This window comes from Bos mutus, chromosome 6 (genome assembly GCF_027580195.1).
Source record: "Bos mutus isolate GX-2022 chromosome 6, NWIPB_WYAK_1.1, whole genome shotgun sequence".
NCBI classification, from domain to species: Eukaryota; Metazoa; Chordata; class Mammalia; order Artiodactyla; family Bovidae; genus Bos; species Bos mutus.
The window spans coordinates 112,349,104-112,421,192 of NC_091622.1; the positions used below are offsets into that span (position 1 = coordinate 112,349,104).

General features: G+C 43.7%; 1 long non-coding RNA gene across 1 annotated transcript; it reads left to right on the top strand.

Annotated features, from left to right (window-relative positions):
* The first annotated feature begins 6,601 nt into the window (after positions 1–6,601).
* On the top strand, positions 6,602–56,811 carry LOC138988184 (uncharacterized). The gene is made up of 4 exons (XR_011464437.1): positions 6,602–6,878; positions 16,565–16,689; positions 54,517–54,893; positions 55,642–56,811. It is a non-coding gene; the product is annotated as an uncharacterized lncRNA (long non-coding RNA).
* The last annotated feature ends 15,278 nt before the right edge of the window (positions 56,812–72,089 follow it).

Below are 72,089 nucleotides of genomic sequence, written 5' to 3' on the forward strand. Positions count from 1 at the left end.
ACACTGTAAGTCAACTATATTTCAATAAAATTAAAAAAAAAAAGAACTGGCATTAACAAGGTCTCACAAAGCCTCAGCCACTCGTATTTAATCTTCCCAATCATCCTCTTGGGAAAGTATTTATAATTATACCCATTTTACAGATGAGGACACTGAGACTCTAAGAGATGAACTCAACAGCTAAATAAGTGGATTGACCTAGAATTTAAACCTAGACCTGACTGATTTCAAGCTTGGGCACACCCCTAAAGCAAAGAGGGCTTAGGCAAACACCATTAGCTCATGCATTCTACAAAGCAAGATGGTGCCTGAACTCCAAGAAACTACACAGACCCTGGGGTCAACTTCTCAGCAGCTTCCTCTCACAGCTCACAGAGCCGGCTCGTGTAGCCTCCTGGACTTGGAGGAGGGAAAGAAAGTGAAAAAAAAAACAACTTTCCAATTAAATAGAAATCATCGAAGTTCTTGCCCTGCTCCCTAACAGCAAAACGACAAAAGGATATTGCAGGAGGCCAGGAAGAGCACCTGTGGTCCGTGAACACTGGACCTTTGTCGCAGGGACGTGACGATGAGGAAACAGTTGGCCGCTTCTGGGCCAGCGGAGCCAGAGCTTGCCGTACACCCACTGGGGCCTTGGTTTTGTTGTCAATTACTGTTTCTGTAACTATTACAAGAGGAAAGGGGGGGATAATCAGAATTAGCAGTGATTTATGACCTGAGAAGGGACGGCAGGAGGTTGAGATCTGTCTCCACGCGAATCCTCACCCTGCACTCCTCTGGAGCCCCACGCCATGGGGTCCTGTAGGGAAAGGATGTTTACACAGTGGTCCTGGCAGGAGAGACACTTTTCCTTGTGCCCAGAGGGCAGGGCTCAGCCAACTTTCCACAGTGTGATCTGGCCCTGAGTGCTGCTGAGGCCCTATCCCCAGCGTGGGCAGATACTGAGCTTTTAGATTTTTATTTTGTTTATTTCTTGTTCAACGATTTCTACAGGGACCTCCCAATCTGCCCCTCCTCTGCCTCAAGCATCAGCAAAGCCCACCAGGAAAACTGCCGAAAGAGAGACTGCCATCAGCTCTTCTTCAGTGGGAATTTCCTTTGATAACTCCCGAATCTCCAAGACGAACCTTTACGCCACCATCTAAGGCATCTTGATGCCACGCACTTTCACTTTGCAAGACCTACTTTTCAAGTCAAGGAATTGCAAGGCCGCAATAAGTAGCAACTTCAGTGGGAGTGAAAAGGAAAGCCAACCAAGACCCATGATTATTGTTTCTCTCTTTTCTTTCTCCTTTGCTTTGGAGTGGGCACTGGAATGCCCCGGTCTAGCTCGGGACGCTGCTTCTGGCACGGGCTCGTGGTCCACTCAACATTAATGTTGTGATCACACCTTCAGATGAATCTTGGAGCTAAAGGAAGAGACAAAAAGAAAATTTCATAAACCACCCCGAGTCTTGTAAGCTAAAGTGCCACACGGTTTCAGGGCTTCACCAGCCAGTCTCTTAGATCGCTAGCGACCCCAAGTGGCCAACTGCAAACGATGGTAATTTTTTTTCCTTCAGATAAGAAACCTAAGGCTTTTTTTTTTTTTTTAACTCCCAAAGCTTCTTCAAATTTAAAAACTGGGGAGCTGGAAGATCCATGGATGTCACCTCATTTTACAGGAAGGAGAGGTTCAGAGAGGTAAATAGGGGTCCCAAAAGTCACACAGCATATTAAGGTTCGAGTTGGGAAGCAGTACAAGGAAAGGTTGCAAAAGATTCTGTGGGGCCGGATTTTAATTCCTTAATGGAAGGAGGAAAAGGTCTTTCCCCACAGACCACAAAAGAAATGTTGCTAGTACAAACGAATTGCATGCTGAGGGTGTGTGTTCTAACAGATCTGAAGTTTCATTAGGTGCTCACCCAACACACACATTTCTTTTTTTCCTCTTCTATCTATAAAATGACCAGGGCACTTCAGCTTAATCAAGGCAGCCTGGGAGAGAAGAGGGAAGTCAGATTTGGGCAAATATGGGCTAGATGCTCGTTCCCAAAGCCTGGTCCTCAGGTCAAGAAAATGTTAGCTTTTGGTTCCCAACCTCAGATCAGCATGCTGAGTGGGTACTATCATTCTGCCCTTAGAAGCGAGCAAATGGAGGCTCAGGGAAATTAACTAACTCACTCAAGATCAGTCACTACGACAGTGCAAAGCTAATTCTCTGTAGGACTTTACCTACGAATGCCTCAATGTATCCATCCATCAAATGGGATAATAAAGCCTGCCTATAGAACCAGAAAATGCTGATGTGAGAAAGGGTCCTCAGAAGACCTCAGAGGACCATCCAAACAAAATGGACCCTTAATACACAAAACAGACAAAAATTAATCATGATAAAGTCCATCAAAGACAGCATGGGTGCTGTTTTAATGAACACCAAGTGGTTCCACTCTCCCTAAAATAAAACCTGAGATTTCTAAGGTCAAGTTTCCACTCTCCCCTCCATGTCATCTCTCCCTTGAGGGTCTCACATGGTCCCTTCCTCCCATCAGGCAGCCGAACCCCTAGCATGACACCCTCTCCTCTTGGCAGTTCTATATCAAGTATGCACAGAATTCTCTTTGCTGTCGGCTCTGAGCACCATGGAGACAGTGTGGAATTTTCCCAATGCTGTTCCTACATTTGTTGCAGGAAAATGAGTTCAGTTCAGTCACTCAGTCATGTCTAATTTTTTTGACCCCATGGACTGCAGTTCGCCAGGCTTCCCTGTTCATCACCAACTCCCAGAGCTTACTCAAACTTATGTCCATCCAGTTGGTGATGCCATCCTACCATCTCATCCTCTGTCGTCCCCTTCTCCTCCTGCCTTCAATCTTTCCCAGCATCAGGGTCTTTTCTAATGAGTCAGCTCATCGCATCAAGTGGCCAACGTATTGGAGTTTCAGCTTCAGCATCAGTCCTTCCAATGATTATTCAGGACTGATTTCCTTTAGGATTAACTGGTTGGATCTCCTTGCAGTCCAAGGGACTCTCAAGAATCTTCTTCAACACCACAGTTTAAAAGCATAAAATTTTTAGCACTCAGATTTCTTTATGGTCCAACTGTCATATCCATACATGACTACTGGAAAAACCATAGTTATGACGAGATGGACCTTTGTCAGCAAAGTATTCTCTCTGGTTTCTAACATGCTGTCTAGGTTTGTCATGACTTTTCTTCCAAGGTGCGAGAGTCTCTTAATTTCATGGCTGCAGTCACCATCTGCAGTGATTTTGGAGCCCAAGAAAAAGTCTGTCATGGTTTCCATCGTTTCCCCATCTATTTGCCATGAAGTGATGGGACCGGATGCCATGATCTTAGTTCACTGAATGTTGAGCTTTAAGCCAACTTTTTCACTCTCCTCTTTCACTTTCATCAAGAGGCTCTTTAGCTCCTTTCCGCTTTCTGCCATAAGTGTGGTGTCATCTGTGTATCTGAAGTTATTGATATTTGTCCCGGCAATCTTGATTCCAGCTTGTGCTTCATCCAGCCCGGCATTTCACATGATGTACTCTGAGCATAAGTTAAATAAGCAGGAGAATAGAAGGTGAATGAACACAGAGACTGAGGGAAACCTAAACTCAGTCTGATTTACAAAGCGTGAAACTCTCACCCAAATTTTGCCAGAAGTGGTTCTCTCCAGACCCAGCAAACCGTGCTCTGTCCCAGGAAGGCTCTTAAATCAGAAACAGTCCAGGTAAATTGTCACAGTCCTACCAAATCATGTGGTAACATGCTTCTAAGTCCATGAAAGACTCCTACTTTTTGGCCCAGTAATTCCCCTTCTAGCAGTGCCCCTGAATGGAAGAATCAAATAACAACGGCAGTAATTTAGACACAAACTGGGCCTTCAGCAGGATTACAAGGTCATGGCTGTGACTGCTCTGGGCTCTGCTTCCTAACAAATGTTTGCACGGCAGCAGAACTTACTTCAACTTCCTGATAACATCACCTGGTCCCAAGGTCACGGGGGAAGAGACTATGGCTCTCACTTACCTACGATCCTTGTAGGCAACTAATATCCACCAAAACAGCATGACAATTTCAAAGAGCCCAACTGACAGGGCAGTCTGCAACAGCTGTTTGTCCTTCAGTCTCTTGGCCGTGTCTGACTCTTTGAGACCCCATGGACTGCAGCAGCAGGCTCCCCTGTCCTTCACTGTCTCCTGGAGTTTGCTCAATTCATGTCCACTGAGTCAGTGATTCTATCTAACCATCTCATCCTCTGCTTTCAGCCCCTGCCTTCAATCTTTCCCAGCATTAGGGTCTTCGCATCAGATGAGCAAAGTATTGGAGTGTCAGTTTCAGCATCAGTCCTTTCAGTGAATATTCATTCAGAGTTGATTTCCTTTAGGATTGACTGGTTTGATCTCCTTGAAGTCCAGAGGACTCTCAAGAATCATCTCCAGCACCATAATTTGAAAGCATCAATTCTTCAGAGCTCAACTTTCTTTATGGTCCGACTCTCACATCCATACATGACTACTGGAAAAACTATAGCTTTGACTATACGTACCTTTGTCAGTAAAGTGAGCTTGGACTAATACTACTGGAATATGCTGTGTGCTCTGTCGTGTCCGACTCTTTGCAACCCCAAGGACTGTAGCCCACCAGGCCCCCCATCCATGGAATTATCTGAGTAAGAATACTGGAGTGGGTAGCCATTCCCTTCTCCAAGGGATCTTCCTGACCCAGGGATTGAACCCAGCAGGCAGATTCTTTGCCACTCTGCCCCCTGGCAAGCACGGGAATGTGTTGGGAAGAGAACAATCCTTATGTCTCTGTACCCGCATTCAGTCCGTGTCCATGGGCACCCATCCTCCCCTCTATGGGGAAACTTGGGGAGGGCGTTTCTCTCTCTCTCTCTCTCTCTCTCTCTCTCTCTCACACACACACACGCACCATGCAAGTCTCGAGATTCTGATGTAAGCCTAAATTATGGTCTCCAATCCATCTCTCACCAGATAATTAAAGATGGATTCTTGGGAGCCTGCCTGAACATCACTTAATAGAGTCCTCCATTCATCATTGGCTATGGATCCCCAGGTGTATCGTCCACTGGTCAGAAACCCAGAGAAGAGAAGAGAAAAGACATGTGTTCCCTGAGTCACTCTCAGAATGCTTTGCACCCATCCAGATAGTTGTTTCTAACAGCGTTTAATGTACTGTGGCTTCACTTTTGTTTTATAAATGAAAGAAAATATGCCCCAAAAGTGTATCTGCTAATTGCAGAGAGATGACACTGCTGGAGATTTCTGTTTCCATCATTATAGTTTCAAAATGCTTTACAATGAACAAAAACACTATAACCAGTTAAAAGATATGTTACCGTAAAAATTTAAATATTTACTCTTACCAAGGCGGTTTCTATACCAGTGACTTTCAATAGGAATATAATGCAAGCCACATATGTAATTTTACATTTTAAAAATAAAAAGACCCAGGCTACCTTCTCTATTTGATTTTCTTCTTTCTGCACTTTTGTTTTTCTGCTGTAATTTTTAAGTATTTGAGTTTGAACAGATGAGCTCTGGGGGAGGGGGCTTCCACAATATGAGGGAGAACCAAAAAAATTTTAAACACGTGTATTTTCCAGCTTCCTGTCTTTACACGAAAATAAAGTATCGATACACACAAAAAAGTACAAAGAAACAAGTAAAATTAATTTTAATGATCTATGTAACTCAAAATATTATCCCTTGAATGTGAATTCATTGTAAAATTACTAGTGAGATCCTTTATATTCTCTCTTTTGTAATAAATCTTCAAAGAAACAGAAGGTGCATTTTACACTTAGAGGACAAGCTGTATTTCAGATTGACCACATTTTAGGCCTCACAGCCACACATGGGCAGTGTCTGCTGAAGTGGAGAGCACAGCTCTCAGCACCGCAACAGAAGGATCAGCATCCAAAGCATGACATCAGGGGGTCAAGGTCTCTCCTCGTGTGCTTTAGACCTTGGCTTTCTCACCTAGTCATTTTTTTTTTAATTAATTTTCATTGAAGTGTAGTTGCTTTACAATGTCCAGTCAGTTTCTGCTGAGCAGCAAAGTAAATCAGCCATGTTGTTGCTGCCATTCAGGACCTAAGTCATGTCTGACCCTTTGCCACTCCATGGGCTCTATCCCGCCAGGTTCCTCTGTCCATGGGATTCTCCAGGCAAGAGGACTGGAGAGGGGAGCCATTCCCTTCTCTAGGGACTTCTCCTGACCCAGGGATCAGCTATATGTATACATATAATCCTTTTTTGTTTTTTTTTATTTCCTTTCCATTTAGGTCACCACAGAGCATTGAGTAGAGTTCCCTGTTTAGGTTCTCATTAGTCACCTTTAAAATTTTTTAAACTTTTTCTCTTATACTGGAGTATAGCCGATTGACAATGTTGTGGAAGTTTCAAGCGGACGTATTAAAGCTGGATGAAAAGGCCCCTGCTTAGAAAGTCCATTTTGTTGTTGTTGTTCAGTCGCTGAGCTGTTTCTGATTCTGCAGCCCCATTCTTGACCACCAGCGCCAGCTGGGAAGCTCCTTTGGCTGCTATCCGGAGGGTGAGTTGGAGCCAAAGAGAGAGAGGCAATGTGAGGACGGGTTAGGAAAAGAGAGTCACAGGCATGGGAGCCGCTGGATCCCACAGCGGCTGGAGAAAACGGACACGGTGAGCAGAGGTATCGCTGACGACACTTGGCAAGTGACGAGGGGCGGGGTGTGAGGGAGAAGAAGGTTCCAGTCAAGGCTGACTCCTGCTGTCCAAGTCTGGCTGAGTAGGTGGACTGTTGTGATCGTGACCGATGGAAGCCCAGCCTGACACAGCCACCAGCCCAAGGCCCACTTGACTTTGGACTCCAGGATGTCTGTCTCTAGGTGAGTGACCACACTTTCGTGGTTATCCAGGTCATTAAGATAGTTCCTGTATAGTTTTTCTGTGTATTCTTCGTACCTCTTCTTAATATGTTCTGCTTTTTTTAGGTCCATAGAGTTTCTGTCCTTTATTGTACCCATCTTTGGATGAAATGTTCCCTTGGTATCTCCAATTTTCTTGAAGAGATCTCTAGTCTTTCCCATTCTGTTGTTTCCCTCTATTTCTTTGCATTGTTCACTTAGGAAGTCTTTCTTATCTCTCCTTGCTATTCTTTGGCACTCTGCACTTTAGAACACTTTTAGTTTCTAAGGCATTTCACTCATTTCCCACTTGTTTTTAAAGCCACAGTCCAACCCCTCCTCATGACACAACCCCTGACTTGTTCACTGCCCCCTACCTGCCCACCCTCAGCTCAGGCCCAGCTTTCCAGTCAGACCCGCAGCTCTAGGGCTGCGTCACACCCTCTTCCTCTCTTGCCTCCCTCTGCCCCTCTGCACATGCTATACTTCCTGTCTGAAGAGCCCTCCCGCACCTCCTTGACCTTGTTCATCTCTTTTTTGCCCAGACTTCCCCTGGAACACTTTGAAGCCCATCCCAGCCCCACCCCAGGCTGAGTGGGGTGCTCAATCCCTTGGAATCCTTAGCAACTTGTTCACACCCTCCCCTGGGCCTCCCCAGGCCTGGATTGGAAGGGTCTACCTGGGTCTGCCTGCCTCCCATTCACAAGACCGAGCAGCACGTGGGCACTTCCTGTCTTATTCACTCTGGGTTCCTTGCCCAGAGCCTAGCACGCATGTTGGATAGATTAAAAGCATCTTGTACTTACTCTTGGTGAAAGTGAAAGTCGCTCAGTCATGTCTGACTCTTTGCAACCCCATGGACTGTACAGTCCAGGGAATTTTCCAGGCCAGCATACTGGAGTGGGTAGCCTTTCCCTTCTTCAGGGGATCTTCTGACCCAGGAATTGAACCCAGGTCTCCTGCATTGCAAGTAGATTCTTTACCAGCTGAGCCACAAGGGAAGCCCAAGAATACTGAAGTGGGTGGGTAGCCTATCCCTTGTTGTCAAAGTGCTGCACTCTATATGCCAGCAAATTTGGAAAACTCAGCAGTGGCCACAGGACTGGAAAAGGTCAGTTTTCATTCCTACCCTTAATAAAGATAACGCCAAAGAATGCTCAAACTACTGCACAATTGCACTCATCTCTCATGCTAGTAAAGTAATGCTCAAAATTCTCCAAGCCAGGCTTCAACAATATATGAACCATGAACTTCCAGATGTTCAAGCTGGTTTTAGAAAAGTCAGAGGAACCAGAGATCAAATTGCCAACATCCACTGGATCATGGAAAAAGCAAGAGAGTTCCAGAAAAACATCTATTTCTGCTTTATTGACTATGCCAAAGCCTTTGACTGTGTGGATTACAATAAACTTAGAAAATTCTGAAAGAGGTTGGAATACCAGACCACCTGACCTGCCTCTTGAGAAATCTGTATGCAGGTCAGGAAGCAACAGTTAGAACTGGACATGGAACAGCAGACTGGTTCCAAATAGGAAAAGGAGTATGTCAAAGCTGTACATTGTCACCCTGCTTATTTAACTTATATGCAGAGTACATCATGAGGAACGCTGGGCTGGATGAAGCACAAGCTGGAATCAAGATTACTGGGACAAATATTAATAACCTCAGATACACAGATGATACCACCCTTAAGGCAGAAAGTGAAGAGGGACTAAAGAGCCTCTTGATGAAAGTGAAAGTGGAGAGTGAAAAAGTTGGCTTAAAGCTCAACATTCAGAAAACTAAGATCATGGTACCTGGTCCCATCAGTTCAGTTCAGTTCAGTTCAGTCGCTCAGTCATGTCTGAATCTTTGCGACCCCATGAACCGCAGCACGCCAGGCCTCCCTGCCCATCAGCAACTCCCAGAGTCCACCGAAACCCACGTCCATTGTGTCAGTGATGCCACCCAACCATCTCATCCTCTGTCATCCCCTTCTCCTCCTGCCCTCAATCTTTCCCAGCATCAGGGTCTTTTCCAATGAGTCAGTTCTTCACATCAGGTGGCCAAAGTATTCGAGTTTTAGCTTCAACATCAGTCCCTCCAATGAACACCCAGGACTAATCTCCTTTAGGATGGACTGGTTGGATCTCCTTGCAGTCCAAGGAACTCTCAAGAGTCTTTTCCAACATCACAGTTCAAAAGCATCAATTCTTCTGCACTCAGCTTTCTTTATAGTCCAACTCTCACATCCATACATGACTACTGGAAAAACCATAGCCTTGACTAGATGGACCTTTGTTGACAAAGTAATGTCTCTGCTTTTTAATATGCTGTCTAGGTTGATCATAACTTTCCTTTCAAGGAGCAAGTGTCTTTTAATTTCATGGCTGCAATCACCATCTGCAGTGATTTTGGAGCCCAGAAAAATAAAGTCAACCACTGCTTCCACTGTTTCCTCATCTATTTACCATGAAGTGATGGGACTGGATGGCATGATCTTAGTTTTCTGAATGTTGAACTTTAAGCCAACTTTTTCACTCTCTTTTTCACTTTCATCAAGAGGCTTTTTAGTTCTTCACTTTCTGCCACAAGGGTGGTGTCATCTGCATATCTGAGGTTATTGATATTTCTCCCAGAAATCTTCATTCCAGCTTGTGCTTCATCCAGCCCAGCATTTCTCATGATGTACTCTGCAAATAAATTAAATAAGCAGGGTGACAATATACAGCCTTGACGTACTCCTTTTCCTATTTGGAACCAGTCTGTTGTTCCATGTCCAGTTCTAACTGTTACTTCCTGACCTGTATACAGGTTTCTCAAGAGGCAGGTCAGGTGGTCTGGTATTCCCATCTCTTTCAGAACTTTCCACAGTTTATTGTGACCCACACAGTCAAAGGCTTTGATGGAGAAGCAGTGGAAACAGTGGCAGACTTTATTTTGGAGGGCTCCAAAATCACTGCAGATGGTGACTGCAGCCACCAAATTAAAAGACACTTGCTTCTTGGAAGGAAAGTTATGACCAACCTAGACAGCATATTAAAAAGCAGAGACATTACTTTGCCAACAAGGGTCCATCTAGTCAAGGCTATGGTTTTTCCAGTAGTCATGTATGGATGTGAAAGTTGGACTATAAAGAAAGCTGAGTGCAGAAGAATTGATGCTTTTGAAGTGTGATGTTAGAAAAGACTCTTGGGAGTTCCTTGGACTGCAAGGAGATCCAACCAGTCCATCCTAAAGGAGATCAGTCCTGGGTGTTCATTGGAGGGATTGATTTGAAGCTAAAACTCGAATACTTTGGCCACCTGATGTGAAGAACTGACTCATTGGAAAAGACCCTGATGCTGGGAAAGATTGAGGGCAGGAGGAGAAGGGGACGACAGAGGATGAGATGGTTGGATGGCATCAGTGACACAATGGACATGGTTTTGGGTTGGTGACGGACAGGGAGTCCTGATGTGCTGCAGTCCATGGGGTCGCAGAGTCAGACACGACTGAGCGATTGAACTGAACTGAACTGAGCCTATCCCTTTTCCAGTGGATCTTCCCACAGGGGTCTGTTCCATTTAAGGCAGATTCTTTACCAAACTGAGCGATCAGGGAAGCCCCTTACTTACTCTTGGTAACAGGAGTATAATGGGTTGAAGCATGCATACTACATCACTTCAGTCGTGTATGACTATTTGCAACTCCATGGACTGTAGACATGTAGACTGTAGACTCTATAGACACCAGGCTCCTCTGTCCATGGGATTCTCCAGGCAAGAATACTGGAGTGGGTTGCCATTTCCTCCTCGTCCCTTCACAGGGATGGAACTCAAGTCTTATGTCTCCTCCAGTGGCATGCAGACTCTTTACCAACTGCACCACCTGGGCAGCTCCAGATTGGAGTGGCCCTAAATTAAGTGACGAGTGCCCTTTGAAAAGAGGAGGCTCCTCAGAGAAGGCCCGGCGATGATGGAGCAGAAATCCAAATGAAGTGTCAACAAGCCGTCCCAGAGACGGCTGGGAATTACCAGTCTCCTCTGTCTGTGGGATTTCCCAGGCACCCAGGGATCGAACCCACGTCTCCTGCATTGCAGGCAGTGTCCTGCGTGGCAGGTGGATTCTTTACCAACTGAGTCACCAGGGAAACCCCTACCAAAGGGTAGGAAAAACCAAGGAAGGATTCTCCCTCAGAGCCTGCAGAGGGAGTGGGCCCTGCCAACAACCTATTTTCAGAGCTCTTGCCTCCAGAATAGTGAGAGAATATATATTTTTTTTTGCTGTGTTAAGCAACCATGTGTGTGCCAATTAATTACAGCAGCTCTAGAAAACAGATACGGAGGATAATGAGAAATAGGATGTGATTGCACATAGGATGCCTATATGATGAGTTAAAAAAAAAAAAAAACACCTTACTTATGCTATTGTTCAATTTGAGAAATTCCCATAAATGTCTAACCTGCTTCACGCTCTCTGCACTCCCACCTCCAGCTGGCTGAATCATCCATGATGGTGAAGTAACCATGTTGCTAGAAATAGGCAGGTTCATTTTCTTGACTGCCCACTCCCTGCTCTGCTACCTCCTGCTCCAGAGGTAGAGTCAGGTCAGATGTTGAGATCCTGTCACCCTGTGGCAGCTTCCCAACCCACACCCCGACCCCTCCACCCCTGGATCTCCTCCCAGGACCAAGTAGTACAGCCTCCTCCTCTCAGCCACATCTTCCCCTAGGGCAAGTTCTCAGGTCACCCCGTCCTAGCCCTGACCCCCCACTCTCCCAGGTAAGTGCTCCACACAGCACAGGCTCCAGAAAACAGAATCTGTGAGCACATGATGAGCAAACACATTTTCTACATTTTTCGTGAGCAATCACTGCTAAGAATTGCTAATTTAGAGCAGCATTCATTAAAGATGGAGGATCTTTTCTTGTCTACCTACAACCCTTTTTCAGGTTCAAAATCTCAAAATCAAGCAAGGTGTCTCTAAGGATGCCATTAGTCCTCAAGGCGTTTTCTTATTTTCTTCAACTGAACCTTGGGAGTTATCTGAATAAGTATGAAGTTATCCTGGCCTCAACAAGTGATACATGGTTGTAAAAAGTCAATATCTAATCCCACCATAATTTATTTGCTAATTCCATTTAGGTAGGTAGTATTCCTACTCTTTAACTAAGCCAGCAGTCTCATCCCCACAAAAAAATTAGATTTCAAGAATGCAGGGAGGGCAAACCAAGTGATGAGCCCACATTCACAGAATCCCCCGAGAACTCTTTATCACTAGGAAAATTCTATGCGAAAATAAGATCCACCTCCAGCAGTAATATTAACAGTCCTCCCGGTGATGCAGGAAAGGTGCTGTTGAGAACTCCAGGGTTTATTTTTGTAATTTTTGACACAGTTCAGTAATTTTCCAGAAGGTCAGAGAGCAGGTAGCAGATGGTTGGTTTCCTCTGATTTGCAGTGGTAACATCTTTCCGGCTGATCTTGGTCTCTTTCCTCCTGCTATTTCTAATGCCTCCTGCACCCTCCCTTCCCACAGCCTCTCAATCCACTCCCCCAAGATGCTAGAGCATCCAACGTCCACATTTAAAAAGGACACGACTTCTTCAAACTTGCAAAATCTGAACAGCTTGGCGGGCATCCGAGGATCCCACCCGGGTCCCGCCCACCCTCCGTCATCCTCAGCCAACCTCAGCCACTCTCAGCCACTGCAGCCAGCCCTTCCTCGAGCAGCAGGTGCACCTGAGCTCAGACCACATCCGCGTCACTTGAATCTTCAGATCATTTCTCCCTTTGCCAATTCACAGCACCTCCTACACAAAAGGGATGTTTTGTTATTGGTTACACATCTGGCGCTCTAGCCCATTTCACATATTTTTAAACACTGTAGTCACCTTCCTTGCAAATTTGGTTATTATTTAAATAGTATTTATCTAATTTCATTTGTTTTATTTTTATTGGTTTTAAAATCCTGAAAAGACTTAAAAACTAAGCTGCTTAAAGGTAAGCAAAGCATTAATATTTGTTGTAGAATGTCCTTGTTCTGGGAGACCCCTGCTGGAATATTAGGCTGTGACATTGCATCTGTAGCTTTTTCTCAAATGATTCAGTTAAGGAAAATTTGTGAATGTGAGAGGCTGAAGTGTTTTCCATTGAATTTTAGGGAAATTCCTGGTGGGACAATTGTATCCCAAATGAGATGACTTTGGGAGAAGCTGTGTACCTGTTAGCCTTTTGGGTCCTTATCCTGCTCCCTCCCGCTCAGTATGTCTCTGAGAGCCCAGTGGATCAGATAACCAGACATCCCCTTGACTTTCCCAGCTCCTCCACACTCTCCAGGCTGACTTGATCCCCCTCCATTACAATAATATTCTGCCGTAAATTGTCTTCATTCCCATAGTTATTGCATCTGGGGCTGCAGTCAGCTTCCCAGGAGGAATTTGAGAGCTCCCAGGCTGCAGCATCCCAGGTGGTGCTAGTGGTAAAGAACCCACCTGTCAATGCAAGAGACGCAACAGACACGGTTTTGATCCCTGGGTCAGGAAGATCCCCTGGAAAAGGAAATAGTGATCCACTCCAGTATTCTTGCCTGGGAAATCTCATGGACAGAGGAGCCTAGTGGGCTACAGTTTATGGAATCAGAAAAAGTTGAACATGACTGAGCACACATGCACACATGTAATAATTCAATAATCCTTACTGCAATCCCATGAAGTAGATTTTATTTTATAGATGAAGCTTGGGATAAAAGGACTCAAAAGTGACAAGCCAAACATCAAAAAGCTATAGGCTAGGACTTCCCTGGTAGTCCAGTGGTTAAAAATCCACCTGCCAATGCAGGAGACAAGGGTTTGATCGCTGGTCCAAGATCCCACATGCTGCAGGGCAACTAAGCCTGAGCACTGCAATTACCAGGACCCACGCTCTAGAGCCTGGGCTCTGCAATAAGAGAAACCATCACAATGAAAAGCCCGTCCTCCACAAGTAGAATGGTCCCTGCTCCTTGCAACTAGAGGGGACTCACACACAGCAACAAAGACCCAGCACAGCCAAACGTTTTTAACCCACAATCTAGAGAAACAATTGAGGCAACTCTATTGCAACAGAAGAACTTGGAACAATTGCACTAAAATTGTTTTCAAAAGGTTCAAAAGAGGAATGTGAGGTCATGGAAACTGTAACAGAGGAGACAGCCTCATCTGTCTGAAGACTTGGGCTCCTCTCGTGACACCATGGTTTACTAGTTTTGTGACTGTTGTGGGAAACTCTCCAAAGGTCCATAGTGGGGTGGGAGACAGCTGTGCTTCCTGTCTCCTAGGCACATGTGCAGTTGCTAGATGGGGACCGTTGAGAAACGGAGTGTTTCCTGCCATATCAGTAAACAAGGATGTCAGTCATCAGTGCTTCCAGCCCTCCAAATGTGACTTTTTGGGCCCTGAGGGAGAAGATTCTTGAGAGTCCCTTGGACTGCAAAGAGATCAAGCCAGTCAACCTTAAAAGAAATCAACCCTGAATATTCACTGAAGGACTGATGCTGAAGCTGAAACTCCGATACTCTGGCCACCTGATGCGAAGAACTGACTCATTGGAAAAGACCCTGATGCTGGGAAAGATCGAAGGCAGGAGAAGAAGGGAGCAACAGAGAATGATATGGTTGGATGGCATCACCAAACTGGATGGACATGAGCTTGAGCAAGCTCCAGGAGATGGTGAAGGACAGGGAAGCCTGGTGTGCTACAGTCCATGGAGTTGAAAACAGTCAGATGTGACTTAACGACTGAGCAACAACAAGAACAAGGGCACCCAGGAAGGAGAGCGATGCTTGTGATCCGTAGCTGTCAGGCTGCAGCCACTCCCTATGGTAAGCACCCGAGAACTCAGGATGTGAAAAATGCAGAATACTGGCCCCAGATAGCTGAGATGAATGCAAAAGGCATGATTTCAGTGAGCCCCGACTGGATCTTCCCTTACACAGAAAAGTGCTAAATTCCTTAACTTGAGATATCTGGTTTTCTTTAATTAACAATAATCGTTCAATGTTCAGGCTACCCGCCCTTTGTTGTAAGACTTCTATATAACCTGGCTCCTCCCCTCACCTCCTTGGAAAGAGTTCTTTCAGGTTCACTTGAGATACTGTCTCCCCAACCTGAAGTCCTAAAAATTTTAGGTTGAGACTGTTTTTTTTTAAGTCAACACTATTGATCTGGAAAGCAGAGAATGACATGTTCTCTGCGTCCCTTCCTGAAAGATATGACACACATCTGCAGTGAGAGAGGAAAATAAATACCGCCTGCAAATCCCCTGCCTCAAAGTCCCTTGGTTTAGAAATCTGCCTTTTGAGAGACTTCCCTCATGTCCAGTGGTTAAGACTCTACACATCACTGCAGGGGCAGAGGTTCAATCCCTAGTTAGGGAACAAATATCCCTCATGCCATGAGGTCAAAAAAAAAAGAAAGAAAGAAAAAAATTTGCTTTGCTTACATATACCTTCCAAAAGGCAAAGTGTAGGTTCCAACCAAACGTCAACATGGGCTCACAATTTACGATCCTAGGGCAAATTTTAAAGGCGGCTGTATGTCCCCTACTCTTGTAGAACCAGTTGTGGTTGTTGAGTTGTGTCTGACTCTTTGCAACCCTATGGATTGTGGTACACCAGGCTTCCCTGTCTTTCACCATCTCCCCGAGTTTGCTCAAACTCATGTCCATTGAGACAATGATGGCATCAAACAATCTCATCTTCTGTCATCCCCTTCTCCTCCTGCCCTCAATCTTTCCCAGCATCAGGGTCTTTTCCAATGTGTCAGCTCTTTGAATCATGTGGCCAAAATATTGGAACTTCAGAATCAATCTTTCCAATGAATATTCAGGATTGATTTCCTTTAGCATTGACCAGTCTAATCTTGCAGTCCAAGGACTCTTAAGAGTCTTCTCCAGCACAACAACTTGAAAGCATTAGTTCTTCAGCGCTCAGCCACCTTTATGGTCCAACTCTCACATCCAGACATGACTACTGGAAAAACCATAGCTTTGATTATACCAACCTTTGTCAGCAAAGTGATGTCACTGCTTTTTAAGAACCAGTACTCCGAGGTTTTGGCTGTTGGCTTCTGGCAAGATTCTACTCTGTTCTTCTCCCCAGTCCCTCCCCACCCTACTGAGGAGGCTCAGAAACATTTGACAAGGGAATACCTCAACTCACTCCCAACAGGAGGTATTTATTGGATAGTAAGCCTGGCATTGTATACATCAAGCACTTTGAATTGGCTCTATCTCCTGGCAATCTAAAGAGTTAATCAAGGTCTAAGACAATGGCACCCCACTCCAGTACTCTTGCCTGGAAAATCCCATGGACGGAGGAGCCTGGTGGGCTGCAGTCCATGGGGTCTCGAAGAGTCGGACACGACTGAGCGACTTCACTTTCACTTTTCACTTTCATGCATTGGAGAAGGAAATGGCAACCCACTCCAGTGTTCTTGCCTGGAGAATCACAGGGACGGGGGAGCCTGGTGGGCTGTCATCTCTGGGGTCGCACAGAGTCCGACATGACTGAATCGACTTAGCAGCAATGAAAAAAAAAGAGAGATTTGTACTAGGTTAGGCAGGCTCTAGGCCACTGACTTTTTCATTGAATTGTGTCACTTGAGTTCACTGAAACTTGAGCTTGTTATCCAAAAACAACTAATGATATCTATCTTGACTATTTCAAGAATCACTGGGAAGATTAAATTTGGGAGACAGCTCGGCATCACCATAAAGTGCTCAGATTCAAGATCCAGACTGGCTGGGTTCAAACTCCACCTCTGCTGCCTACAAGCTCCATGACTGCAGGCAAGTAATTCACCCTGCCCATACCACGGATTCCTTATCTGAAACAGGGGAAAATGAAGGCTTCTGTGCTAGAAGGTTGTCGTGACGATTAAATTGGTTAATGTACATAAAGCATTCAGCAAGGTGTGTGACTTATAGTTAGTGCTTATATCACTGGTAGTTAATATTATGTGAAAGCTTAAAAACTCAAAACTGAAGGGGAGCAGGGTCCTGTGGGACTCCAGGGCATGGAGGCCTTTTTGTCCCCCATTTCTTGTAGGCAGGACTCCTGCCTCCACGACCTCCGCTGAGTTCCAAAGGGCTAATCAAAAGAGAGGCAGCCACAAAACCACCAGAGGAAGAGGCTCATCAAGTTTAGGAGACTACCTAAGACCCTGCTGCTGCTACTGCTAAGTCGCTTCAGTCGTGACCGACTCTGTGTGACCCTATGGACAGCAGCCCACCAGGCTCCTCCATCCACAGGATTCTCTAGGCAAGAATACTGGCGTGGGTTGCCATTTCCTTCTCCACCTAAGACTCTGCACACACCCTAATCTTGCCAGCAACCCCATCCTTTAGAAATTGCAGAAGAAAGAATACAAGACTGTGAACTGCCTTGATCCTTATCACATGCCCCTGCCTAAACATAACCTCTTCCTATTCACCGGGGAAGGGGGCACACTTCTTGATGTGCTAGCCTACTGTGTTGCCAGGCAAAGTAGTAAAGTCACTCTGTTTTTCTCCTCCATAACTCTGTCCCTGTATTCGTGTTTGGCACTGGAGAACAGAGAGCCAAGATTTTGGCAACAAATCTGTCCTCCAGAGCCACTGGTGCACTGTGAAAGGAGCCTTATGCACAAGCTTTCCATACATTTTCAAACTAGAACCTCAAAGGTTGCTTTTGGAACACTTCAAATACGCTCTGCCGAAGACACCAAGCCAAGTCCCCATTCTGCTCTCTGTCACCCTAAGCAGCCTAAGGGATGACCACTTCCTGAGGAGGGTGGGGATGACTGGAATCATGTGTTATAATTGAATGGCATTTTCCAGCAAAAATGGAGCTCTGGGGACTCCCCTGGCAGTCTAGTGGTTAGGACTTCACCTTCCAATGCTGGGGGTACAGGTTTTCTCCCTGGTTGGGAAGCTAAGAGCCCACGTGCTTTGGGGCTAAAAAAACAAAACATAAAACAGAAGCAGTTCTAGGGGATCTTCCCAACCCAGGGATCTAACTTGCATCTCTTGCATTTCCTGCATTGCAGGCAGATTCTTTACCTGCTGAGTCACTGGGGAAGCCTGTGCAATGCTGCTACATAGTATAAAAAAATTCAGAAGCGATATAGATTTGTTTAGATCAGACTGTCACACACACACACACACACCTCATCTCCACTTTATGGGCCTTGTTGCCATGGTAAATGCAGTTGTAGCAAAAATACATTTTTATACTTTGGTGAAAATTGGGTGGTATGGGGACTGTAGCCAGCCAGGCTTCTCTGTCCATGGAATTCTCCAGGCAAGAATACTGGAGTAAGTAGCTGTTCCCTTCTCTAGGGAATCTTCCCCACCTGGGGGTTGAACCTGGGTCTCCTGCTTTGCAGGTATATTCTTTCCTGTCTGAACCACCAGGGAAGCGCTCATACATGTTAGCAGCAGACCAGCTGAGGGGTTCTATCTCAGTAGGGAGATTTGTCCAGAAGAGGAGGAGGCAAATGAGGTTCTGGGGGGAATAAGCACAGTAGGATATAAGCTTGCCAGGCCTCCCTCTCCCACCTTCTCAAAATCCTCCCTCCACCCCAGGCTCCTTTTTTTCCATCCCTTCAATTCCAGGCAGTTCACCTTCCACCTACTCCAATCTGCTCTGCTAGCACCGCTCATGAAATTGTTCTCTCTGGAACAAAAGAATTCTCTCCCTTTACTTATGAATAACATTAGTATGACAGAACATAAGCACTATCCTTTTTGTCATTTCAATCAAATCCCTAATTTGTATTCATTATAAAATGACTGGAAAAAAATAGATAAGAAAATAAAAATTATTAAAGTTTTAAATCACTCGAATCCCACAACCCAGAGATAGTGACTATTAACATGTTGGTGTAATCCTTCCAGACTTTCAGCAAACCAACACAGATATGCATATATATCCTTAGAAAACAATATCAGAATAGGACTATTTTAAGACCTCTTTGCTTTTAACTCAAAATATCATGCACAACTTTCCGTCTTAGTACATAAAAGCATGTAACAATCTTTATAAATTTCGCATAAACTATTGAATTAATTCTCTATTCCTGAACATTTAGGTGGTTTCTGCATGTTCGATAGTACAGGCAACACACGTGAGCGTTCTTGAACATACGTCTTCAGGATATTTCTTTAATCGTTTCTTTAGGATAAATGCTAACAAGTATCTGATTGTCTCATTTAATGTTGAGAGTCCCTTGATTTTTTTTACGTGTACAGCATAATAATTTGATTGATTGATTTTTAACTTTTTATTTTGTATTGGGGTATAGCCGACAAATAATGTTGTGACAGTTTCAGGTGAACAACGAAAAGCATGTATCCATTCTGCCCCCAAACTCCCCTCCCATCCAGGCTGCCACGCGACGCTGAGCAGAGTTCCACATGCTATGCAGTAGGTCCTTGTGGTAGGGTCCCTTGATTTTTAAGATAAATTTCAAACACACTAGCTGAACTCACTCTGAATCTTATCTCCCTTCACCGTGTCACTCCCCAAATACACCGCTGACACCCTTTGCTTTTAACCCTCCGGTGCCTTTCCTCCACTTCACTATCTTTTCTCTCTCCTTTCTCCAGCATGAAAAGGTCAGCTTCTTCTAGAAATCGCCCATCATCCTGATGTTTCACTAGTACAGTCAATACCACACTATTGAAGACCACCCCTTGCAATCGTCGTTATCATCCTCATCATCACACACATACAGCACTTATTTTGTGAAAGGCAACATTCTAAGCATGATACACAGATTTGTTGTTCTATCCTTTCAGCAAATCTCTGAAGCAGTGACTGATCCCAATTTTACAGATTAAAAAAACAGATTTAGATGGGTAGGTATGTCAGAATTTCTGAATCTATGAGTACTTATACACAGTGTTAAAATAAATAAGTATATGTGAATGTGTGAGGAGCTAACTCAAGGTACAATTGTTTCAATGAATCAATTATTTAAAAAAAAAAAAAAGCCACTTAGAACTGCTGTCATTATCTAGAGAAAATAACTAGGAGATGTGATTAAAGGGAACTATGCAATTTAAGGTGAATCTATTTGGATAAAAAAGTAGAAAAGAAGGTAAATTATGAGCATTCTAGATTAAAATTCATGTTCCCCAATCTTTAATTGTCTTTACACACCAATAAGAATTGAGGAAAATCCAACCTATATACGACATTTTAGTTTAAGTATCATGCCATTTCATCAGGTACTTATCCTATAATAAAAACCAGTGTTATTGCTTTATTTTACCCAGTTAGTCAAAAGGAAAATTGGAATCCCTACTCATAAGAAACAAAACCAGGACAACACCCATTATAGTTGCTAGGCATTTACATAAGCACATTACATTTTTAAAGCATTCAACAAGTAATTAGTTGAACTTGGAATTGAATGTGTTTTTATTATCAGAATGTGGAAGTAAACCTTCCACTGAAGAACAATTAAACCTTGACCAAAAAAAAAAAAATTATTGTTAGTTTAAACGTCAATAAAATTAAGACAACTTTTTTCCTTTCTAATTAGCTAACAAAGCCTGCATGACTTTCACTAATTCACTTAGTTTCTAACAAAGGTAAAATAATAAACACTTAATGAAGGAGCTGGCCTCTTAAATTGTGGGGCTCTGTGCCAAGAGGTGTGGGCACAGAATACGGATACATCCACAGCCCTTCCCCAGCACATCCATTTCTGAGGAGGAAATAAACATAACATTTACTCCAAAACAAGCACGATTACACTATGTACCAGACAAAATTGTACACGTTTTTGAAATAAAGAACTATCATCTACATAAAGGCCTTCCTTTTCACTTTACAACTTGTACGCCTTCTGAATTTTTCACTATTTTAATGTGTTCTGTCTTAGAAAAATAAACTTTTTAAGCTATTACATGGGGAAAATGGTACAGAAAAAGACAAAAATAATGGTTTGGGGCATACTCAAATTTGTGGAGAATTCCTATCTGCTACATTTGTGTATTCTGACAAAGGTGATTCTCGTCCAAAATATGTGTGTTAATCTCTCAGTACTTGTAATACTTCTAAAAAGTTTTCCACAAAAGAAATCCTAAAAGCCAAAATAAATAAAAACTTGTCTGCCCTCTCCCTATTCTGATACACAGAGAGGCTACTGCTGCTGCTGCTGAGTCACTTCAGTCGTATCCGACTCTGTGCGACCCCATAGACGGCAGCCCACCAGACTCTGCCGTCCCTGGGATTCTCCAGGCAAGAACACTGGAGTGGGTTGCCATTCCTTCTCCAATGCATGAGAGTGAAAAGTGAAAGTGAAGTCGCTCAGTCGTGTCCGACCCTCAACGACCCCATGAACTGCAGCCTACCAGGCTCCTCCGTCCATGGGATTTTCCAGGCAAGAGTACTGGAGTGAAATACTAATTTCTTTCTAAATCTTGATGAAGTTTTGTATTAATTTAGTTTTTAATTTATTTTTAGTTAAATTTCAATTTAGCTGTTCCTTGATAATTTAAATCCATTTGAATAGATAACGGTTCAAAATTCGAAAGGAACAAAAATTTCTCCTTCCACCTCAGTCCCCAGTCACCCAGTTTCCCTTCCCGAAGGCAACAACCAGTGTCACCAACCTCCTGTGTATCTTCCCAGATACCTTCTTAAAGAGTCAGACCTTAGATCTAACTCTGCCCCCAAGGCTAGAGAAAAGTCAATCTTGGTCATGTTAAAAAACAAAAATTGTAAGGTAATATCATGATTTTCATATAAATATGAAATGAACGTGTGTTAAAATTTTTATTATAATGTATTCAATGATGAACTAGCAAGGTGTTAAAACCAGTTTAAGGAGGAGATCAAGAACCACACCTATCTAGGCAGGTAAAGAATCCCAAGGTAAATTTACAGACATGGATCTGTCCACATAGCAATAATCAATTGCATCCCACTAGGCATAATTGCAGAGAAGGCAATGGCACCCCGCTCCAGTACTCTTGCCTGGAAAATCCCATGGGCAGAGGAGCCTGGTGGGCTGCAGTCCATGGGGTCGCTAAGCGTCGGACACGACTGATCGACTTCCCTTTCACTTTTCACTTTCACGCATTGCAGAAGGAGATGGCAACCCACTCCAGTGCTCTTGCCTGGAGAATCCCAGGGACGGCGGAGCCTGGTGGACTGCCGTCTATGGGGTCGCACAGAGTTGGACATGACTGAAGCCACTTAGCAGCAGCAGCAGGCATAATTGACTTGCATCTCTGTAAACAATAATCCTTTCACTAGCATCAGGTTGCTCCAACTTACAGAGGTGTAAAATAGCTCAAACTCTTCCCTGGTGGCAGTAAAGAATCTGCCTGCAGTGCAGGAGACTTGAGTTCAATCCCCTGGAGAAAGGAATGGCAACCCATTCCAGTAGTCTTGCCTAGAGAATTCTATGGACAAAGGAGTCTATTGGGCTATATGTAGTCTGTGGGGTTGCAAAGAGTTGGGCATGACTGAGTAACTAAGCACACAGCATGAAAAATAGCTCAAAGTCAGTGAAAGATAAACAGGAAGGATGTGTTTACACAGAACACTGAGTCATCTTTGTCCATTTTGGTCTTTCACCATTTTTTCCTGACGGTCACTTTAGTAGAATCCCTCCTTCCTCCTCTGGAATCTCCAGGAAGGTGCAGAGATCTGTCTCACAACAGAGAATTCAAGGCAACTCTTCCAGTCCTGGGTCTGCACTGGTCACTGCTGATGTATTTGGTGTCCTTGTCATCGTTCTATAAGGGAAAGGGTTCTGCTTTCCCTTATAGAACTACGCTTCCTGGACAGTTCATTCTGGGTTCTCCAGAAGCAGACCCAGAGATAAGGACTTGAGGGGAGGCAGTTTATTTAGGAGATGCAGACACCACTAGGGCAGAAGGAAGAAAGGACTGAAAGAAGGAAGGGAAGGCAGCAATTAAATGATTGGCCAAGTGGAGCTTAGTCCCATAGAAAAAGTCATGAGAAAAACTGCAAAATACCCTTCTCAGGGTTATCCTAACTAAGGGGTGAGGGAGCTGGGGTGTTGACACTCCAGCTCCCTAGAGTCATTAGAAGAGGGCTGCTCCCAGAGTATTAATTCCTTGGCACTTGGCTGACTCTGGTGAAGAGCAGAGCAGACCTCCATGAGAAGAATACACACCTATGCTGCAGAGATGTACATCTTGGCAGATAGAAGCCCGCAGGAACACGGGGAAGCAATGGGTCTGGAGATGCGGGCAGAGTACCAAGAGCACCCACGTCACACACCAGGTTTGGATGTGGGAGCCTTGGCTGGGCCTGGAAACTCTGAAACCTAAACTCTGTGCCCCTCAGGTCTTCCCTCTTCTGGGGTCCTGCCCCTTCCTGTCCCAAATACTAGGAAGGTGCAGGGCAAGGATCTTCAGGGTCCACATCTCTTCTCTTAGAGATTTGGCCTCCCTGCTCTCAAGGGCTTTTACCTTTCTCTCAATTCTCGATGAGACCACCCAGGACCAATCTTGAATCTTTGAAGCACATTTCCCTGGAAGTGAAGAAAGCTGGAGTCTCAGTTCCAAAACAGAGAGAGAGGAGAAAAAGCACAAATTCATGTTTCAAACTTTATCCTCCACATAGGCACTCTGCTCCAAGCTGTTGCATAGAGAAGGAGTGAAAATGCAGCATCCTCTCTTCATCTACAGTGTTCGATGGCTTCACCCCTCTTGCTTCCAGGATGCTCCAGAGAGTAACAGAGCAAGAATTCAGTAAGCTGAAGACTGTGTTGGTCTCAGCAGCCAGCCAATGACAACCCCTTGCCACCCGCAGTGTTCAGACTGTATTTCTCAGCTTGTCTCTTCCTCCCCACCCTAAACCAGAGCTCTAGGGCATATTTCTCCTTAACCAAGGACTGGAAAGTGGTAGCTATAATTCCTCCCTTCTCTACACATTTCATTTTCTCATTATTTTAAGGTTATTTTATTCTTCTGTAGTCAACGGTGAGAAAAGAAAGTAACTACCATTTGTGAAAACCTAGAAAGGTAGGCTGCAGTCCATGGGGTTGCTAAGAGTCGGACACGACTGAGCGACTTCACTTTCGCTTTTCACTTTCATGCATTGGAGAAGGAAATGGCAACCCACTCCAGTGTTCTTGCCTGGAGAATCCCAGGGACAGGGGAGCCTAGTGGGCTGCTGTCTATGGGGTCATACAGAGTCGGAAACGACTGAAGCAACTTAGCAGCAGCAGCAGCAGAAAGCATCAGCAGCTTCATACACATAACCTCTTAAAAATGACCACAACTCTGGCTTGTGGGAAGAATTACAAGGCAAGAACACTGAAGTCCAGAGAAGTTAAGAAATTTCCCTAAGGTCACAGAGCTACAGTGGGAACTAGAGTTCAAATCTACTCTATCTGACATTTTCCACTCTACCATGATTGGTGTTTTCTTTATTGAATCCTGACTGGCTTTCATGTCTTCCAAGGCTAAAAGATCATGCAAGGATGAAAATAATAGAATTTTCTCTCAATTTTTTTTTCAAATCCTAGAAGAGAATGTTTGAGTTCTTTCTATTATAATGATGACAAATAGAAAATAGAGTTGAAGAAAATTCATTACATCAATTAGTGGACGTCAAAGTCAGTTCTCCATGCTCCAGGAAGCAACATTCTGCCAAACAATTCACATTTTAATTTGACAGACTGGAGAAGAACAGTCTCCAGTGCCCTTCATCAGACAACACAAAAAGACGGTTCCTTCTACACAAAATTTCCTCTTTTTGTGTGTGTGTGTGCTCATGGGAGGGAGTAACTGCACTAGAAAGATCAGAGACTCTGCTGACAGACTGACCTGATAAGTCAAAGTGAGATCCTGAACTGGGCATTCTTTCAACCAAGGCATTCTTTCTGTGCTGTTCTGTGCTCAGTCGTGTCTGACTCTTTTCGACCCCATGGACCATAGCCCACCAGGCTCCTCTCTCCGCGGGATTCTCCAGGCAAGAATTCTGGAGTGGGTAGCCATGTCCCTCTCCAGGGGTCTTCCCAACTCAGGGTTCAAGCCCGTCTCCAGCTTTGTAGGCAGATGTTTTACTGTCGGAGCCACCAGGGAAGCCCAAGGATGCTTCCTGGCACCTGCTAAGTACCAGGCTCTTTGGGGAAACTGGTTCTGACTCATGACAGTATGAGGTAATAAACATGTGCTGGTTTCAGCAAGTTCGTAGCAATTTATTACCTCACAAAAGCAAACCAACACAAAGCATGAGAGAGGGCTGCCCTGAGGAAGCCCAGGCTGGAGACTAAATTTTGAGACTAACAGTGGAGACCCCTGCATGGAGGAATCATGTTGAAGCAGGAGACTGCGGGGTGAACAGGATCAGCCAGGAATGTGGGGGGAGGGAATTCCCTTGGCCTCATCCAAGTCTCTATTATCCCAGATGAAAAATGAGAATTTTCTCTAGACATCCAGCAATCCCCACCTGCCTTGACAGTTGTTCTGAGGACTAAGTGAGACAGTGTGTGTGGTGTGCTTGTTCCTTCTTTAAATTGGGGTATGGTTGCTTACAGTGCTGTAGAACAGCGTCAATCAGCCACATGTACACACGTATTCCCACCCTCTTGGGCCTCCCTCCTACCCTCCCCATCCCACCCATCTAGGTGACCCCGGAGCACTGAGCTGAGCTCGCTGTGCTGTAGAGCAGGTTCCCCCTAGCTATCTATTTAACCCAGAGCAGTGCACACACATCAGCTCCAGTCTCTCAGCTCATCCCACCTCTCTCCCTTCACCCCCATGCCCACATGTCCATTCTCTACATCTGCATCTCTATCTCTTCCCTGCAAGTAGATACACCTGTACCATTTTTCTAGAGTCCATATATATATATATATATATATATATGCGTTAAAATATGATATTTGTTTTTCTGACTTACTTCACTCTGTATGACAGTCTCTCGGGTCATTGACATTGCTGCACATGGCAGAGTTTCGTTCCTTTTTATGGCTGAGTAATAGCCCATTGTATTTATGTAACACCTCTTCTTTATCTATTCGTCTGTCAATGGACATTTAGGTTGCTTCCATGCCCTGGCTATTGTAAACAGTGCTGCAATGAATATTGGGGTGCATGTATCTTTTTGAAATATGGTTTTCTCAGGGTATATGCCCAGAAGTGGGATTGCTGAGTCAATAAAGGCTGGAGAGGGTATGGAGAAAAGGGGACCTTCTTGCACTCTTGGTGGGAATGTAATTGTTGGAATTGGTGCAGCCGCTATGGAGAGTTCCTGAACTCACAGTGTGGAGGTTCCTGAAAAAACTAAAAATAGAACTGCCATATGACTCAGAAACCCCATTTCTGGGCGTGTGCCCTGCGGTGTGCTTGACTTGGTGCAAACAACAAGCCCTGTTACAGCAATGGTCGACGGAGATGTTGTCACCAACAGTGTTTTACGAATAAAGTACTGCTACTGAATGGCTCCCAACGGTCAAAAAGTCTACCAATGAGCACTCCTGTCTGTAGAGTCTGCTCTTTTTACCTCTCCTCCGGCTGGTCCAGGCCCTTGCCTGGTCAGGCCTCCCTAGGCCTTCTCACGCAGGCAGGGGAACAGGCTGCATGTACGTTCATTTCTCTGTTCAAGCCAGCGTGGCGTGACTCACTGGCTTTCTTATCAGCAAGTAGCAAATCATTCTGCACTCAGCTCTGACAGCCCTGCTTTCTGATTCAGTTCACTCCCTTCTACCTAATTAAAATTCACTTCCCCAAAGCAGAGACTGTCACAGATCCCTCTTAATGTTCCCAATACCACAAAAAGTACCGGAGGGGCTGTGCCATCTCCCTGGCTCACACACAGCGGAGTCTGATGCACCAGTTCCTAAGCACCCTCCAGATGCCAGCTCAGGATCACAGCTCCTGAGACATCACCCCCACCCCAGGTATTAGAATGAATCATCTCTCCTCTCTGCACCTTGAAGCTGCTTCCACCATGGTGCTGATCAGACCATGTCATGATTTATTCACTGGCTTCCTCAACTAGCAACTGATAGTTGTTCTTGAGCTTTAATAGCATTTTGAAAGCCTACTGTGTGCTAGAATCTGGGTATACAGTGATTAATCCAACACAGCCCCTTCCACGCAGTGGTGGTGGGAGGATGGAAACAAGGGATTGGAACATGATATGGTAAGTGCTTTGATCTCTGTGTGCCCTAAATGCTTTCAATCTGAAGGATTGTAGATGGGTCCTTAACTCCCTGGAGAATCTAAAGAAGTCTTCCTGGAGGAAGCAACAGGGGATCTGAGAACTGAAGGATAAAAAAGGATCAGAGTGAAAGTGAAAGTGTTAGTCGCTCAGTCATGTCCAGCTCTTTGAGACCCCATGGACTGTAGCCCACCAGGCTCCTCTGTCCATGGATTCTCCAGACAGGATACTGGAGTGGGTTGCCATTTCCTCCTCCAGGGGATCTTCCTGGCCCAGGGATAAAATCCAGGTCTCCTGTATTGCAGGCAGATTCTTTAACACCCTAGCCACCAGGGAAGCCTGGAAAAGGGTTAGGCAATGCTATGGACTGAATTGTATCTTGTCCTTATGGCTGCTGTTCAGCCTCTAAGACATGTCTGACTCTTTGCAACCCCATGGACTGCAGCACACCAGACTCCTCTGTCCTCCACTATCTTCCAGAGTTTGCTCAGATTCATGTCCATTGAGTTAACAATGCTATCTAACCCCCAAAATTCATATGTTGAAGTCCCAATCCTCAATGTGATGGTATTTGGAGGTGGGGGGCCCTTGGGGGGTGATTAGGATGAGATGAGGCTATGAGGGTGGGGCCTTCACAATGAAATTAGTGCCCTTACAAGAAGAGAAACCAAATAATTTGCTTTCTGTCTTCTCTGCCCACCATGTGAGGACACAGTGAGAAGGCAAATGAGGGAGTCTTCACCAGAAATCAACCACACTGACACCCTGATCTTGAACTTTTCAGCCTTAAGAACTGTTTCTGTGGTTTGAGCCGTCCAGCCTATGGTATCTTGCTATGGCAGCCTGAGTGGTTGGAGACACACAGGCAAAGAGTGATGGGCCTGGCATGTCTGTCAGAAGCAACCACGTAGAGGAAGTCATGGTGGCATGAACCAACCCCAGCTATGGAAGAAGCTATCAGCACTTCATGTGACAAGTGTGCAAAATTGAGATAAGCAAGGCCTGGGTGACAATTGCAGTAATGCCCAGCTAACAGGAATGCTCTTTCTCTGAGAAGCCGTATTAACCCACAGGAGTAAGCTCCCAGCAGCCACACTTCTGTCACATGACCTTCCTGGGTGCAGTTTATTGGCTTATGGTGCCCATGTGACCCAAGATGGGCCAATCAGATTCTCTTTGGTAAATTCAGTACTTAATGAGAATCTCCCAGTAAGACCAGGGTGTTCTCTTGAATAGAGATGAAAATGTAAAACCTACGTGGTGGCCACACACAGGAAAAGTGTAAAGAGCTGTTCTCAGGATGTGACGAATAAGCCAATGGGCCTGATAAAGAAGAAACCAGAAAAAAAAAAAGAGAGAAGGCTATCTAGAGTCCATGAAATCTCCTTTCCAGTTCTTGCCTCTGGTCACCTGAAACAGCCCCAAAATCCTTCTAATAAATCCCCTCGTTTCCTTATATGCTTCAGCTGGTTGGACTTGGTTTCCATGATGTGCTACCAAAAATGTTGATGCCTCTCATGTCTCTGTCCAAGGTCCCCTTCTCCTGATCATCCTCTCTTTCTTCTTAGATAACTATCACCTGGGCCCTGAATAAAAATACCACTTATATTCTCTCAAGTGCCAAATTTGCCTCCTTTCCTGGCAAATCCAACTGCCTCCTTCACACCTTCACAAGAATCAGCTAACAATATCTCAAACACATCACATCCACAAAAATTCTTTGATTCCACCATCTCTCCTAACCCTTTTCCCCCTGAGGTTTTCCCATCTCAGTAAATGACACTGGTGTCTACCATTCCTCAAGCCAGGCACTTGAAATTATCGTTGTTCCTTCCTTTCCTTCACTGCCCTCACCCAGCTTTGAGAAGTCCTACCATCTCTATTTACAAACTCTCTCAAACGTCCCCTCTCCATCTTCTGCCTCCCCATCTTCACTATCCAAAACCCAAAGCAGCAAGCTCTCTTACTCTTCTTCCTCTACCTCCTAATTTTTCTCCCTCTGCCACTCTTCCTGACCTCCTCTCTTTTCTCCACTCCAACGAGCATGTACATACAGGCATTATACTCAGAGCTGCCAGGATAATCCTTTTAGAATATAGATCAGGTCATGCCATTCACCCATTGAAGACCTTATAATGGCTTCTGATTGCATTTAAGAAAAACCATCTTAGTCTATGCTATCTAACCATCTCATCCTCTGCTGCCCTCTTCTCCTTTTGCCTTCAATTTTCCCCAGCATCAGCATCACGGTTAAATAGCATCTCCAACTCAATGGACATGAAATTGAGCAAACTCTGGAAGATAGTGGAGGTCAGGGAAGGCTGACATGCGGCAGTGCATGGGGTCCCAAAGAGTCTGACACAACTTAGCAACTGCAAAACAACAACAATGATCTTAGTCTACAAGTCCTAATATGATCTGGTTCCTGTATGACATTTGTCTTATTACTGTCTTCCTTACTTATCAAACTTCAGAAACAGGTTTCCATTGCTTTCTCTATTTTTTTCCTTTCAATATGTGTAGGTATTTTTCACCTCAGGTCCTTTACATCTAATCATCCCACTGTATCTTCTCATCCTTCTCATCATTCAAAGTGAAAGTCGTTCAGTTGTGGCTGACTCTGCGACCCCATGGACTATACAGTCCATGGAATTCTCTAGGTCAGAATACTGGAATGGGTGGCCTTTCCCTTCACCAGGGGATCTTCCCAACCCAGGGATCAAATCCAGGTCTCCTGCATGGCAGGTGGATTCTTTTCCAGCTGAGACCCCAGGAAAGCCCAAGAATACTGGAGTGGGTAGCCTATCCCTCCTCCAGCAAGTCTTCCTGATCCAGGAATTGGACCGGAGTCTCCTGCATCACAGGCAGATTCTTTACCACCTGAGCTATCAAGGAAGCCCAAGGCTTCATCATTCAAGGATCAGTTCAAATGGCACCTCCTCAGAGTGGATGCCCTGATCACACGTATCAATCAGAATCAAGACTAAGTATCTCACATATCATTCTATTTCTTTCAACACTTGTGGAAGTCTGAAAAGATCTTGTTTATCTGTTGTCTACCTGTGTGTAACCTGAATTCTCCCACTAGAAAAGTAATCATGATGGAGGAAGGTCCTTGTCTGTCTCATTATCTCTGTAGCCCAATGTCAAGTCCAATGTCTGGTCTATAGTAAACATTCAATGAATATCTGTTGAGTAAATAGATTAAATCAAGGATAACACTGAAGTGTTGGGACTTCCCTAGTAGTCCAGTGGTTAAGACTTTGCCTTCCAATGCAGGGGGTGTGGGTTCTATCCCTGGTTGGGGAGCTAAGATCCTATGTGCCTTGGGGCCAAAAAACCAAAACATAAAACAAGTAATACTGTAACAAATTCAATAAAGACTTTTAAAATGGTCCACACCAAGAAAAAAAAAAAAGTACTGAAAAGCCTTAAATGGGCAAGAGACACGAAACATCTTTCATGTACCATCTATGTCCGTGGTGACAGGATGGAGACTGGATTTAAGTGGTAAGGGTCCATGTTTTATTCCTTTTTGTACCGCCAATGTCTACCATGGAACAATTTGCTCTTCTATTATATAATAATGAGGTTCCCAAGCCACATCATTTTATCAAAAATCTCATTAAAAACAGACTTGTTTTTGTGTGTTTGGTTAGTAGAGGGAGAGTTAGAGATGTATGACACAAAAATATTTTTCTTGTATGTGTTTCACTAATAAAGCCATAATTTTAATTGAACATGCATTTTATTATGACAAAATAAATTAAATTTTTCAAAATGAAAAAAATTTAAACATGATCTGAGCTCATCTTTTTTTTTCTTTTGTAAATTCTCATAGTAATCCTTGAATTACAGAGTTTGGGTTTGAAGATGATGTAAAGATGACCTAGTTCAGTCATCTCAAAGAACAGATAAGATAACAGGCCTGGAGAAATTGAAGGTACAAAACCAGAACCCAAACTATAACCCAAATATCCGACCCTCCCTCCTGGACACCATCCAGTCTACCACCTTGATTTGGGAAGGTGATACTGCAGGTGGAGTTGGCTAGATGGTGACCCAGAGCAATTCATGCATGTCAAAGCTGATAAAGAAGTAGAGACACAGATGTAGAGAACAAACACACAGATACAAAGGGGGGTGGGGGTGGGGGATTGGAATTGGATGTGTATACATCAGTTCAGTTCAGTTGCTCAACTGTGTCAGACTCTTTGTATAAAATAGATGCTATGTTTAAATTGGTAGCTCAGCTGGTGAAGAATCTGCTTGCAATGCAGGAGACCCCAGTTCGATTCCTGGACCAAGACGATCTGCTGGAGGAGGGATAGGCTATCCACTCCAGTATTCTTGAGTTTTCCTGGTAGCTCAGTTGGTAAAGAATCTGCCTGCAATGCAGAAGACCTAGGTTTGGTCCCTGGGTTGGGAAGATCCCCTGGAGAAGGGAATGGCTACCCACTCCAATATTCTGGCCTGGAGAATCCCATGCACTATACAGTACTTGGGGTTGCAAAGAGTTAGACATGATTGAGTAACTTTCATTTTCACTTATAAAATATGTACATAGAAAACAAATAAGCTAAAATAGATAATTAATACAGTTATCTATGTGTAAAATAGATAACTAATGAGAACCTACTGTATAGCCCAGGGAATTCTACTTAAAGCTCTGTAGTGAACTAAATGGGAAGGAAATCTAAAAAAAAGGTGATATATGTATGTGTATGGCTGAATCACTTTACAGTACAGAAAAAACTAACACGATAGTGTAAAGCAACTATATTCCAATAAAAAATAAAACAAATAATTTAATTAATTTTTTTAAAAGCCATTGGGCTCTTTGAATCTAAAACTTCAGGCTCTGACTTTTGTGATTTGTTTATTAACAGAAGATTTCCCGTAATCTAAGTTAAAAAGGATATTTCCCCAAAAGAAAAGAAAGCCAAGTCTTGCTATCCATTGGCAACCTCACATAGAGACCTTTTATAGTCCACAACCAGATGTGTGTTTACAGAAGCCATCTGTTCTATCTGGGATGCGAAACAAGCCACATATAAAGGAACCCTTACCCCAGATCCTTCTCTGAATGGGAAAGGAAATAATAAGGTAAACCATAAAACTGAAGTCATACAGTAGGTGATTAGACAGATAACACAACAGAAATTGCAATCAATGGCATTAGATGTAGGTGTTTGATAAAAGTTGGTAGACAAAACAGGTGTTCAGACTGTGGCTCCATGTGTTTCAATTAAAAAATTCTCAGTAACTGAGGCTTCAGGGAAAGTCTGGTAGTTTGGAAGCTTTTTCCCAGAGTCGTGTTCACTTCATAGACATGTACTTCAATGTCATTATTTTGCGGCCTTTTGACTTCACATTCTAGCTCTCTTTTATTTACTTCCTATTATTGCTTAGAAGTTTGGAGCCTTCATTTAAACAAAAATTCACTTTGTTTTTAGCTACACTTATTCAGGGAAATAAACACCAGAAAAGCTGCGGTTGGCAAGTCTTCGAAAACTGCTCTGAATATCTTCTGCCGTACCAGCAGCCTGCCTGGAGCTTTACAACTGGTTCCCCTGTTTCAATGTTATTTTAGGCTGATTGACTGTAACGTGGTTGGAGTGGCACATTATTCCCCACGTGGAAAGTTCTCTTGATACGTGATGTACTCAGTCAAGCTATTAATCCAAATCTAAGGATGTGGCCAAATTTAGTTTCTGCTTAAAATCCTATTTACCACAGGCTTTTGTTGCTGTTCAGTGACAGGCATGTCCAGCTCTTTGCAGCCCCATGGACTGCAGCACACCAGGCTTCCCTGTCCTTCACTCTCTGCTGGAGTTCGACCAAAATCATATCCGTTGAATTGGTGATGCCATCTAACCATCTCACCTTCTGCCTCCCTGTCCTCCTTTCGCCTTCAATCTTTCCCAGCATAGTGTTCTTAGTGTTATCAGTAGCCTTGAACCAGGAAGGATTACAATATTGTGAGAATTCACTGGAGAATTCCAAGAACCTTTCTCTACTCTTCTGAGTGTGTGTGAGCCACCATCGAGGCATTCTTTCAATCAACTTTTCTGGAGCCCCCATTCTGTGCCAGACACTGGGCTAAAGGCTGAAAATACCTAATGATTCATGATTACTTCCACAACTCCTGTCCCAGAACTCATCAACTAGTGCAAGGGGTTGGTGTAATAGCCAGACCCCAGGACTCTCACCTCCTGATGTTCATAACCTTGTATAATCTCTTGTCCTTGAATGTAGGTAGGCTCTCTTGCTTCTAATCCATACGATACGGTAAAGATGGTGGGACATCCCTCTCAATGACTGAGTTACAACCTATAAGCCCCCTTTTTTGCTGGCTTGATGAAGTACGGGGCCATGCTGAGGAAGCCCACATAGCAAGGAACTGCAGCTAACTGTGAGCTGAAAGTCAGAACCTTCAGTCACACAGCCACAGGAAATGAATTCTGCCAACAGCCTAAATGAGCTCGGAAGTCGATTCTTGCCTAGTCAAGCCCCCAGATGACAGCACAGCCTGGCTGACACCTTGACTGCAGCCTTTTAAAACTCTGAGGACCCAACCAGGCTGTACCTGAACTCCTGGCCTGCAGAAGCTATGAAATAATCAGTGTGTGTTGCTTTCAGCTGCTCAGTTTGTGGTCATCTGTCACTCAGCACTAGAAAGTGAACACGGCAAACTATAGTCTGCGAGCCGAAGCTGTTCTGCTGCTTGTTCTTTGCAAGCCCTACAAGCTAAGGAGGATTTTTTCCATTTTTAAGTCATTAAAACAAGTCAAGAGAAGACTGTTTGTGACACATGAAAATTGTCTAAAGTTCCAACTTCAGTGTCCATAAATGAAGTTTTATTAGAAAATGGCCACATCCGTTCATTTATGTACTCTCTAGGGCTGCTCACATGTGACAATGGCACAGCTGAGTAGGTATGGCAGAGACTAGATAAACCAAAAAGTCTAAAATATTTACTATCTGGCCCTTCTCAGAAAAAAAAAGCAGTGCTGGCCCTTGATCTAGTGGAAGGACAGATACAGAAGAGATTAACTACAAGCTCAAAAGAGGCTCGAGAGGTGAGTCCTGCTGTTGAGTAAGAGAGTTTTCCAGATGGAAAGCAGAGGAAAGTCAAAGGCAGAAAACTCATGGAGCTAGGAGAGGACTGAATGATCACGGTGTACAAGGAACTCCCCAGAAGCCTGGAGTCCTGCTCACCATCCTGCAACTCCATGGATGTTCTGAAGCCCCAGCGGAGTACCATTAGATCAGAAATCGAGCTTCGGGGAAATCATTGCCTATAGTCAGATCTGCAGTTTAATCCATATTGTTAGACTGTTCTCGTGGTGTGCCTGAGGCTGTTGGCCAAGCCATGTCACACAGGCTTCTGCCTAAATGAGTCTGCTAATACAACTGCCTCCCCACTTTAGAATGCCATGAAATCCACAAATGATGACTTTCCAAAGAGGAAAACATGAATATTGTACTATCATTCCTGTTTGGGGGTGGGCAGGGGGCAGTGTTTCCCTCCAGTTTAGTAGCTACAGACCAAGTCTGTTCTTTTCTCATATGCTCTACTCCTATCTTCTTCTCTGACAATCAACATCTGTTCTTTTGTAAGTGGTACTGAAGTTTGAAACAAACAAAAAGCATATAACCAACACCACCTAGGGATGATCAGGTGGCCTTACAGGGTGAATGCATCATGGTCTGGGCTGCATGGAGAGGTTCCAGAAAAACATCTATTTCTGCTTTATTGACTATGCCAAAGCCTTTGACTGTGTGGATCACAACAAACTATGGAAAATTCTTAAAGAGATGGGAATACCAGACCACCTGACCTGCCTCCTGAGAAATCTGTGTGCAGGTCAGGAAGCAACAGTTAGAACTGGACATGGAACAACAGACTGGTTCCAAATTGGGAAAGGAATACTTCAAGGCTGTATATTGTCACCCTGATTATTTAACTTATATGCAGAGTACATCATGAGAAACCTGGGCTGGATGAAGCACAAGCTGGAATGAAGACTTCTGGGAGAAATATCAATAACCTCAGATATGCAGATGATACCACCTTATGGCAGAAAGTGAAGAAGAACTAAAGAGCCTCTTGATGAAAGTGAAAAAGGAGAGTAAAAAGTTGGCTTAAAGCTCAACATTCAGAAAACTAAGATCATGGATGGCATCCAGTCCCATCACTTCATGGCAAATAGATGGGGAAACAGTGGAAACAGTGGCTGACTTTATTTTTCTGGGCTCCAAAATCACTGGAAATGGTGACTGCAGCCATGAAATTAAAAGACACTTACTCCTTGGAAGGAAAGTTATGACCAACCTAGATAGCATTTTAAAAAGCAGAGACATCACTTTGTCAACAAAGGTCCATCTAGTCAAGGCTATGGTTTTTCCAGTAGTCATGTATGGATGTGAGAGCTTTCTATAAAGATAGCTGAGTGCAGAAGAATTGATGCTTTTGAACTGTGGTGTTGGAGAAGACTCTTGAGAGTCCTTTGGACTGCAAAGAGATCCAACCAGTCCATCCTAAAGGATATCAGTCCTGAGTGTTCATTGGAAGGACTGATGTTGAAGCTGAAAGTCCAATATTTTGGTCACCTGATGCGAAGAGCTGACTCATTTGAAAAGACCCTGATGCTGGGAACGATGAAGGCATGAGGAGGAGGGGATGACAGAAGATGAGATGGTTGGATGGCATCACCAACTCAATGGACATGAGTTTGGGTAAACTCTGGGAGTTGGTAATGGACAGGGAGGTCTGGTGTGCTGTGGTCCATGGGGTCGCGAAGAGTTGGACAGAACTGAGCGACTGAAATGAACTGAACTGTTCAGTCCAGCACAACGCCCATGGCTGAAGAAGGGATAAGACTCTAACAAGCCTCTAATTACAGGGTGGTGCTGGAGACATGATTTCTCATTTTGCCAGTGATCTGGTCAGAAGATTTCTGAAGCAAAATGCACAGGAGAAAAGGAAAGATTTATTCATCTGAATGCAGAGTTCCAAATAATAGCTTTCCTAAGAGATTAATGCAAAGAAATAGAGAAAAACAATAGAAGGGGAAGATTAGAGATCTCTTCAAGAAAATTAGATACACCAAGGGAACATTTCAAGCAAAGAAGGGCTCAATAAAGGACCAGAAGTGGTATAGACCTAAGAGAAGCAGAAGATATTAAGAAGAGGTGGCAAGAATACACAGAAGAACTTTACAAAAAAGATCTTCATGACCCAGATAACCATGATGGTGTGATCACCTAGAGCTAGACATACTGGAATGCGAAGTCAAGTGGGCCTTAGGAAGCATCACTATAACAAAGCTAGTGGAGGTGATGGAACTCCAGTTGAGCTATCTCACACCCTAAAAGATGATGCTGTGGAAAGTGCTGCACTCAATATTTCAACAAATTTGGAAAACTCAGCAGTGGGACTGGAAACAATCAGTTTTCATTCCAATTCCTAAGAAAGGCAATGCCAAAGAATGTTCAAACTACCACACAACTTCACTCATCTCACACCCTAGCAAAGTAATGTTCAAAGTTCTCCAATCTAGGATTCAACATGAATTGAGAACTTCCAGATGCTCAAGCTATATTTAGAAAAGGCAAAGGAATCAGAGATTAAATTGCCAACATCGGTTGGATCACAGAAAAAGCAGGAAAACTCCAGAAAAACATTTACTTCTGCTTTATTGACTATACCAAGGTCTTTGACTGTGTCGATCAAACAAACTGTGTAAAATTATTAACAGGTGGAAATATCAGACCACCTTACTTAGCTCCTGAGAAATCTGGATTCAGGTCAAAAAGCAATGCTAGAACTGAACATGGAAAAACAGGAGTTTCAAATAGGGAAAGGAGTACGTCAAGACTGTAGATTGTCACCGTGCTTATTTAACTTAAATAAAGAGTACATCATGTGAAATGCCAGGCTGGATGAAGGACATCTTTAATGAAAGGGACATCTTTTTTTGGTTTTAGTTCTAGAAGGTCTTGTAGGTCTTCATAGAACCATTCAACTTCAGTTTCTTCAGCATTAGTGGTTGGGGCATAAACTTGGATTACTGTGATATTGAATGGTTTGCCTGGAAAACGAACTGAGGTCATGCTGTTATTTTTGAAACTGCAACCAAGTATTGCATTTCGGACTCTTGTTGACTCTGAGGGTTACTCCATTTCTTCTAAGGGATTCTTACCCACAGTAGTAGATACAATGGTCATCTTAATTAAATTTACCCATTCCTGTCCATCTCAGTTCACTGATTCCTAAAATGTTGATGTTCACTCTTGCCATCTTCCATCAGATTGGAAGTTTTACCACTTCCAATTTACCTTTTTCACAGACTTAACATCCCAGGTTCAGTTCAGTTCAGTTGCTCAGTCACGTCTGACTCTTTGCGACCCCACGAACCCCAGCACGCCAGGCTTCCCTGTCCATCACCAACTCCCGGAGTCCACCCAAACCCATGTCCATTGAGTCGGTGATGCCATCCAACCATCTCATCCTCTGTTGTCCCCTTCTCCTCCTGCCCTCATTCTTTCCCAGTATCAGGGTCTTCAATGAGTCAGCTCTTTGCATCAGGTGGCCAAAGTATTGGAGTTTCAGTTTCAACATCAGTCCTTCCAGTGGAACACCCAGGACTGATCTCCTTTAGGATGGACTGGTTGGATCTCTTTGCAGTCCAAGGGACTCTCAAGAGTCTTCTCCAACACCACAGTTCAAAAGCATCAATTCTTCGGCACTCAGCTTTCTTCACAGTCCAACTCTCACATCCATACATGACTACTGGAAAAACCATAGCCTTGACTAGACGGAATTTTGTTGACAAAGTAATGTCTCTGCTTTTGAATATGCTATCTAGGTTGGTGATAACTTTCCTTCCCAGGAGTAAGCGTCTTTTAATTTTATGGCTGCAGTCACCATCTGCAGTGATTTTGGAGCCCAAATAAAGTCAGCCACTGTTTCCACTGTTTCCCCATCTATTTCCCATGAAGTGATGGGACTGGATGCCATGATCTTAGTTTTCTGAATGTTGAGCTTTAAGCCAACTTTTTCACTCTCCTTATTCACTTTCATCAAGAGGCTCTTTAGTTCTTCACTTTCTGCCATAAGGGTGGTGTCATCTGCATATCTGAGGTTATTGGTATTTCTCCCAGAAATCTTGATTCCAGCTTGTGCTTCTTCCAGCCCAGCATTTCTCATAATGTACTCTGCATATAAGTTAAATAATCAGGGTGACAATATACAGCCTTGATGTACTCCTTTACCTATTTGGAACCAGTCTGTTGTTCCATGTCCATTTTTAACTGTTGCTTCCTGACCTGCATACAGATTTCTCAGGAGGCAGGTCAGGTGGTCTGGTATGCCCATCTCTCTCAGGTTACTATGAAATATATTCCTTTACAGCATCAAACTTTACTTCTACCACCAGACCCATCCACAACTGAGTGTTGTTTTCACTTTGGCTCAGCCTCTTTTTTCTTCCTGGAGCTATTTCTCCACTCTTCTCCAGTAGCATATTGGGCACCTACTGACCTGGAGAGTTCATCTTTCAGTGTCATCTCTTTGCCTTTTCATACTGTTCATGGGGTTCTCAAGGCAACAATACTGAAGTGGTTTGCCATGAATAGTGAAAATGCACAAATATTTTAAATATTCTACAAATATTTACTTTTGCTATTACAAGGAATCCACACTAGAGGGATATACCATCCACTGAGTACCTATTGTGTGTCAGGCACATGACTCATCTTTTTACTGTACATGTAATTTCCATTTATCATCCCAATGGAAACAGCCCTGAAGAACAAGTATAATGGGTTCCATTTCCCAAGACTGAGGTTCAGAGAGCAACTGGACCAGGGGTCACACAGCTGATAAGTGGTGGAGCCATGCAGGTCTGTTTGACAATAAAACTGTGCTTTTTCAGTTAAATTATGCTGCCTCTTCCTTCATATAGACTTCCCTCAAAAACAAAGAGAGGAGAGCACTGCAGCACAAGATCAATAAGTAGGAAGGGGAAGGAGAAAGATATATGTACAAAGTCAGTGGTTTACAATTTGGAGTCAAGAGCCCTGGAGAGACACAGAATGAGCAAGACCTTCACCTCAAGGGAAGTTCCTTCAGAACTGTTTTCAGAGATGGTCCAGCTCCATCCTGGGGATTTAGGCCTCTGAGATTCCCACCAAATCAAATCTCAAAGCAGCAACATCTCAGAGCTGTGAAACAGAACTGACAGAAACACTTCCCCCAAGGGTACCCTTGGGGTAGAAGTAGGTGAACATTTCTACTCCGTGACCCAACAGAATTTCTTTTCTGTAAACAATTTTCTGTATTTTTCCCCCTGACTACCAAAGACTCAAACACTTGCTCCTTGGAAGGAAAGCTATGACAAACTTAGTGTATTTGTATCAGCAAAGAGACATCACTTTGCTGACAAAGGTTTATATAGTCAAATCTATGGTTTTTCCAGTAGTCATGAACGGATGTGAGAGTTACACCATAAAGAAGGCTGAAATATGAGGAAGTGATGCTTTCAAACTGTGGTGCTGGAGAAGACTCTTGAGAGTCTTGGACTGCAAGAAGATTAAATCAGTCAATCCTAAGGGAAGTCAACCCTGAATACTCAGTGGAAGGACTGAAGCTGAAGCTGAAGCTCCAATACTTTGGCCACCTGGTGCGAAGAACTGACTCATTGGAAAAGACCTTGATTCTGGGAAAGATTAAGGGCAAAAGGAGAAGGGGGCAACAGAGGATGAGATGGTTGGATGGCATCACTGATTCAATGGACATGAACTTGAGCAAACTCTAGCAGATGGTAAGGGACAAGGAGGCCTGGCGTGCTGCAGTCCATGGGGTCACAAAGAGTCCTGGACATGACTTAGCGACTGAACAACAATGATGGTCAAGTATATATTTATCTTTTAAAGAAACTTCTAGATTATTTTCTAAAGATGTGGCATCATTTCCCCCTTTACAAGTAAGGACTGAGACTTCCAGTGACTCTCCAAACTTATCAACACTTGGTATTGTCTTTTGAATTTTAGCCACTTCAGGAGGCACAGTTTTAATTTGCACTTCCCTGATTGGCAATGATTTGAGCATATTTTCACAGGCCTTTTGCCTATCTTTTTTTTTTTTTTTTTAAAGTGTCTGTTTAAATATTCTGCTTAGCTTTAAAAAAAAAATTGGGTTGTTTAGTATTCTTGTTGGCTTGTAAGATTTCGTTATATATTTTGGTATAGAATTTTTGTTCCAATCCTTGAAAAAGATCATAATTAAAGGTTTAAATAGATACAAGGGGAAAAAAAAGAAATCAAGCTCAGAAAGTGAATGGCCCTGAGAGACATTCGGTGTAAACTGCACAGGTTCTTCAGCTGTGAAGACCAATGTTGGGAGCAGGTCCTGGGCTGGTGTCCCTTCCTACGTCAGTCTCTCCGCCATTGATATTGGAAAGCAAGCTTCTATCTACTGTTTCCATTTAGAAGCATCTTTAGCATGCCTTCATCTTCTCTCACATCCCCACACACAGAGATGAAAGGAGAGTTCTAGCCATCCCGTTCATCATCACCCCCAACAAGCTACCAAAGGGCACAGCTGTGATGAGCACAGGAGCTGTCACTGGCCATCAGAAGGAATTACAGACTGGTGTTAAGTGGGGGGATTTCAGGCAACGTACTTAATCATTCTGCTCCTCAGTTTTCCCATCTGAAAGATGGGAAGACAGTAATACTCACCTCATGGGTGGCTGTGAATATTAGAGTGAAGTCACTCAGTCATGCCCAGTTCTTTGCAACCGCATGGACTGTAGCCTACCAGGCTCCTCTGTCCATGGAATTTTCCAGGCAAGAGTACTGGAGTGGGTCGCCATTTCCCTCTCCAGGGGATCTTCCTGACCTAGGGATCAAACCCAGGTCTCCTGCATTGCAGGCGAGTGCTTTACCGTCTGAGCCACCAAAGGCCAATATTAAATGACTCAATTTATCCAAAGCACCTGGAACAGCATTTGGTGCTATGTAAACTTTTATTATCATGATTCTTTCTTTTCCAAGTACATAAAAGAGGCTAAATGCATGTTGACAGACCAACTGACGATATGGATACAGGAGGTCTAAGGTCATCATGATCTGATCCTGTTCCATTGCCAAACTTATTTCCCATTTCCCCCTGCTTCTCGAGTCTGTGCTCCACCCTTGATTAGTCTCTTTCAGTTTTGTAAGCTCTCCATCGTCTCCTTACCTTTGACCTTTTCACCTGCTGTGCTTCTGTTTAGAAGGCTGACATCCATACCCTCCCCCCAACATGGCTCACCTCACTGCCTCCAGGAAGCCTTCTTTGACCCCAGTCTCAAGCAGGTGGCCCTCTCTGCACTCCCATGCACCTCAGAACCACTACATGACATCACTTCACATTCTGTATTATGATGATATGTCTCATCGCCTCTCCCACTCTTGAGTGAGATGCTTGCAAAGGATCACGTTCATTGCTCTGTGTTCACTGGCTTCCTTCTACCTGGCATAGGACTTGGCATATAGGAGGAGAAGGGAGTGACAGAGGATGAGATGGTTGGATGGCATCATCTACTCAATGGACATGTTGGACATTCCTGTCTTTTAATTCCATGGCTGCATTCACCATCTGCAGTGATTTTGGAGCCCAAGAAAATATACTCTGCCACTCTTTCCACTTTTCCCCATCTATTTGCCATGAAGCGATGGGCAACCTGAAGAAGCAAGAACTACAATAGACCTAAGTTTGAGCAAACTCTGGGAGATCGTGAAGGACAGGAAGCCTGGTGTGCTGCAGTCCATGAGGCTGCACAGAGTTGGACACAAGTTAGTGACAGAACAGCAACACAGGTGTTGGATATGCAGATACTTTCATTGAATGAATAAATGAAATGCCCACCAAGAACTGCTGAGTCACTACTAAGGGTGAAATTGGAAAATCCAATTAAAAAATTTTACAACTCAATTAGGAAGATAAATCCTAAGTAGATGAAAAGTTAGTTTTAAAAACATGTATAATATCATATAAGAAATGAATCGCCAGTTCAGGTTCGACACAGGATACAGGATGCTTGGGGCTGGTGCACTGGGATGACCCAGAGGGATGGTATGGGGAGGGAGGTGGGAAGGGGGTTCAGGAAGGGAACATGTGTACACCTGTGGCGGATTCATGTTGATGTATGGCAAAACCAATACAATATTTTAAAGTTAAAAAATAATAATAATAAAGAAACGGGAAAAAAAGATTCAAATACATAGGTAATTGTGAATAAAAATTAAACCCTCTTGTACCTGTCTCTAACCATGATGTCAAGGTGGCAAGGTAGTTTAAGTAGTGCTGGAAATACTACAGAGAACAAGGCCTTTTGCATGGCCCAGAAGTTAAAATTCATGTTTTATTGACGATAATTTTAATGCATTTGCTCAAATTTTCACATCTCACACTTAGGATGCAACTTGTAAATAATGAGGTGTCATAGTTTAAGCAGAAGCATCTCTCTTTCTTAGTGGTACAGGAAATAATACTTCATTTTACAATCCATAGTGTTCAATGAAATCCATGATGAAATATGGGGAAAGGGGTCAAGGAAAACTCGTTGTTGTATATGCATTTCTTCCTTAGAGGAAACATCAGAGAATTTAAGAGCTAGATTTATGAGGACTTTGCTAAACTCTCCTGTAGCAAGTAATTAAAAATAAATGGTTGCAGGGATCCTAGAAAGTAACTCTGCCCCTCAATGCCCGAGGTGAATATCTGATGTGGTTTTATCTTGGCAGTCGATGAGGGTAAAACCTAAGAGATGAAGGGGCACAGGCTACAGTAACAACATCTAAACACTCAGTATAATATTTCACTCTCATTTTTATGTTGTTCTACATGTAGATAATCTTGCCTCTTCCATTCTGATTTATGAATTTTGAGAAAGATAAAATAATTCACCTATCTTGGAAAACTCTTTGTGACTAACTCTTTCCTTTGCCCAGTGATCATTCCTGTGTGTGACTACATTTTGAAAGATGATAAACAATGTATTAGTTCCATTAAATACGCCTCTATATGAAATGAGAGTATTCCTTAAAGTGACATGGTTCCAGCTAGAATCACACGTTCTCTGATGAGTGACACAGAACTTGGAGATGTATAGCACTCATCAGCATACAGCAACGCCCCACTTGGCAAGTATAATATTTAATTTATTTGATTTTTTAACTGATTTCACACTTACTAGGATTTTCACAGTACAGTCATGCTAATTTTTAAAAAAATAATATCCCTGTAATACCACATCAGATAGTGGAAATTAGATTCTTGCCAGAAACTGCTTTTTCAAAAATTGCAAAATGGAAATTTTGGAGGTAACTTATCCCATCTCTCTTTTTTTCTCTCTCTCTCTTTGTCTCTTTCTCTCTCTCTCTCTCACACACACACATACACAGCAAAGCAATGCTCTCATGTCAAGCTAAATCCATCTTATTTTGATAGTTAAACATATCACATAATTAGTATCTCTAATCAACACAGCCAATTTGGCTAATGCACACGGGGTGATTGGGTGTCTATGTGCTAATAACAGTGTCTGGGTATTAATGCCGAGAAAGGCTAAATGCCCTGAGAACAGACTTGGATTAACTATGAGCGTTTGCCTCTTGACTTTCCTAGAACTGTTTGGTTTCACCTCCATTTAACCTTGACATTTATAAAACAAATCTAAAGGTTTGACAAAGGGACCCAACTTAAAGACAAACCAGAATGTCAAAAATCCTATGTGTATTCCCTGAAGGCAGGGAAAGAAAATTCCACGTTGAGTGAGACTGTTTGACAAATAGGGACCCAACTTAAAGACAAACCAGAATGTCAAAAATCCTATGTGTATTCCCCGATGGCAGGGAAAGGAAATTCCACGTTGAGTGAGACTGTTGTCTTCTTACAACACCTGGCATTTGACCTCATCCAGTAAAGATGGTTCAGGAATCAAGTAGTCTGGTATTAAAAAGACTTTTGGGTGTGTAAAAGAAAAAAACATATCTACTAGAGGAGTACTTAATTACCCACAACAAATATTCAAGGGATTCTGACCTTAAAGAGCAGATAGTGTCATATTTACCAAGTGTTCTAAGGAACACCACCTAGAGGAATTCTGAGTCAATATAAAATCATCTTTTCAAATAAGTTGGGAATTCTTGGATATAGTGCAGGTCCACCCACCTTTGAGCTTCACTTTGGGGATCTCCATCTTGAGGGCTCAAAAAAGTCTTGAAGCAAAGAAATTTATATTAATTTAGTTGACCCAATATTGCTTAAGTTTATTGGACCCCAGACCCATTTTTTGAGCAAGAATGTTTGGGGAATGTTAGTTAAATGAAAAGACAACCAGCAGGGATATCAGGAGACCTAAAGCCGAAGGTGAGCTCTCCCTTTTAGTCCCCTATCTACAGCCTAGAGTGAATCCTTTTGTGTAATTCATGCTTTCAGAAAAGGAAAGAGTTGGGCTAGATAAGCTCTGAGATCTCTTCCAGCTCGTAAATGAAGTGATCTGAGAAAAGCTGATGATAATGAAAGTGGAGGGTGAAGAAAATATTAGACATGCCCTAAAGGATTGGGGTGGGCTCTCCGGGTAACTCAGCTGGTAAAGTATCCTCCTGCAATGCAGGAGACCTGGATTCGATTCCTGGATCGGGAAGATCCCCTGGAGAAGTGATAGGCTACCCACTCCAGTATTCATGGGCTTCCCTGGTGGCTCAGACAGTAAAGAATCCGCCCTCAATGCCAGAGACCTGGGTTCGTCCCTGGGTTGGGGAAAATTCCCTGGAGGAAGGCATGGCAACTCACTCCAGTATTCTTCCCTAGAGAATCCCCATGGACAGAGGACCCTGGTGGGCTATAGTCCATGGGGTTGCAAAGGGTCACACAAGACTGAGCAACTAAGCAGAGCACAGCACAAAGGACTGGGATAAACAATGTGAGAATAATGACCAAGTAGATAAAAGGATGTGGTGGTGGTGCTTTAGTCGCTAAGGCATATCTGACTCTATGACCCCATGGACTGTAATCACCAGACTCCTCTGTCCATGGAGTTCTCCAGGCAAGAATACTGGAGTGGGTTGCCATTTCCTTCTCCAGGGGGATCTTCTCAATCCAGGGATCGGACCTAGGTCTCCTGCATTGCAGGTGGTCTCCTTCATTGCAGGAGGATTCTTTACTGACTGAGCCATTCATTCCCAAGAAAGTCTGACCAAGGAAACCAGGAGCAGGTCCAAATACTTGTCGAGGGAAATCCAGGTCAGACTCAGGAAGTCAAGACCCTGAAAAAGCAAACAGACAAAGAGCAAAACAAAACTGACCCAGGAGGGTGGATGAAGAGTCATTTGTATACGGGACGAAAGGAGGTTCACAAAATACCTCGACGTGAGGGGTTCATGAGTGAGACCAAGAACAGAGACTTGGCAAAATGTCAGCCTTTTCATACGGCAATCAATGCCCTGGGAGCAGGAGTAGATGGGACAGAGGAGCTATGATAGGCTGGACAAAACTAAAACGACAGGTCACCCTTTCAGCAACATTCACGCGGCTTTTCGAATCTTTTCATAAGTCCAGGATGAAATCAAGTGTAGATTCAGTAAACAGAAAGAACAAAAGGACTTTGCTGGCAGTCCAGTGGTTAAGACTCCAAGCTTCCAATGCAGGGGGCACAGGTTCAATCCCTGATCAGGGAACTAAGATCCCACGTACCACATGGCACTGCCAAAAATTAAGTTAGAAAAAAAAGAAACAGAATGTGGTTAAGACCAAAGTTTTCCAGCTTCAAATCCCTGGGAAGCTAAGGGTTGTAAAAGTCAGAGAGGATCAGCAGGTGGCCTTTCTGCTAAAACAAGTGGGACTGTTGCAGCTGCTTTTACAAGATGCTGGGTAAGAGGCCATTTCCTGGAGAGAGAGTCTACAGGGACACAGGTAGGGCAAAGGGTTAGCATAGGTTCCGTTCAGTTCAGTTCAGTTCAGTCACTCAGTCATGTCCAACTCTTTGCGACCCCATGAATCGCAGCACGCCAGGCCTCCCTGTCCATCGAGTCAGTGATGCCATCCAGCCATCTCATCCTCTGTTGTCCCCTTCTCCTCCTGCCCCCAATCCCTCCCAGCATCAGAGTCTTTTCCAATGAGTCGGTTCTTTGCATGAGGTGGCCAAAGTACTGGAGTTTCAGCTTTAGCATCATTCCTTCCAAAGAAATCCCAGGGCTGATCTCCTTCAGAATGGACTGGCTGGATCTCCTTGCAGTCCAAGGGACTCTCAAGAGTCTTCTCCAACACCACAGTCCAAAAGCATCAATTCTTCGGTGCTCAGCCTTCTTCACAGTCCAACTCTCACATCCATACATGACCACTGGAAAAACCATAGCCTTGACTAGATGGTGGTTTGGGGAAGGTAAACACGAAAACCCTTTCACTAGAGAAACGTCTCAATGTGTACAGCCAAGATTAAGCAACGGTCAGCAGAATCTTGACACTCCCGGACTGTGCACCACTGTTGGAAAGAAATTGGGACACGATATACACCTGCGCAGTACGCACATCACATGTTACAGATCTGTGCCAATAAGTTGCATGAAAAGTACAAAATTTAAACCAATGAGGAAAAGTAAATAAAATATTTATTTTATTTCAGATTCCACACACAGTGCATATGTGTGGAATCTGAAAAAAACGGATATAGAAAAGTCTTATTTTAAAAGCAGAAATAGAGCCACAGACATAGAAAACAAATATATCGATTCATATGGGAGAAGGGGGAATGAGATGAACTGGAAGATTGGAACTGACTTAGATACACCATCAATACTATGTATAAAATTAATAATTAATGAGAAAAGTGTATAAACACAGGGAACTCTTCTCAAGTCTCTGTGGTGACTTAAATGGGAAGGAAATCCAAAAAGTAAGAACACTAAGAATTATGGGACTTCAGTATCTCACACTGTATGATTTGAGGTCATAAATGTGGCCACTTTCTGCTACCAAAACTGCTGGAATGCCTCCTGGACCACGCCATCCAGTAATACGCTCTGCAATAAGGAAAACGTGTATCTGTGTGCCCACTATGGTAGCCCCTAGCCCCACGTGACCACTGGGCACTTGAAACGTGGCTAGAGAAACCGAATTTTAAGTTTTATTTAACCTTAATGATTTAGTTTTAAATAGCTACATGTGGCTAGTGGCTACTGTGTCAGAGAGAGCAGCCCTAGAATAATGCCTTAAACAAATGTGTAACAATCACTTACTAGCAGCAATTAGCATAGTTTGTGAAGATTTGGGCAGACTTGCTAAAATTCCACAATATAATTTGTCAAGTAGACCTGGAATTCAACAAACCACGAAATAAAAGGATGCCTTTTAAGAGGCTTTAAGTATAAGATATCAGACTGTAACCAAAACAAAGAAAAGACACAGATACAAGTGGGTCAATGACCTGCAAATAAAAAAGTAGAGAATAAAAGCCCACAGGGACCACAATGCGCAGCAAGTGGAACGAGCCAGAAACGTGTCCAGAAAGAAGGTGAACGGGCTGAGCTGAAAGAGAGGGGTGTAGAAGCACCAGCCAGGGATCCCTCCTCCAGTCTCGGCTTGCGTCTTTGGTCTGGCAGTCTGACGAGGGATGAAAAGGAATTGGAGAAATGACCTGACTGTTGGATCACAGAATCACCATGGGGAAACACTGGCTGCATTGAGGCTTTCTAATCCAGAGAAACAGAACTCGAGGGTGATGACGTCTGCCTTCAGATACCAGAGGAGTCACAAGATGTGGCGTCTGTCAGATGGTCTCCACGGACACGGAGAAGAAAACTGCACTTAATATACAACTAGGAAGATATTTCATTTAGCCAGAAGGAAGACTTGTCTATCGGAGGTAACCGTTTAAACAGGGAAGCAGTTTCATTTGGTCAAAAAGATGTTAAGCATCAGAGCCTGCGGGGACTGAGCCTAAAATATAAATAACACAGATTCTAAGCTGCAGGACCTTCACATGGAGAGAGTGGGGAGGGGTCTACACTGCCTCACACCCAACCAGCCAACACTGGGACAAGCTTATTAGGAAGAGGAAGAGGGCTGTTGACAATCCCGTACTCGTGCCTTCATCCATTCTCTACAGAGGCAGCTGTATAGACATACCTCGTTGAATGCACTTTGCTTTACTGCATTTTGCAGATACTGCAGTTTTACAAATTCCCCAGTGAGTCAGCAGTAAAGAATCCACATGGAAGGTAAGAGACTAAGGAAACATGGGTTTGATTTCTGGGTCAGGAAGATCCCCTGGAAGAGGAAATGGCAATCCACTTCAGTATTCTTGCTGAGAAAATTCCATGGACAGAGGAGCCTGATGGACTGCAGTCCATGGCGTCACAAAAAGTTGGACACGACTCAGCATGCACTCATGCATTTTTACAAATTGAAGGTTTGAGACAACTCTGCATAGCACAAATCTAGAGGCACCATTTTTCCAACTGCATTGGCTCAATTCATGTTTTCATGTCACATTTTGAAATTCTCACAATATTTCAGACTTTTTCTTTTTTTTTTCTTTTTTTTATTTCTTTTAATTATAAATATCAAAATGAATCCACCACAGGTATACATGTGTTCCCCATCCTGAACCCTCCTCCCTCCTCCCTCCCCATACCATCCCTCTGGGTCGTCCCAGTGCACCATCTTTCTTGTTACTATTGTCATTGTTTGGGGGCACCACGAACCATGACACAGAACCACATGACACAGAACTTAATTGATAAGTGTGTTATATGTGTTCTGGTGGCTCCACCAGTTGGCTGTTCCACCATCTTTCCCCCTCTCCTCTCAGGCCTCCCTATCCCTTGAGATACAATGTTGAAATTAGGCCAATAATAACCCTTCAAGGACCTCTAAGTGTTCAAGTGAAAGGAAGAGTCTCACATCTGTCACTTCAAATAAAAAATTAGAATGATTAAGCCTATTCATTGAGTATTAAGCTTAGTCAATGAGTATTGCATTGTTCTCAGTCTTGTGACCCCATGGACTGTAATCCACCAGGCCTCTGTCCATGGGATTCTCCAGGTAAGAATACTGGAGTGGTTTTCCATTTTCTTCCTCCAGGAGATCTTCCCAACACAGTGATCGAAATGTCTCCTACGTCTCCTGCATTGGCAGGTGGGTTCTTTACCACTGCACCATCTGGGACTGCGTGTAAAACATCAAGAGAGACCAAAATCTAGACCTCTTGTGCTAGTTAGCCAAGTTGTGAAAGCAAAGAAAAAGTTCTCAAAGGAAATTAAGAGTGCTACTCCATAAACACACACATGATAAGAAAGTAAAACGGCCTTATCACTGACATGGAAAAGGTTTTAGTGGCCTGGATAGAACAGCAAACCAGCTATAGCATTCCCTTAAGCCAAAACCTAATCTGAAACAAGGACCTAATTCTCTTTAATTCTATGAAGCCTGGGAGAAGTGAGGAAGCTGCAGAAGAAAAGTTTGAAGCTGGCAGAGTTTGATTCATGAGATATACGAAAAGAAAGCTGTCTCCATGACATCATAGTACAAAGTGATGCAGCAAGGGCTGATGTACTGATGGAAGGTGACACAAGTTATCCAGATACAACTCAGATTATTAATGAAGGAAGCTACACTAAAGAACAGATTTGCAATGTAGACATACAGTCTCAACTGGAAGAAGATGCCATCTAGGACTTTCATAGCTAGAGAGGAGAAGTCAGTGCCTGGTTTCAGAGCTTCCAAGAACAAACTGATTCTTGTTGGGGTCTAATGAAGCTCCTGACTGAAAGACAATGTCCATTTACCATTTCAAAAATCCCAGGGCCCTTAAGAATTTACCTTAAAATTACCCTGTCTGTGTGCTATAAAGGGAACAACAAAGCCTAGATGACAGCATGTCTCTTTACAACATGGTTTACTGAATACTTTAAGCCTACCTTTGAGAACTACTGCATAGAAGAAAAAAAGATTCCTTTCAAAATATGACTTCTCACTGACAATGCACCTGGTCACCTATGAGCTCTGATGGAGATGCATAAGATTCGTGTTATTTTCATGCCTGCTGATACAGTATCCAGGCTTCTCTGATGGCTCAGCAGGTAAAGAATTCACTTGCATTGCTGGAGACACATGAGACTGGGGTTCGATCCCTGGGTAGAGAAGATCCGCTAGAGGAGGAAATGGCAACCCACCCCAGTATTTTTGCCTGAAAAATCCCATGGACAGAAGAGACTGGTGGACTACAGTCAATGGGGTAGCGAAGAGTCTGACGTGATGGCATGACTAAGCACACAACTCAGCGCCCATTCTGCAACCCATGGATCAAGGAGTTATTTCAATTTTCAAGTCTTATTACTTAAAACCTGCATTTCATAAAGTTAGTGAAGTGAAAGTCACTCAGTCTGGAGTAGGTAGTCTTTCCCTTCTTCAGGGGATCTTCCCAACCCAGGGATCAAACCCAGTCTCCCACACTGCAGGCAGATTCTTTATCAGCTGAACCACCAGAGAAGCCCAAGAATACTGGAGTGGGTATCCTATCCCTTCTCCAGTGGATCTTCCCAACCTAGGAATTGAATCAGGGTCTCCTGCATTGCAGGTGGATTCCTTACAGCTGAGCTACCAAACACCTAGGAAGCCCATCTATTAGATGAAAGTAAAAGTCGCTCAGTTGTGTCCAACTCTTTGCAACCCCATGGATTATACAGTCCATGGAATTCTCCAGGCCAGAATACAGGAGTAGGTAGCTTTCCCTTCTCCAGGGGATCTTACCAACCCAGGAATCGAACCAGGGTCTCCCACATTGCAGGCAGATTCTTTATCAGCTGAGTCACAAGGGAAGACTTTCCATAGTTATCACTGCTATAAATAGTGATTCCTCTGATGGAGCTGGCAAAGACCATTTAAAACCTTCTGGAAAGGATTCACCATTCTAGATGCCATGAAGAGTATTCATGACTCACAGGAAGAGGTTGTTGATTCCCACTTGATGGGTGACTTTGAGAGTTCGAGACTTCCGTGGAGGAGTAACTATAGGTGAAACAGAAGTAGCAAGAGAACTAGAATTAGAAGTGACTGAACTTCTGATACCTCATGACAAAATTTTCACAGGGAGGAACTGCTTCTCATGGATGAGCAGAAAAAGTGGTTTCTTGAAATAGAGTCTCCTCCTAGTGAAGATGCTGTGAGGATTCTTGAAATGACAACAAGAGATTTAGAATTTAACATAAACTTAGTTGACAAAGCAACAGCTGAGAGAATTGACTCAAATTTAATTTTTTTGTTTGTTTGTTTTTTGGCTGAGCAGCATACAGGATCCTAGTTTCCTGACCAGGGATTGAACCTGTGCCCCCTGCACTGGGAGTTCAGAGCCTTAACCCCTGGACTGCCAGGAAAGTCCCAAATCCAATTTTAAAATTTCTACTGTGGGTAAAATGCTATCTAACACATCTGCATGCTACAGAAAAATCATTCATGGAAGGAAGAGTCAATCAATGCAGCAAATTCTACCTCTGTCTTATTTTAAGAAATCACCACAGCCACTCCAACTTCAGCAAACAGCACCCTGGTCAGTCAGCAGCCATCAACACTGAGGCAAGACCCTCCACCAGCAGAAAGATTACAACTTACTGAAGGCCCAGATGATGGTTAGCACTTTTTAAGAGTAAAGTAATTTTTAACTAAAATAGGTGTATTATTTTTAGACATAATGCTAATTCACACTTTACAGACTACAGTGTAGGGTTGTTGTTGTTCAGTCACTGTTGTTTTTGGAATCAGTCACTAAGTAAAGTCTAATTCTTTGCAACCTCATGAACTATAGCACACCAGGCTCCCCTGTCCTTCACCATCTCCCAGAGTTTACTAAGCTTCATGTCCATTGAGTCAGTGATACTATCTAACCATTTCAATCTCAGCCATTTGCTTCTCCTTTGCTTTCAATCTTTCCCCAGCATCAGGATCTTTTCCAATGAGTTTTCTCTTCGCATCAGGTGGCCAAAGTATTGGAGCTTCAGCTTCAGCATCGGTACTTCCAACAAATATTCAGGGTTGATTTCCTTTAAGGTTGACTGGTTTGATCTCCTTGCTGTCCAAGCGACTCCCATGAATCATCTCCAGCACCACAATTTGAAAGTATCAATTCTTTAACAGTATAGGGTAAACACAACTTTTCTATGCTCACATGATTTGTTTTATTGCAATATTTGCTTTATTGTTGTAGTCTGGAATTGAACCCACAATATCTCTGAGGTGTGTCTGTCTGTACACACAAGCCACTGGAGGAAACAAAGCACGTTAATATAAGAGAGAGAAACTGGGAACTCCTAATACCCTGTGTTCAGGTAAACACTGGACTAGACTTATATGGAGGGAGAAGGCAATGGCAACCCACTCCAGTACTCTTGCCTGGAAAATCCCATGGACAGGGGACCTGGTGGGCCACAGTCCGTGGGGTTGCAAAGAGTCAGACACAACTGAGCGACTTCACTTTCACTTTTCAGTTTCATGCATTGGAGAAGAAAATAGCAGCCCACTCCAGTGCTCTTGTCTGGAGAATCCCAGGGACGGTGGAGCCTGGTGGGCTGCCGTCAATGGGGTCGCACAGAGTCGGACACGACTGAGGCGACTTAGCAGCAGCAGCAGCAGCAGACTATATGGAAAGGCTCAAAGTCCAAAGAAGCCAGTGAGTCTCTCTCCCTGAACCTTGGGTGCCAGGGTCTGCGGGGCTGAGCTTTTCCTCTAAGAGCAGGGAGCAAGGCAGAACCAAAAGAGCAAGCAGGTCCTGTCTAGGTGAGCTTGTCATCTGCAAGTGGGAGGGACAAGGAATCTAGCTGCTGATGAGTCCTGACCAGGGGTGACCATATGGTGGCCAATGTAATTAACCAGAGCAAAGTCAGGGAAACTGGATGCAGGGTCACCTCCCTTCAAGGTACTACATGCTTACCAGTTAAACATTAACTTTGCCCAATCAAGGCTCAGGCTCTACCCAATCAGACAGCATCTCCTGTGTTGAGGAGAATGAGTGAAGGTTCCTGCCGCAACTACTGCAATTATATTACACACATAATCAAGCGCTAATGAGAAATCAGAGAAGGGAGTATAATGGAGGCTGACTGCATATTATGCAACATTGAATTAATTTGAAGCTATGTGAATAAAAATATTAATAAAGTCCCAATTTATGCACAAAATTTGAAATTATGCAATTTTCAAACCATTGTTTAATTCATCAGGGATTGTTTATTTTCAATGTCATTATGCCAAGTGAATTGTAGACAGTGTTTACACTGCTAGCACTTGAGCTGGTAAACAGAAATACCCACCATTCTGCTCTCATTTGGGTTTGAGGAGCCTCACTGTTCCCTGGAGGGGCCCTGTGGATTCTGTGTGGAGAGGCACCTGCCCCCGCTTTGATGAGGGTAAAGGGCGTGAGATTGCTGTCTGTTCTAGTCATGACCCTCCCCGCCCCACCACCACCGCAGGCATTGCTTTAAAGATTCAACTTGCGTGCAGAGAAGGAATTGCTAGGTTTGCAGTAGGGCGTCAGCATCAGGACCCACGGGGATGCCCCCCACCCAACATCCCACCAGGCACCTTGACTCTTGAAACCTAAGTTCCTTAAAAGGGCACAGCCTAGCCATGTCCACAATGTCAGGGGCCTGGGAGCCCTAGAGCACTTCCTGAAATCCAGGCTAGCAGAAACCATGGAGTCTGAGGCCAGCTGAAGTTACACTGCTCCCAAAACCGGTGCCAGCTGGTCCCGCCCAAGACCCTTCTCTCCCAGCATGTCAGGAGGCCTGGTTCCCAGGCAGTGCGCAAGCTCATGGACTCGCACAGGACTGGGGCTCACCGGCCAGGAGACAGAGGGGCCTGAAGGACTGCGGGAGGAGCCATTCAGATCCCAGCCGTCAGGAAGTCATTTTGTACAACCATGTGAAGAAGAGATATTTTTAAAAAGCATAAATTATTTTCAGTTGCTTTCTGATTATCCTGCCTTTTCTTATTTTATTGAAGTATAGTTACTTTACAATATTGTGTTAGTTCCTGCTGTACAGCAAAGTGAATCAGCTACATGCATATGTATAGCCCTGTTTTGGGTTTCCCTTCCCATTTAGGTCACCACAGAGCATTGAATAGAGTTCCCTGTGCTATAGAGTCGGTTCTTACTAGTTATCTATTTTATCAATACACATAGCATCAATAGTACATATATGTCGATCCCAATCTCCCAATTTATCTCACCCACTCTCCCCCTGCCCCATCCCCACTTGGTATCCATGCATTTGTTCTCTACATCTGTGTCTGTTTCTGCTTTGCAAATAAATTCATCTCTACCATAAGAAACAGCAATCCCACTCCTGGGCATATACCCAGAGAAAACCATAATTCAAAAAGATGCATTAACTCCAGTGTTCACTGTAGCACTGTTTACTTACAACAGCCAGGACTTGAAAGCCATCAACAGAGAAAGGGATAAAGAAGATGTGGTACATATACACAATGGAATATTACTCAGCTATGAAAAAGGAACAAAATAGTGCCTTTTGCAGAGACGTGGATGGACCTGGAGACTGTCACATGGAGTGAAGTAAGTCAGAAAGAGAAAAACAAATATCATATATTAACACTGGAAAAGGAAATGGCAGCCCACTCCAGTATTCTTGCCCAGAGAATCCCATGGAGAGAGGAACCCGGTGGGCTACGGTCTATGAGCTCACAAGAATCAGACATGACTGAGCAACTAAGCCTGTATTAACACACATGTATGGAACCTACCTTCTTCTTTCCCGGAGACTTCACATCAGTGATCTTCTCATAGCAGGTAAATCTTGGTGCCCCCTCCCTCCCAGTAGTCTTGAATTGCTCCCCATCCTTTCTCAGCAGTGAAGACATTCTAGGCAATACTATAGGCACATCTGACTGTGTCTCTCTCTTTTAGTGCAAGAAACTCATCTTTAAAAAAATACATAAAAAATTACAAAATAGCAAAAAACATCTTTTTTTAGGGGAGAGTTTTCATAAGTATTAATGAATATTTAAGTTGTATGTGTCTGATATTTCTTAATACCAGTAGCATTAATTTATATTTTTGTAGCAACATGGTATTTTTACAAACAATCAGTGCTTGGCTCAGATCTCCACGAGGGCTTCATGCAGGGTTGTCTTGGGACCCTGTGTACCTTGTACTGTATTTTTTAAAAGATTACCTAGTGTTGCCCTTGCTGTAGCAGCTGACCTTGTTCACACTCGTGTGTCAAGTTGGTGTGGCTGCAACAGTCCTCCAAAGAGTCACATTGCATGGGGTTGGAGTTGACGGTTCTTCTGATACGTAGACCCTGATCAGACCTGAGGGTTTATTTAGGGTTCGCAGTTTGACCTTTGGGCTTTTGGTTTCATTTTGTTTTGGTGCCCTTTCTCCATTTACAGCAAAATCAGTTTTGTGATAATTAAAACTTTCACTGATGTCAAATGGAGGAAAAGAACAAAAAAAAAAAATTTACAAAGTGATAAAACTGAAAACTGAGCTGTTTCAGTGTTGCTGTTTTTACCTGTCTGTTCTTGTCCAACAGGGAGAAGAGGAAGGGTCCACTTGGTTCCTTAAAGCCCCAACCCAGAACTCATCACCCTACCCCTCTTGCTTCCCAGTTGGTTGATGCCAAGGCTTTTAATGGTTAGAGGATCAGCTGTTGAAATGATTTCTTGTCAGTGTTGTATTTATGGTTTTCCTCCTAAATAGGAGGAAAAAAAAAAAGAAAGAAACAAGTACCACCAGAAATTCTTTCATTAGATCTATGAGAAAATTAATCTTTTAATTATGTTAGTTTTAAATTATGTAAATTTTTCAAAAATCTATCCCTCACATAAACTGTCACTTCTGTGTATGGAAGCAGAGGAAGGACATTTCAGGAAGAGATAGGAATTGTTTGCATATACGTAGAGGCAAGAAAGAAATACAGGAAGGGAGGGAGGAAGGGAAAGGAAAGAAGAGGGTCTGGAATATTCAAGAAACGGTGGGTTGTGTGGGAGGGGGAACAAGCCTTAAAAGATCAGTTGTAAAGCAGTGATTCCCCAAATCCAGTCCTCGTCTCAGTTTCAGGCCGTGCTAGACTGTTCACTGATTCACAGTGAAGTGAGAACAAGGGCAGTGTTTTCTGTAAAGCTACATATTGTGATTGTTGTTGTTCTGTCGCTAAGTCATGTCCGACTCTTTCTGGCCCCATGGAAGGGGTAGCACGTCCGGCTCCCCTGTACTTCACTGTTCCAAAGCTAAATATATAAAGTGTTTAATATTTTCAAATTATCCTTTATTGTAAGCTCTCATCTTCCTTAATTTGTTGGCAGCAAAATATCTTGCAATGAAACATGGCAACAGGAGGTGACAGATGAAACGTATGATTCTCTAAAAATACATAAATGAACAAATTTGACTCCAGAACTTAAAAACTGAATAGGTTAATAATTAAGAAAGAAATGTGAAATACAGTCAAGGCTTGGGACTAACCAGGCACCAGACTTGTTCTATAAAATTGTTTTGCAAGAGAAGTACTAAACCTTATGTCAACTATTTCAGAGCTTAGAAAAATATGAGAAGTATTTCAGCTTCTTCTATTGGATTACCATCATCCTGGTACTAAAACCAGATCCAAACACATCCATTGTACAGACATTATACAAACACTCGTGCACCGCTTTGGCCAAAACTTAATTACAAGAATAAACAGCAAATTCCAAGTTGCAGGCACACCTCGTTTTCTTGCACTTCACGGATGTTGCACTTCCTACAAACTGGAAGTTTGTGGCAAGGCTGCACGAAGTCAGTCGATCAACACCATTTTTTTTCAGCAGCATTTGCTTGCTTCCTGCCTCTTTATCACATTCTGGTAATGCTCAAAATATTTCACTTTTTCTGTATTATCTTGTTTGTTATGGTCATCCGTGATCAGTGATATTTGATCTTATTATAGCAAAAAGATTACGACTTGCTGAAGGCTCCGATGGTAGTTACCACTTCTTAGCAATAGTTTTGCACACGTAGCAGAATACAGTATAACGGAAACATAACTTTTATATTCACTGGGAAACCAAAAATATTGGATGATTCACTTTATTTCAATATATCCTTTATTGCAGTGGCCTGGAACTGAATCTACAGTAACTCCAAGGTATGCCTGTAAAATGTGAACAAACAAATCTGGTTTGTATTTTTTAGATATTAGGGGAAACATTAGGAGTGAGTGAACAATAGGAAAAAATACATTAATGAAATCCGCTATCATAAAAGATTAGGAAAATAGAAATATATGTATATAATTCTAAATTATCAAAAGAAGTATACATTATATATGTATATAATCATATGTACATAATTTTACATACATAATATATATTTCTTTTTTCATATCTGTATGTATATATACAGTAAGGGCTTCCCAGTTGGCACTAGTGGTAAAGAATCCGCCTGCCAGTGTAGGAGATGAGAGAGACGTGGGTTCGATGCCTGGGTCTGGAAGATCCCCTGGAGGAGGAAATGGCAATCCACTCCAGTATTGCTCCAGTATTCTTGCCTGGAAACTTCCACAGACAAAAGAGCCTGGTGGGCTACAGTCCATGGGGTCACAAATAGTCAGACACGTCTGAGCAACTAAGCAACTGAGCACACACACATACATACAGCAACCTGTTATCAGTAGAAGACGTGTTGTGAATCCCCCAGTGGCCGCCGAAGCCCGTGTATGACACATGTGATGTTTTTCCCTGGGCACGTGTGCGTGAAGCTGCTCAGTCATGTCTGACTCTTTGTGACCCTATGGACTGTAGCCCGCCAGGCTCCTCTGTCCATGGAAAATTCTCCAGACCAGAAAAAGTCGATGAGTGGGCCTTATTCTAGTGTTTCACCATAAAGTGTGATAGTTTCTGTTAGGCTTCCCTGGTGACCAGATGGCAAAGAATCTGACTGCAATGCAGGAGACCCCGGTTCGAGCCCTGGGTTGGGAAGATCCCCTGGAGAAGGGAAAGGCTACCCACTCCAGTATTCTGGCCTGGAGAATCCCATGGACTGCATAGTCCATGGGGTTGCAAAGAGTCGAACACGAACGAGCGACTTTCACTTTCACTATTATTCAGTATTTTGCAACAGTCCTGGTAATCTCAGTAATAGAAGACAAAAAGACAGATAATTTTTTTTAGAAAGAGACAAAGCGTCCCACATTTGTAGACAATACTATAACCTACCTAGGAACTCCAAGAACATCCATTTTCCAGCTGCATACCAGTTAGGGGACTATTGCATTATGAATCTGACAGACAGTGATGATACAGACAAAGTACAGTGAGGTCTGAGCAATATTTGGATACAAGATTAAAAGATGCGGTTTTAAATGGAGGAGGAGGCAAAGAAGCAAATAGGAAGTGGAAGATTCAGGAATATTTGGGGCTTCCGTCATAGATAGTTGAGTGGAAACTGGTATCATTAGCTTGGATGAGGGATGGAAAATACACATCAGGTTTGGGTTCAGACAGGCTGACCAGTTCTAGACGGAGATGCCTTTGCCAACCAGTGGCCATAAGAGTTAGGCTGTGGGGGACAGATGATGGGGTTTCAAGTACAGGCTCTTCTCTCTCTAGAGCTGTGACCTAGGCACTTTAATCCCTCTGAGTCCTCCTTTCCTCATTTGAAGAACAGGGATACCAAATCCTTCCTTCCAGACTCTCAAGTAAAAGCATGAACAGAAAAGCACGTTGGTGGCCATTAAACACACAGGCGTGCACATACAGAGCGGGATTGAAGAAGCCCTCTGCACTTCAGTTAAAGCCTTCAGCCTCGTGAAGACAAAGTATGTCAATAATATCAACCCTTCCTGTACTTTGTTAACGTTTGGCCTTCTTGGATGAGAGTTAGAAGATAGAACACAATAATGAGAAATCAAAATGACTTTACAGAGTCAAGTTTTTAACAAAATCTATATTTTCTTAGTTTTAAAAAAATTAATTGGCTCGAATTGTCCTTCGGAAATCAATACGTTGCATTTACAGAGACACTTTAGGAAAAAGGAACAGTAGCTTTTTTAAGATCAATAGTAAATGATTTGATTCTCACCCAGACAATGAGGACATCCAAGTTAACTCTTGGGAGGTGGGAAAAAGTTGTCCTCAAAACTCCGGTCTGCCCAAGTCTTGCTCATCCTCAAGGCCAAGGGTCCCTGTCACCCTAAGTTAGAGCAGCGTCATATTTAAGAGCACATGACTTTTTAAGGGTATCAGGAAGTAATGGGTTCATGCTCCAATTTTATCACTTTTTAGCTTTGTAATCTGCAGCAAGTCATTCAGCTTCTTTAAGCCTTGATTTCCTAATTTGTTAAATGGGAATAATAACATATTTGCAGAGCAGAAATAGACATGCAGACTTAGAGAACGGAGGTGTGGACACAGCGGGGACGTGGAGGGTGGGACAAACTGGGAGATTAGGATTGACATATATACACTGCTCCATATATATTCATGGACGGAGGAGCCTGGTGGGCTACAGTCCACGGGTTCACAGAGTCAGACACGACTGAGCGACTTCACTTTCACTTTCACTTTCGTATACACTTCTATGTGTAAACAGACAGCTAAGTGGGAACCTGCTGTGCAGACAGGGAGCTCAGCTTGGTGCTCGGTAATGACCTAGAGAGATGTGATGTGGGGGAGCGAGGCCCAAGAGGGAGAGGATATATATACACACACACACACAGCTGATTTATTTCATTGAAAGAAACTAACACAGCATTGTAAAGCAGTTCAGTTCAGTTCAGTTCAGTCGCTCAGTCGTGTCTGATTCTTTGCAACCCCACGAACCGCAGCACGCCAGGCCTCCCTGTCCATCACTAACTCCCAGAGTCTACCCAAATCCATGTCCATTGAGTCGGTGATGCCATCCAACCATCTCATCCTCTGTTGTCCCCTTCTCCTACTGCCTTCAATCTTTTCCAGAATCAGGATCTTTTCAAATGAGTCAGCTCTCCGCATCAGGTGGCCAAAGTATTGGAATTTCAGCTTCAACATCAGTCCCTCCAGTGAATATTCAGGACTGATTTACTTTAGGACAGACTGGTTGGATCTCCTTGCAGTCCAAGGGACTCTCAAGAGTCTTCTCCAACACCACAGTTCAAAAGCATCAATTCTTTGGCACTCAGCTTTCTTTATAGTCCATTGTAAAGCAACTATACCCCAATAAAAAAATAACTATCATAGCAACCTCAGTTATGGTTGGGATTTTGTTTTTAAATCCATGTATCTTAGATCAGACTTCCCATCTTAGACTCTCAGATGGAGAGCGTACACAGGAAGCTTTTAGAGTGTGCTACCCACAGTCAGCACCGATGGGGTGCTGAGGGACGAAGGCCTGGATGGGGGATGTGCTGCACCAGGATGCAGCCACAGCAGAAGCCTCAGTTGATTCCCCGGGGAGCTCTGAGCTGGGACAGCCCTTTAAAGGGGTCTGGAACTGGGGCAAAGAGTTGGTCCTCTGTAGCCTGTGTTCAGGGCTTCCCTGGCGGCTCAGTGGTAAAGAATCCACTGGTCAATGAAGGACACTTGGGTTTGATCCCTGGGTCAGGAAGATCCCCTGGAGAAGGAGATGCAACCCACTCCACTGTTCTTGCCTGGGAAATCTCATGGACAAAGGAGCCCAGTGGGCTACTGTCCATGGGGTTGAAAAAGAACTGGACCTGACTTAGTGACTAAACAAAAACAGCAAAGCCCCTGTCTCTGCATCACCGGATGCAGGCCGCCTTCAAGAGGGAGAGTAACCCAAAGAGAGGCAGGTCTCTTTGGCTGATGACAGCTCCTGTGAACTACAAGTGTGTCAACACTAGCTAGGAGCTGGAGAAATAGAGTTGAAAAGATTTCCCTGTGCTGTATGGTTGATTCTCATTGGTTATCTATTTTACACATAATAGCATATGCATTATATATGTATACGAAGAAGGAAATAGCAACCTACTTCAGTATTCTTGCCTGGAAATCCCATGGGCAGAGAAGCCCTGAGGGGTCTTAAAGAGTCAGACACAACTGAGCACGCCCAAAGATCATGCCAATAGTGTATATATGGCAATCCCTATCTCCTAATTCATCTCACCCACCTTTCCCCACTTGATGTCTGCTCTCTACATCTGTATCACTATTTCTGCTTTGCAAATGAGATCGATACAATTTTTCACATACATGTTAATAGTGTTGTTGTTCAGTCGCTCAGTCATGTACAACTCTCTGCAAGCCCATGGACTATAGCATATCAGACTTCTCTGTCCTTCACTATCTTCCAGAGTTTGCTCAAACTCATGACCATTGAGTCAATGATGCCATCCAATCATCTCATCCTCTGTCGTCCCCTTCTCCTCCTGCCTTCAGTCTTTCCCAGCATCAAGGTCTTTTCAAATGAGTCGGCACTTGTCATCTGATGGACAAAATATTGGAGCTTCAGCTTCAACATCAGTCCTACCAATGAATATTCAGGGTTGATTTCCTTTAGGAGTGACTGGTTTAATCTCCTTGAAGTCCAAGGGACTCTCAAGAGTCTTCTCCAGCACTAGGGTTGGAAAGCATCAATGCTCAGCCTTCTGTATGATCCAACTCTCACATCCACACATGACTACTCATAAAACCATAGCTTTGACTATACGAACCTTTGTCAGCAAACTGATGCAGAAGGTATTAAGAAGAGGTGGCAAGAATACACAGAACTATCACATGTTAATGTATGATATTTGTTTTTCTCTTTCTAACTTACTTCATTCTGTATGATAATCACTGCTGTATGGCAGAAACTAACACAACTTTGTAAAGCAGCTATACTGCAATAAAAAATAAATAAAACTGAAGAACTGGCGGGATGATTCTAAAAGGGGATTTGAGAGGTGCAGGGCAACATCCGCTATAAAATACAAAGGAAGCCACTCTCTAGATTGTAAATGACACAAAGGTAACCACCTTCTTTGCCGTTTGCTTTCCCTTCTGATGCTAGTTCCAGGCATACAGTATATGCTTAATGCATGTGAGTTGAACACAGAGAAGAAGCATAATGTGTTAGTTATTATTATGATTAATAAGGGCTTCCCAGGTGGTCTAGTGGGAAAGAATCTGCCTGCCAATGCAGGAGCCACAATAGATTTGGGTTCAATTCCTGGGTCAGGAAGATCCCCCTGAGAAGGAAATGGCAATCCACTCCAGCATTCTTGCCTGGAGAATCCCAGGGACAGAGGAGCCTGGCAGGCTCCATGGGGTCACAAAGAGTCAGACACGACTGAACAAGTGAGTGCAGCACAGCAGCATGGTTAATAAAACTTGCCTGGCACTTCCTAAAGGAAGGCATCTTGTACCCTCTTTACTTTGATCTTGTCTTTCCTATCCCCTTTTTCTATTCTACCTTGCTACTTCACCATTTTAACTCAACCATTAAATCCCACACCATTCCACAAAACTTAAGATAACCCCTTAATTTTGTCTCCTCACATAGTGTCTGTAACTCTTCAGCTGAAATCTAGAAAAAATAAGGATCTTAAGAGTATTATCGTCAGGAAGAATCCAGACTTAAAATTCCAGTTATTTAACTTATATGCAGAGTACATCATGAGAAACGCTGGACTGGAAGAAACACAAGCTAGAATCAAGATTGCCGGGAGAAATAGCAATAACCTCAGATATGCAGATGACACCACACTTATGGCAGAAAGTGAAGAGGAACTAAAAAGCCTCTTGATGAAAGTGAAAGTGGAGAGTGAAAAAGTTGGCTTAAAGCTCAACATTCAGAAAACGAAGATCATGGCATCCTGTCCCACCACTTCATGGGAAATAGATGCAGAAACAGTGGAAACAGTGTCAGACTTTATTTTTCTGGGCTCCCAAATCACTGCAGATGGTGACTGCAGCCATGACATTTAAAGACGTTACTCCTTGGAAGGAAAGTTATGACCAACCTAGATAGCATATTCAAAAGCAGAGACATTACTTTGCCATCAAAGGTCCGTCTAGTCAAGGCTATGGTTTTTCCTGTGGTCATGTATGGATGTGAGAGTTGGACTGTGAAGAAGGCTGAGCGCCGAAGAATTGACGCTTTTGAACTGTGGTGTTGGAGAAGAATTCTTGAGAGTCCCTTGGACTGCAAGGAGATCCAACCAGTCCATTCTGAAGGAGATCAGCCCTGGGATTTCTTTGGAAGGAATGATGCTAAAGCTGAAACTCCAGTACTTTGGCCACCTCATGAGAAGAGTTGACTCATTGGAAAAGACTCTGATGCTGGGAGGGATTGGGGGCAGGAGGAGAAGGGGACGCCAGAGGATGAGATGGCTGGATGGCATCACTGACTTGATGGACATGAGTTTGACTGAACTCCAGGAGTTGGTGATGGACAGGGAGGCCTGGCATGCTCGATTCATGGGGTCGCAAAGGGTTGGACACGACTGAGCGACTGAACTGAACTGAGGAAGGTTGGGGGAGATGACACTGGTGTCTGCATAAAAGAACCTAAGGGTGAAAGCATTGGCCAAGAGTGGAAGCATTTTCTCATGAAATCATTCCCTACCCCGCCCCTCACAAACACCCAAGGGGGTAACTTCCCATTGTCAGTTCAGTCACTCAGTCGTGTCTGACTCTTTGCGACCCCATGAACTGCAGCACGCCAGGCCTCCCTGCCCATCACCAACTCCCGGAGTTTACCCAAACTCATGTCCATTGAGTCGGTGATGCCACCCAACCATCTCGTCCTCTGTCGTCCCCTTCTCCTCATTATACCCTGAATTCTCATTCAGGACTGATGCTGAAGCTGAAGCTCCAATACTTTAGCCACCTGATGCGAAGAGTCCACTCATGGAACAGACTTCGATGGTGGGAAAGATTGAAAACAAAAGGCAGATAATGAGACAGTTAGATAGCATCACGGACTCAACAGACACGAGTTTAAGCAAACTCTGGTAGATAGCGAAGGACCGGGGAGCCTGACGTGCTGCAGTCCACGGGGTTGCACAGAGTCAGGCATGACTTAGTGACTGAGCGACAGTAACAATACCTCCACAGCAGCCTCAACTAATGCTTCCAACACTCACCACCCTTAGAATTACTCTTTCATTGCTCGGGCTCCCACTGCATGTTGTGTGAGACCTGGGACCATGGGACGCCATATCTGAGACTAAGCAAGGATGCATACATATAACTACAGCAATCATCTACAACAAGCGTCCTTTCTGATCAGCCTGGCCAGTCCAGTCCTGAATGCTCAGCATCCCAGCCATAACTAATGTCAAGAATTCTGAAAATCACTTTCCTTTGCCTTCAGGGCTTAGCGCAGGTGCTGACAAATGACAGGTGCTTCTAATAGCTTGAAATGTGTACCCAAAATCTATGTGTTGAAAGCTTAACCCCTGCAACTTCAGAATGTGACTGCACCTGGAGACAGGGTCTTTAAAAAGATGATTAAGTAAAAATGAGACCATTGTCATGGATCCTTACCCAAACTGGCTGCTGTCCTTAGAAGAAGAGGAACTTTGGACCCAAAAGGAGACAGCAGGGTGACTGAATGGGGAGATAGAGAGAAGGTAGCCGTCTCTAAGCTGCGGAGAAAGGCTCCAGAAGAACCAAGCCTGCCAACACTTTGATCCTGGACTTTCAGCCCTCGCAACTGTGAGAAACTAAATTTCTGTTTTTGAGTCACCCAGTCTGTGGTATTTTGTTAGGGCATCTTAGCAAAGTAATACAGTGCTTGCTGCTGCCAAGTTGTTTCAGTCATGTCTGACTCTGTGCGATCCTATAGACGGCAGCCCACCAGGCTCCGCTGACCTTGGGATTCTCCTGGCAAGAACACTGGAGTGGGTTGCCATTTCCTTCTCCAATTAGTATACTTTTATTGATTGATATATGGGTTATTTGGGTCTCAGGAAGTAAAGGGAAGACTTGATTATTTGTGATCTATGTACTGTAGCCTGCCAGGTTCCTCTCTCCATGGAATTCTCCAGACAAGAATACTGGGATGGGTTGCCATGCCCTCCTCCAGGGGGATCTTCCCGATCTAGGGATTGAACCTGAGTCTCTGGCACCACAGGCAGATCCTTTACCATCTGAGCCACCACGGAAGCCCCAGTTATTTCACACACATTTCAACAAATATTTACCAGCTCCTGCCATAGGCCCTGAGCTAGGTGCTGGACAACATCACAAAAATAAATAAAATGTGGCCCCACAACCCTGGTGAACGAACAATTGCCTGAAAAGAGTAAAGGAGAAACACAAAACTGGGTGGACCCAGCTGGAGAGGGAGCTGCCAGCCCAGGGGAAGATTTCAGCCATGAAGGGCTCCTGGGAGCCCAGCTGTCTGAGGCTGGCAGGGGCGTAATGATACAGACAGTACGTTATCCCTAAGGCCGGGTGTGTAGACCCCAGGCATAAGACAGAACTTGGCCTTGCTCAAATGTGTCTTTTCAGATCCTCTGTCTCTGGGCTCCCAGTAACTGATCACCCAGGGGGTGATGAGACGATTCGAGTATTCTGGGTCATTAAGGCTTTAAAAAGGTCATACGTCATAGAAACAACTCTCCACAAATGATCTAGCAAATTGAGCAGAGTGTCCAGTTGACACTGGAAAAGCACCAGCAACCAATTCAGTTGCCTTGGTAACCAGGCCCCTCCCCAGTCTATGATACTCTCTCTCTCTTTTTTTTTCTTTTAAACCACAAACATATAAAGACAGCTAGACATAAGGGCAACATTTAGATTAAGTAGCTCCACCTTACAAAAGGGTCTTGGAAAAGTTGTGGGACGGGTGTGCAGGGGCAAAGGAAGAGATGTTGAGGCAATAAGCTTAACTGTCAATAACTAGAATGGTATCTAGGTCTGAGTTTTCTTAGGTTCTGCATTGCATTTTCCATTGACAAGGGTTCAGTGAGTGTAAACAATTTAAACGTCTGGGAGCCCAAAGCACCCCATCGGATTTATTCCACCACTACCTCTGCAAGAAAGAAAACTCTGGCACTAGGAAAGCTCTTGCCCAAGTCAGGTGTTGGAAAATTAGCATGAGTTATGCTTGCTGCATTGATTTAAACCCTCTTCCCCAGCATCCAACCAAAAGGGCTGAGACCACCAAAGAGAATGAAGGTGGACCTAAGGAGAACCCGAGTTCTCTAAGCTTAGAAAACATGCCTTATAGATTTCTCTAGAACCTAGAGACCCTCACTATCTCATGTTTTAGTTCCAATTTTATTTATTTTTTAAATTAATTTATTTATTTTAATTGGAGGCTAATTACTTTACAACATTGTAGTGGCTTTTGCCATACATCAACACGAATCCGCCATGGGTGTACGTGTGTCCCCACTCCTGAACCCCCCTCCCACCTCCCTCCCCATCCCATCCATCAGGGTCATCCCAGTGCACCAGCCCTGAGCACCCTGTCTCATGCATCCAACCTGGACTGGTGATCTGTTTCACATATGATACTATACATATTTCAATGCTATTCTCTCTAGTTCCAATTTTAAATAATTCTCTTCTCTCCTCTTAAACATGAGTCTCATATTTAAGACTCCATCCTTTGAGAGCATTAGATCCTCCAGCAATTTTCTAAAAAAATAATTAAAACTAGAGTAAATGACAGTTTGTGTGTTTCCCCTAAACATTTTTTCGGTCAAATCTCCTCTCCTCTTTTCAGCCTGTCACTGTAATGGCTTTTCCTTTATACCTTAATCCAATCTTTCTGTTAAAAAGTAAATGAACCGGCACTGGCCAAGGTCCTGAGCATGTCAAGAAACAATGATGGAGTTGATCAGAAAACAGCTGGGAGAAAACTTTTACAAGACACAAATGGTATATTTTATCCTACAACGTAGCCACCTCCCTCCACCACCTCCAATGCTCCCAGCCCTCCATCAGATGCCCCACTTCTCACAGACACTCCATCCATTGCTCATGAATCCAGCAGAAGAATTGAATTTTTTCAGTTTGTTTTTTTTTTTTAACATCTTTGGTCATTGTATCTTATGAAGTCTTATGAACTGGAAAATCTCCCCAACCTCTCCTTTTCTTGAAGTCAAGAAAATTCATAAAACAGTCATGCATGGGAATGCACCATTAGAAGGATGAAGGTTTTCATTCAGAGGGGCTTGCAGGTGGATCCACAAAGAGGTAAAGCCAGACAAAATCAAACAGCAACGCCAAGTTGCAAAACATTTGTATTCCACTGACCTCAGTAAAAGCTGTTAATAGACATGTCCTAATTAAATCACTAAACACTTAATACTTGTAATGAGCTTGGGGAAAGAAGTTCATTGTTTCATCTCGGCATGCAGCTTAAATAAAGTTTTTTTGTTTAATCTGGCTTTACCAATCCCACTAATGTGGGGCATGACAAAACCTCTGTTTAGAGAAATGGCTAGTTAGACTCTAAGAAAGGCAGTGTGATAGTGAGGATACCGTCTTTAAAGTCAAACAGATCAGTGTTCAAGTCTCACCCTACGACTTAGTGTAAGACACTTAAGCCCTCTGAAATGCAGGTACCTTACTGCCATGTGAGAGCAATCATATCCAGTTTGCAGTGTTGTTTTAAGAGTTATAAACAAGATTATACTGCTGAAGTGCCTAACACATCCCCCAAAATGAAAATACGAATTTGAAAAAAATACATGCACCCCAATGTTATCAGCAGATTACTTACAATATCTAAGATATGGAAGCAACCTAAGTACCCATCAACAAATGGATAAAGATTTGGTACATATATACAATGGCATACTACTCAGCCACAAAACTGAATGAAGTTTTGCCAGTTACAACAACACAGATGAACTTGTAGGGTTCTAGACTAAGTGACATTAAGTCAGACAGAAAGACATACTGTATGATACAACTGATATGTGGAATCTAAAAAATACAAAAAACTAATGAACAAAAAAAGAAACAAAAAATACATATATAAGTAACAGCAACAAATAAAGTGCTTAACAGAACTGGACTGAGAAGACTCAATAAATTTTAGGAAAGACGATCATAGTAATGGCAAGTGAAGTGAAAGTCGCTCAGTCGTGTCTGAGTCTTTGCAACCTCATGAACTATACAGTCCATGGAATTCTCCAGGCCAGACTATGGAGTGGGTAGCCTTTCCCTTCTCCGGGGGATCTTCCCAACCCAGGGATCAAATCCAGGTCTCCCACATTGCAGGTGGATTCTTTGCCAGCTGAGCCACAAGGGAAGCCCTAGTAATGGCGGGCCACTATTTTGATGGTGATGGAGATGATGGTAAGGATGAGAATGAGGATGGTGATGCTGGAAAAACAGGACACAAACCAGCTATTATTCATCTGTGCAGTCCCACTGAATAGGCTCCTCAACTTGCAGAGTTGAAAAAGTAAAAGCAAGTGCCACCCAGCCACCAATTCTGAGCCAGAGTCAGGACAGGACAGACTAGAGAGAGAACTGATGCTCACACAGAGGAGCGCTTCGCCTCCAATACTACGTCTTCTCAGAGCAATGATCCCCCAGCACGATGCGTTCATAAATCAAGGCATCACTTACCGGGTCCATCCTCAGACCTGTCTACATTACAAAGCCAGCGATTGCGTGCCTGGGTTCTCATCTGTTTCAGCCCAGATGCTTTACAGGGATCTGAATCCATCGGTGATTTCTCAGCTCTCTGAGACAAGGAAGTCTACCTCAATACAAACTTGCAAAAATGAATCTTTGAAGCTTGATTCATATTTGCATTAACAATTGGGAATAGAAATAGTGGCTCTTTGTAAACAAGAGGTTCAGTGGAGGCTGGGGAGATGGAAAACTAAGGTGAGTTTTGCTTGAGGGGTGATGGTAATAAATGTCACCAAGTGGGAAATATTCGAGCCCTATTCTCAGAAACTGGAGGCAGTAGCTCAAGGCAGAAAAACCACAATAATTATATTGCTCAGAAGCTAACAGCACACATAAACCCGGTGCATTAAGCTCCAGCCCATGGATTCGCTTTCCAAATAGTATTTTGGCAGCATTGTTTCTGGGAGCTACAATCCCCTCTTTCTGTCTAGAGATTTCAGGTAAATTGTGCCCCTGCAAAAGGTAATTACTATCAGACTTTTTTCTTGCTTTGCTTGTTTTTTTGTTTAGGCAACACAGGTCCCACAGTTTACCTGGTAAATTCTCAGCCACAAGGAAGGAGAAAGGCAGATGGTGCTTGGCTTGGGGTCTCTTTGCTGCCAGTGGCCAATGGGTGCGTGATTTCTCCCTGCTCCATCCCAGACAAGTCCCACTTGAACCTGGGCTTATGGCCTAAACCTCAGAAAAGCTCTGCTCAGGCAATTTCCAAGTTGCTAAACGGGTCTCCTCAGTCACCTGGCTTTAAGACGTCACTGGGAGATCATGCCGGCGTCTGAGTGTATCTACGAAAATGCATTCATAATCTGTCACGCTGAAGGAAGGGATTGGCCTGTGCTGGGAAAAGCTCAGTTTCACAGCGTGAATGCTGGAAAGACAGGAAGGAACCTTAAAGTCACACGCTTCTGAAATGCAAAGACAAATGGTAAGCATTCCGTTTAGTGGCAGGTTTTACACTCTGGAGTAAATTGAAACTTTTGGATTTGGTAGCAATCATAGCTTCCTGGTGACTCAGACCATTAAGAATCTGCCTGCAATGCAGGAGATGTGAGTTTGATCCCCAGGTCAGGAAGATCCCCTGGAGAAGGGAACAGCAACCCACTCCAGTACTCTTGCCTGGAGAATTCCATGGACAAAGGAGTCTGATGGGCTACAGTCACGGGATCACAAAGAGTCAGACAGGACTCTTTCTGTGTTGAGACCCAGGACCAAACAGAAGCCAATGGTGTGAAGACACTGCGTGAGGGTCAGATAGAGAAGGTGCCTGGAGCTAAGGCGGGGCAGACCCATCCCTCCCCATCTGATCTGCCCCCCAACCGATTCCCAGTGCCCCTTGCTGTCACCCCACAAGAATATGATAACACTCGGAAACTTGAAAGAACATGAGGCAGGATAAGTGAGTCCAGGAGGGTAAACTGTGGAATATGTCACAATTACATTTATTCTGAAGTCGTGTCAATATCACAGTTGGTTCAAAATCAAGACCCAAGTTAAACATAAACCAAGATCACCATCTCATAGAGCCTCTACTCCCACCAGAGTGGCTCTTCCGCAGCTACCCCGAGGTATTTTCTAAGGGACACCTTTGCCAAGCATTTTGTTGATGTTTAGTCCCTAAGTCATGTCTGACTCTTTGTGACCCCATGGACTGCAGCCCACCAGGCTTCTTTGTCCATGGGATTCTCCAGGCAAGAACATTGGAGTGGGTTGCCATTTCCTCCTCCAAGGGATCTTCCCAACCCAGGGATCAAAGCCATGTCTCCTGCGTCCCTTGCATTGGCAGGTGGATTCTTTACCTCTGAGCCACCAGGGAAGCCTGAATTACAGCATGTCTTATAATTTCCTTATTTTTTAAGGCTGAAAAATATTCTTTTGTATGCAGACACCACACTGTTTTTAACCATTCGTCTGTGGATGGACGTTTAGTTTGCTTTGAACTTTTGATGACTTTGAACAATACTGCAATGAATATTCAGAGAAGGCAATGGCACCCCACTCCAGTACTCTTGCCTGGAAAATCCCGTGGACAGAGGAGCCTGGTAGGCTGTGGTCCATGGGGTCGTTAAGAGTCGGATACGACTGAGCGGTTTCACTTTCACTTTTCACTTTCATGAATTGGAGAAGGAAATGGCAACCCACTCCAGTGTTCTTGCGTGGAGAATCCCAGGGATGGGGGAGCCTGGTGGGCTGCCGTCTATGGGGTCGCACAGAGTCAGACACGACTGAAGCGACTTAGCAGCAATGAAAAGAGTTGTATAAATATCAGTTCTTGTCCCTGCTTTCGACTGTTGACGGTATACACTCAAAAGTAAAATTGATGTCTCCATTTTCCTGACTCCTGCTTCCATCTCTCAAATGGTGTTGATGCCAGGCCCAGAGAAGAGTGTCTTCTGGGACTCTGCAAACCCCCCAACGGACCAGGCTGCCACTTCCATTTCTGTAAGTTGTTGCCGTTCAGTGGCTCACTCATGTCCTACTCTCTGCGACCTTATGGACTTCAGCAAGCCAGGCTTCAGCCGTCTTCTTGAGCTTGCTCAAACTCATGTCCATTCTATGAGCTGGCCTTTCTCAAAAGACCTTGGCTGGGAGGGGCCTGGAACTCTATGCATACATCAACCTGGAAAAGGGTATTTTCCTAAGTTTCCCAAAGTTTCTCTGGCTGCAACTTGCACATAAGGACTCATGTCCTTGCATGATCCTAACTGGGTCTCATCTGGGTCCAAGCCGTGTCTGCTCCCCTCACCCTTGCCCTTTGCTCCAGGGCATCTTTGAAGAGCTGTTTCTTCCTGCCTCTCAATCCTAGTTCCTTCCAAGGGCCTCCATGGTCTTTCATACAAAGACAAATGAAAACATACCTTCTCCGATAAGACTTTCTCCTCCTAACTAGCATGATGCATCCAGCCCAGGAAATTTGTGTTTGAGAAAAATGTTGAACTCCTCCAAACCTTAAAATTCAACATTCAAAAAACTAAAATCATGGCTTCTGGTCCCATCATTTCATGGAAAAATAGTTGGGGAAAAAGTGGAAACAGTGGCCAGTTTTATTTTGGGGGGCTTCAAAATCACTATGGACAGTGACTGCTGCCATGAAATCAAAAGATACTTACTCCTTGGAAGGAAAGCTGTGACAAAGACAGTGCATTTAGAAGCAGAGACATCGCTTGGACAACAAAGGTCCATCTAGTCAAAGCTATGGCTTTTCCAGTAGTCATGTACGGATGTGAGAGCTGGACCATACAGAAGGCTGAGTGCTGAAGAACTGATGCTTTCAAATTGTGGTGGAGAAGACTTTTTTTTTTAGTTTTTTTTTTAATTTAAATTTATTTATTTTAATTAGAGGTTAATTACTTTACAATATTGTATTGGTTTTGCCATACATCAACATGAATCCACCACGGCTGTACACGTGTTCCCCATC